Here is a 70,194-nt window from a genome sequence, read left to right on the forward strand (position 1 = left end):
GGTAAGTTTCTTAACTTCTGTGAGCCTTAATTTTCTCGACCATAGAGTGGCATAATAATAAATAATCCCTATCTTATAGGATTTTGTGAGGCGTAAATGAATGTAAAGCACTTAGCTCATTTACCCCTTCCAAGTGGGATTATTAGGGTAATATTAAAAATAGCTACCTACATAAGAAAACCTCTTAAAGTGCCATTTTGATATGACTATATCAGTTAATTATATAAAGATGCAAAAGACGTAGTTCAGATTCTCAAAGAGCTTGCTGCTTAGCTGGGGTAAACCAATGCATACATACCGAACTAGACTACAACTTGACCATTATTCTGATGGGCCTATGAGAAAACAGAGAAGGGAACCATGAAGTGCATTTGGGGTAGAGAGAAGTGAAGTTGATAACTGGGCTGAGACTTGAAAGATAAAGAGAACTACAATCATGATGGACAACAGAAAGGGAAGAGCTGAATTCGAAGGCATGGACATGAAGGGCTTGTTCAGGAAATGTAGAATTGCTTGATGCAGTGAAAATGAGGAGAATTTTAAATGGGGTGAAGCTCGCTGCATCCAAGGCCCTAAAAAGAAGGCATAATGGCCAAGTCTAGTTGGCAAGGGCAAGAGTGGGAATAGATGCCCTGTAAGGAAACGTCCTTGAATATTCTGTGATATAAGTAATGCACACTGACTCTTTTTATCTGCCCAGTGTCCAATTTTCTGTCTTTTGAAAATGACAACCTGGTTTTCTTTGGGAGAAGAATCCCTCTAAGCTTTCTGTGCATGTGGTTTGGGTGGCGCTGGTCAGCTAACCTCATATACACATTCATTTTCCAGCGTAGTCATATGATCCAGGCCTAGAGAAGGGGCTTATTCCATCTGCTTGACCACAGTGAATCACTCAGAGATTGGTGATGCTACCTATGTTAGTCCAATCAGAGTGACTCCTAGGGCCCAGAAAGACTATAGCTGTCAACTGATAGGTGTGAGGATGTGCAAGCCTAAGCTGCCAGGGGTTACCACATGTCCAGTAATGAAGACAACAGAGACCAAAAGTGAAGATATGGAAGGTGAAGAACAAAGCACCGATTATGGGATCCTGGATCCTGGATCCAGCCATACCTGATGGAATTTTCAATTCCTGCACTTTCTAATAAATTTATCTTTTGGTTTAGGCCACATTATTTGGCTTGCTATCACTTTCGAGCAACAGATCTCTACCAACAAAATAGTGTTGACTCATTTTTTAAAAAAGCATTTGTATTTTATGACTCGTTATAATTGACTTATAACTTTATAAGTTATAAATTTATAATTGACTTATAACTTCCAGAAACTGCTAATACCATTTCCCAGAAAAATCAAGGCTTCTTCTAGTGCTCCAAGCAAGTCCTTCAGATAGGAGCTTCATAATCTTGCAGAGGCAGAAAACAACAGACTTAACAGACAGGAAAAAAAAAAAATTATTGTAACTGGTTTGCAGGCCTAAAGCCAATATTTAAATCAATATGCATGCCATCTTTAGACAATTAAGGCCTGAAAACTATCTTTATGAGTTTTAAAGACTGTAATAGGGCCTCTGCCTTTTGCCGGTCATGTTTTCACCGCTGAATCCCACTGAATGTACAAGAAGGGAGAAAAGAAAGATGAAAGAACTCTTTACTCCTGACAGCTTTGATTCCAGCCCCAGCAAAGCATTATGTTGGGAAATCAGCATGCCCTCGTGTTGAGCCTGGCCGCCAGCCAGCTGACAAGAAAGAGCCATTGCTTTGGACAAGGCCATAAGCACAGGGGCTGGTGTGCCCTCTCTCCACAGCCTCAGCTGGAACCATCCTGCTCAGCAGGGAACACATCTGCATTAGATACACAGAGGCCTCAGCAAAGTAAAAATGTTCTTGAAAAGAAGTACTCAGGCAGGATAGATTACACTTTCCCTATCATCATCCCATAGTTACTATTGCAAAATTGCAAAGACTCAAAGCATTACTAAGTCACCTACTCCAAAATAGCCCCTTCTCTTTAGGGGGTTTGGGGAGGAGTGTCAGCTCTAGGAGAGCTCATCATGAGCCTTGAAGCTTGAAAACTGAGACACCCAAAAAGAATAAAGCACCACACCCATCCAGTGTCCCCCAAATGTAACACATATATTCCATGTGCCTGAGTCATTATTTTAACTATACAGTGTGGAGAGTTAGATTCCACAGCAGATAATAAATGTTCTTTCCTAGGCTGAGGCAACAGTATGCATAGTTAGCACAGGTTCAAGATCGTTTCTTCATCTTACAGAATCTTATAATAGAAATGTGTTTTATTGGGTATTATTTCTTTTAAATCAAATATGAGAGAAATATCACCATCTTAAACTTCTCCGTAAACATTAAATGATATTCTAGGACCCAGGCAACCCAATGCAGTTAACAATATTCTTGATCAACTGCCAAATCTAACATCATCCGGTGTTAGGGTCAAAGAGGTTCTTTTTTCCCTGTAAGGTCTATAGAAACTAAAGAAGAAGACAAGCCTAAGAGTGTGTGCGTGAGTTTGTGTGTGTGTGAATAATAGCATGGTATTTGCTATTATCACATCCTATAGTTTTCTTCATAGCACTTCCACAACTGTAATTAAAGAAGGTATTGGGCAATCTTCTTATTCCCTCGCCTCCTCTGCCAATGGAGTAGAAACCCCATGGGAACTGGACAAAGTTTGACTTATTCGTTATTAGATCTACCTGTGGCCATCACAGACTGCAAGCATAGAAGGCACTGGTTAAATAGTTGCTAAATGAATGACTGACAGGAAGAGATACAACAGAGGAGAAACACATTTCCAAAAATGTTCAGAATATAATTAGGAAATTAAATATAAGTTATATGTACATTATGTATGTATAATATATAGTACATACATTTTATAAAACCACCTTATCCTGAGGAAGGAGAACAAATGAAGGCTATGAGCCCATGCAGAAGAGGCCAAGGTTATAGGGGCAGTAAATATTGAATGAACACCACCCTGAGGCAAGAGACAAGAATAGAAGTAGGCTTGTAAGGGATTTACTCTTTATCCAGGAAAACATACATGAAAGCATTGGATAAAAAGCTTGAAACATATGTTTTATTCAGTGACTTCACTGAGCCGTCAGGACATGGGAACCCATCTGGATGCAGTAGGACAATACTGGTCCCCTTGAAATTTTCACAGACTGTAATTTTCATATTTCTTATATCAGAGTTGATTTGGGAGCTTATTAAAATGCAGAATCCTAGGCCCTACCTAAGACCTATTGAGTACAAATCTACAGGCTTGGATACTAGAGGTTTTATTTATTTTTGTATTTTAATTTTTAGGAGTTTCCTGGCTGACTCTTTCACACCTTAAATTTTGGGAATCTTTGCCGAATCAAGAAAGGTAACTTGCCATATCATGACTGGAGAAAAATAGCCCTTAAATGCTCTGTTTTAATAAAATTTGATTAACATGAATTTAAAATATGCTATTAACTTCTTTCAAAAAAAGAAAAATATCTCCTCAAGCCCTTTGGTGTGTTTAGATTGGGTGCTGGTTTGTCTTGGCATTTCCACCTTTTAAAAAGTGGTTCCCACATCTGAAATGGCCCGAGCTAGGAGTGAAAGAAGGAAGGTGAGTGGTACAAGAGAGACCACTGGGGAGTAAGCCATGAAGATTGTCGTAAGAATATTTTTTTCATACTTAACAATGGGTAGTCACTGATCATTCTTAAGAAAGGGTCCACTTCCCTTCCAGCATTTGTGAAAGCTCCGTCTGGGAGGAGGAAGGAGAATAATTGAGGGACCTGGGGATGGGAAGGAATGATCACATGGAGGAATAATAACAGTCGGTAGGTTCCTTTAGGGCTGCAGGTGAGAGAAGGTGGTAGCTTTGAATTAGGGTATTGCTAGTAGGTGTGCAGGGACACACAACTTTGAGAGAGATGTGAGAGGCAGGAGTCACAAAATTTGGTGATTGATTGGATGTAATATAATGAGAAGCAGTAAGAATGGCTTCCAGGTTTTTACTTGAGCAACTGGATGCTGATGGCATTTACTTATATGGGCAAGTCTGGGTGAAGATAACCAGGAAGAGATACAACAGAGGAGGGACACATTTCCAAAAATGTTCAGAATATAATTAGGAAATTAAATATAAGTTATATACGTTGGAGTGGTTAAAAGAGATGGGGAGAACTCATCAATTTCATTTTGGAGGCTTGAAGTATCCACAAAAGATCCAAGGAGAGAAATCTGGTATATAAATACACCTGGAATTTGGGGAAATGATTAGACCAGGATAAGAAACACAGCTTCAGGAGTCGCCACAAACTGAGTAAGTAAAACCACGGGAGAGGGTGTAGTTATATAGAGACAGTGTGGAAACTGAAATGAGAGTGGGTCTAGGAGAGCAGCCTGAAGAGCAGCAACAATGAAAGGATAAGAAGATGAAGAGGAGTATCTAAAAGGGACTGAAGGAAATATCCAGAGGTAAAATGTAAGGAGAATGAGGTAGTTAAGAGAACACTTTTAGATGGAAGGAATAATCTACAACGGTAGTGATGCTATGAGATCTAGTCAATGTGGGTGCACCTGGCTGGCTCAGTCAGTAGAGTGTGCAACTCTTGATCTTGGGGTGGTGAGTCTGAGCCGCATGTTGGGTGCAGACATTACCTCAGAATAAAATCTTTAATGACGAATCACTAATTCTACACCTGAAACCAATTTTACCATATATCTTAACAAACTAGGATTTTTAAAAAAAAGCTTGAAAAAAAAAAGAGACCTAGTCAAGAATGATGATACCTGCAGGAGTACAAAACACATCCATGAAAAGAAGTAGAGAAAGGCTTTATGTTGTAAAGAACTAAATTACATAGGAGAGGCAGGCAGTGTTTATAGTGACAAAATGCAGAACACATTCCAGTTAAAAGTCACAAAGAAGTTTTTTGTTGTTTCTTTTTTTTCTTCTGCAGAACAGGTGAGGGATGAGCTAATTCTTGATGAATAACGGTTGTCCAGATAACTGAAGGAAATTTTATGTTGAATAAATATTCTAGTATTTTGGAGACTCAATCCCTTTATGAAAAGGTATGATAGTATGATGTCAATTTTAAGCATGTGCATTAGTATATATTAGTTTCTGATTTGTTTAAGTGAAATTTATCATTTTAAGCTGTCCAGCATTTATTCATCACACTTCTGTTAACATTCTCTGATTTCACTTGACTAGATAGTTCTCCCTAAGTTTAGATCCCTTTTGGTAGGGTCAAGCTGCACTTTCCCCCTTCTGTCCTCTAGGTAAAACATTGAACTTGTACCTAAAACCCTTCTTAGATTATTTCGTGGAAGATACAATTGGATCTCTTTAACTCTCAAATGACAGAATGCTCCACAAATCAAAAACTATCACATAAGAAAACTGGAACATCCCTTAGATGTGATTTTGTCCCCCATTTCACAGGGAGAAAAATTTAGGCCTAAGAAGATTGGTTAAGGCATCTAAGACCACACAACAGTATAACTAGATCAGATAATGCCAGTCGAGGACTCTATTGGCCTTTCATTAAATGCTTTATTTCCCCACTGTATTTCACCATTGGTCTTCCAGCAGGTGAAACTTGGCCATAGTGGTTGGTCTAAATTATGAGCACATAAAACAGTGGGACTCAATTTCAGCATTTCACTTGAGTTATTGGGGAAGCCTATTCCTGTTTCCATTGTATTTGAATTTGAACTGCTATGATCATCTTACTCTTAACAAGGAAGAAATCATCTGAAAATGGTGCCACCACGGCAGAAGACAAAGGCAAGAGGCAGAAAGAAACCAACAGGCCACAGTAGGAGTCATGTGTCAAGCCACACCTTATAAAGAGCCCTATCCTTGGAGGTGTCATCTAAATGGACTCTCCAAATTTCCCTTTTTGCGTAAACCAGTTTACATTGTGTTTTCTGTCACTTGCAACTCAAAGGGTCCTGATTAATATGCTATTAACTCTTCCACTTCCCCTTAACTTTGAAAGCCAGGATAACCCTAATGAAGGTAAAATGCACAGGTTCTAAGAAGTCAAGGCTGTAGGGGATCACAATATTTTATTTCAAAACAAAGTTTCCATGCTTACACTACTTCCTGAGGAAGCTCTGGCTCAAACAACCATACCCACTCAGGTCTGCCTCTTCTTTTGCCTCACTACAAAATCAGGATGAAGAGACTGCCATTCTTCTGAATCTTAAAGAAAGTAATCATCAGATCTTGGTGCCCATGCTGGGAATGAGCTGGCCCAACACTCCCCAGAACGGTACCAAGGAACCCTTGAAATCAACTTACTATCTTCCTGCTGATTAAAGCCAAAGAGACTTTTTAAAAATAAGAGTTAATGGCAGGACACCTGGGTGGCTAAGTCAGTGAAGTGTCCGACTCTAGATTTCTGCTCAGGTTATGCTCTCACGGTTGGTGAGATCCAGCCCCGCACTGAACTCTGTGCAGACAGCACAGAGCCTGCTTGGGATCCTTTCTCTCCCTTTCTCTCTGCCCCTCCCCTGCTTGCACTCTCTCTTGCTTTCAAAATGAATACACATTTAAAAAATATAAGAGTTGATGGCTTCCACAAGGAAAGTTTTGGCAATGTTTTCTTCATATTAATTATAGATATAAAGGGACAGAACCAACATTAAGTATCTCCATGGAAAGGATGAAGATAAGGAAGTGATTTGGGGGTGAAAAGGTCTTGGGGTCGGAAAACCCGATTTTGGTCTGAGCTCTGCCCCCTCGCTAGCTGCGTAACCTTGCCATCTCTGGACTGTAGTGTGGGCTGTATCTTTGGATATAGATATCTGTGGACTTAATGATATATCACAGAAGCTGAATTGCTTGTTTCCTTGGCAGGCAATTTTCTAATAATAGTACATCAGAATCATTGAGGTGATGCATTTCGGGGTCAGAGGATCCAGGATCCTCACACTAATTCTCTGCTGCATTGCTCCTTGCTCCACACATACTCTAACCTCTCTGTTCCTCTGTTTCACAATCTAGAAATTGGGGGAAATAAAGGTATTTATATGTTAGGGCCGTCTTAAGGACGAAATACGTTTATACGCAAGCTGTTCAACTCATATCATAAGTTGAACAAATTTCAGCCATTATGATCACTGACATAATTTTATAAAGGCTCCCAAAGATACAAAGACCAAATTGTTTAAGGCCAGGAACCTTGTTATTTGATATGCTTCAGGCACTGCTTAAACACAGGGAGCCTAGGATAAATGCACACAAGGGGTGGGGAGGGCATGGTCATCCTTAAATTCCTTTTTTTTTTTTTTTAAACTGCTTAAGCAAGTTAATGTGTTGAGTACATAAACAAATTTTAAAAAATTTAAAAATAAATATTATATGAGAAGGAGAGTTATTTTCTGAGTAGAACCTCTTTCACCATGTATGTCTTAGTGGAAAAGACCACTTCACACCACCCAGAATCTGCCCTCTGGTCCATGAGTTTGTTAAGGCCCGGGCCCTTTATAACTGCCTGGGAAGTCTGTGGAGAAGGCCAGCCTGTTTTCACAAGCCGAGCAGTAAACTCTCCCTGCTGACTCTGGGCAGCATGAGGGCCACTGAGTACAAACTTCTTTCCCTCCCTGGAACTCTGCTTATAGCACCACAGGATCTGAATGTCTTAGTTAAAAAAAAATTCAGTCAGGGCGCCTGGGTGGCTCAGTCGGTTAAGTGTCTGACTCCAGCTCAGGTCATGATCTCACGGTCCATGAGTTTGAGCCCCGTGTCCGGCTCTGTGCTGACGGCTCAGAACCTGGAGCCTGCTTCGGGTTCTGTGTCTCCCTCTCTCTCTGCCCTGCTCATGTCCTCTCTCTGTCTCAAAGAAAAATGTTTAGTCTTAGCGCAACATTGCCTAAAAATGCAGATTTTTGCATTGGATGACTTCAAGATGTTAGGCAATGGTAAAATATATCCTTTAAAACACACACACACACACACACACACACACACACACACTTATTTATTTTAGAAAATGGGTAGAAGAAATCCAAATTTTGACATCTGAAAAGGCTTCCATATTTTTTATAGTATCATTTCTCAACTTGCTTCTTGAAGAAATATGACAGAAACAGTTGCTTTAGAGAACACTGAAATTATATTTAATATAGCAATGAGAGTAAATCTCTTTCCTGCAGCATTTCAGTTCTAATCAGTCTTAAGTAATAGTGAAGAGATGTTTATCAGGAGCATAATTTACTCCTCACACAAAAGAAAAAAAAAGACTAGAATAATTTACTACATTTACATCTCTAACCCAAACATGAAACAGGAGGGAAACCAATTTTCTTATCATAGGAGATGGTGATTTATAGGAGAAAAGAGGATAATTAATCTATCTTGTAGGACATGAAAATATCCAAGAACAAATTATTGTGATTTTTTAAAAAGTACAGAAAAAGAAACAAGCACAATGCAAATACCTTTGATCTCAAAATCTTCCTTTTTTTGTGTCTTGGAAAAGTAAGATACTCCCTTCATTCCAGTCAAACATAATGAGCAGAGATTCTTGAAAGGGTTGTAGCCTCAATTTGAGTTGTAATGCTCCCTCCTGCTGGAAATGTTCTATATCAGACCCTCTTCCCACTGCACACTTTTTAAATTTAATTACTTCCTTTACACACAAAAGAAATAATGCTTCCAAAGCACAGTTCGAAAAATGTTGAGCTTATGTGGAATCTTAGCATGGGGCTAACATTTCGCCCAAAGTTTCGCCATTCATCTTGAAAGTTTCTTTCTCTGAAGAAGATGTTAGCTTCCCTCCTCTCCCCAATGTCCATATGAAATGGGAAGTTCACATCCTAAAATTCATTAGTTCTGGAAATTTCCTAAATCTAATTGTAGCCCTGAGTGCTTTCCGCCGTTGCTGGTTTTTGATAAATGCATCATCCACATACAGGGAGTCCCCCGTTAGAAACAGGATGTATTCCAGAAGTTCATGTGTCAGGATTGGCTCTCAGTTCATTTATCCTCATGGGTAAACTATTGAAACAGCGATTGGTGGATTCTAAGGGTCAGAGTGCATTCCAACCACATTAAAGCTTTTGTCTTTTTTGTAGGTTTTGAAAGAAAAAAATCTTTCTGAGATCTTTGTTAAGAGTAAACCTGATGGGAATGCAAAATAGTGCAGCTGCTTTGGAAAAGAGTCTGGCAATTCCTCAAATCATTTAACATGGAATGACCACTTGACCTAGCACTTTTACTCTTAGATATACACCCAGGAGAAATGAAAGCCTATGTTCCCACAGAAACTTGCACACAAATGTTTATAGAAGAGTCATTCATAAGAGCCAAAGGAAGAAACAACCCAAATATCTATCAAAGAATGAATGGATAAACAAAATGTGGAATATCCAGACACTGGAATATCAGTCAGCAATAAAGAGGAATGATGTGTTAACACAGGCTACACCAAGGATGAACCTCCAAAACATTATACTAAGTGAAAGCGGCCAGTTACAAAAGTCCATATATGATATGATTCCATCTGTATGGAAGTCTAGAATTGAGAAATCTATAGAGTCAGAAAGATTAGTTGTTGTGTAGAGTTGGGGTGGTTTACGGGGCCTGGGAGAGGTGTCTAAAGAGTGCACGGTTTCCTTTTGAGGTGATGAAAATGTTCTAGAGTCAACTGTGGTGACCGCTGCACACATCTGTGAATATCTTAAAGACCATCGCATTGTACACTTGAAATAGGTGAATTGTATAGTAGGCGGATTTTGGCTCAATAAAGCTGTTCTTTAAAATAGATTGCACCTGCTTACTCTCTCAACCTCAGCACAGACTGGTCAGCAAGGTCCATTTACAACCTCTTACCTAACCTAGATTTGTAAGACAAAATCTTATTCTGCACATTAATGTTGTATTGTATCTCAAGCCCTTGCTAGTTGGTCAAGTTCATTCACAACCTGGGCAAAAAATCAGTTAAAGTTATTATAGGCCCTGTGTTTGCTATACAAAGGAAGTAACCTCCTAAAGGAAATTCAACTTGGGTTACCATTTTTCATTTTACTGATGACATTCTCCACATAGTCTGTATAATTCCTGCGTGTGTGTGTATGTGTGTGTGTATGCATACAGGTTGGAAGAAATCAATAATTTTTTTTTAGTTTTGGCAGGGGGTGAGGGTAATGGTGGATTTGGTCTTGTTCTTTGCTATACCTCCTCTGATCCAGAAAATGCTCAGGAAATATGGGTCGACTGCATCTTCTGAAGGGAGTTGAACAAAGAAAATGATTACAAGATATCATCACAGGTGATTTTCAAATTCAGTCTATCAGTAAAGATATATAAATATCTTTATGTATATACATATATATGCACACATCCTTATATATACATATATATATATATAATATATATATATTCCATGTATGTACATATACCTGCTGTATACATCATGCCCCCCAACCCACACCCATTACAGGTCTGAACTTATGATAATCTTGGAATTTGTAACAGTTAAGAAACACTTTAATCCTGATGTGCTAAACTTTAGATAAGCTTTACTTATTAATCTTATGCATTTATACTGTCCAGTTGAGTAAAGATTGAAGGATGGAGCCATTTGATGCTAAGAATAGTTAGGTAACTGAGAAATGAGCCCTAGGGAAACTTCAGGCTCCTTTCTTGATAGGAATTCTCACATCTGCCATTTAAATAGGGAGGAAATTAAAAGTTAAGAAGTCTTAGTCCTATGCGGAAGGAACGAGGACCAGAGTGAGACAAAGGTTTGCTCTTACCTAAGGAGCTAGGAGAAGTCAAATGAAAAAACACGTTGCTCTCTCCTCCACAGACTTGAAGGGCAAGAAACAATGAGAGTAGGTTGTAATGCTCTGTAGGTAGCTTTTCCTTTTCTTTTTTTCTTTCTTTCTTTCTTTCTTTCTTTCTTTCTTTCTTTCTTTCTTTCTTTCTTTTGTCTTTAAAAATTTTTTTTTTACTTATTTTGAGAGACAGCAAGTAGGGGAGGGGCAGAGAGAAAGGGGAGAGAGTGAATCGCAAGCATGCTCTGCAGATGGTCCTGTCAGGGCTCAAACTCACAAACTGCTAGATCATGATCTGACCCAAAGTCAGGCACTTAACTGTCTGAGCAGGTGTTCCCCCCTTTTTCTTTTGACACAACTGATGTAGTCTTAGAATGGGTGTGTGCTTGCAAAATTTTTATGGTCTAAGAGCATTTTATTTCTTAACTGACCCTATAATATCAGAAATGCTTTAAAGAAAGCAATATAGGCAACAGGGGGATAAGGAGCTTAAAACCATTAGGTGTCAATGACCTTTAATATTTATATATAGAGCTTACATTACTTGAATCAAAAGCTCAACCGGCCTTGTTCTAAGCACTTCACATAATTATTTCACTATATTCTGATAGCAGACTGTATGGTAGGTACCATTGCTACCTGCTTTACAGATGAGAAAATTAAGAGACTTGTCCAAGCTTATAAGTGGAAGAAGTCAGAGCTTAACCCACATCTAACTTTAAATTACACGATGGAATGCTACGTGGCAATGAGAAAGAATGAAATATGGCCTTTTGTAGCAACATGGATGGAACTGGAGAGTGTTATGCTAAGTGAAATAAGTCATACAGAGAAGGACAGATTCCATATGTTTTCACTCCTATGTGGATCCTGAGAAACTTAACAGAAGACCATGGGGGAGGGGAAGAAAAAAATGGTTAGAGAGGGAGGGAGCCAAAACATAAGAGACTCTTAAAAACTGAGAATAAACTGAGGGTTGGTGGGGGGTGGGAGGAAGGGGTGGGTGGGTGATGGGAATTGAGGAGAGCACCTGTTGGGATGAGCACTGGGTGTTGTATGGAAACCAATTTGACAATAAATTTCATAATAAATAAATAAATAAATTGCATCATCTTAAAAGATAACCACTTTATTCTGCTTCTTTAAAATCCCTGAATAGTGTAAATCACCCCTGTTATACTGCCAATTTAAATTTATATAAAATATTAGAATTAATAAATAAATCCAGCAAGATCCTAGGTATAAAAATAACTATAACTTCTATATAATAACAACAAAACATAAAATTAAATATTTATATCATCAGAAATAGGAATAAATTTAATGAAAAATGTGAGATTCCTATATTAATTTTTTTAAATATTGAGAGAATTAAAGAAAATCTAACTAGAGAAATTTATAATCATAAATGAGATTTGCTATTTAAATATCAGTTTCACTCAAAGTTATCTATATATTCAATACAATAATAATCAGAACCCAGATCATTTATTTATTTTATTTTTCTTGTTAATTTATTTTTTATTTTTTAAACATTTTAAATTTTATTTAAATCCAAGTTAGTTAATATATACTGTAATAATGATTGCAGGAGCAGAATTTAGTGATTCATCACTTACATATAACACTCAGGGCTCATCCCAACAAGTGCCCTCCTTAATACTCATCACCTATTTAGCCCATCCACCCACCCAACACCCTCCAGCAATCCTCAGTTTCTTCTCTGTATTTAAGAGTCTCTTATGGTTTGCCCCCCTCTGTTTTTATCTTATTTTTTTCTTACATTCCCATATGCTCATCTGTTTTATTTCTTAAAGTCCACATATAATATGATATTTATTTTTCTCTGGCTGCCTTATTTCACTTAGCATAATACACTCTAGTTGCATCCACACTGTTGTAAATGATAAGTTTTCTTTCTTTTTGATCGCCCAGTAATATTCCATTGTGTATATATATCACATCTTCTTTGACCATTCGCCAATCAATAGACATTTGGGCTCATTCCATAATTTGACTATTGTTGATAGTGCTGCTATAACCATTGGGGTGCATGTGCCCCTTCGAATCAGCATTTTTGCATCATTTGGATAAATAACCTAGTAGTACAATTGCTGGGTCATAGAGTAGTTCTGTTTTTAATTTTTTGAGGAAGCTCCATACTGTTTTCCAGAGTGGCTGCACCCAGCGTGCATTCCCACCAGCGGTGCAAAAGTGCTCCTTTTTCTCTGCATCTTCACCAACATCTGTTGTTTCCTGAGTTGTTAATGTTAGCCATTCTGACGGGTGTAAGGTGGTATCTCATTGTGGTTTTGATTTGTATTTCCCTGATGATGAGTGATGCTGAGCGTCTTTTCATGTGTCTGTTAGCCATTTGGATGTCTTGTTTGGAAAAGTGTCTGTTCATGCCTTTTGCTCTTTTCTTCGCTGGATTATTTGTTTTGTGGGTATTGAGTTTGATAAATTCTTTATAGATTATGGATATTAACCATTTTTCTGATATGTCATTTGCAAATATCTTCTCCCATTCCATCAGTTGCCTTTAATTTTTTTGATTGTTTCCTTCACTGTGCAGGAGCTTTTTATCTTGATGAGGTCCCAATAGTTCATTTTTGCTTTTGTTCCCTTGCCTCCAGAGGGGCATGGAGACTGCATGTCTTCTGCATGTCCACTTTTCCCAACACCATTTGCTGAAGAGACTGTCTTTTTTTCCACCAGATATTCTTTCCTGATCTGTCAAAGATTAGTTGGCCATATGTTTGTGGGTCCATTTCTGGGTTCTCTTTCTGTTCCATTGATCTATGTGTCTGTTTTTGTGCCAGTACCATACTGTCTTGATGATTACAGCTTTGTAATTAATACAGCTTGAAGTCTGGAATTGTCATGCCTCCAGCTTTGGTTTTCTTTTTTAACATTACTTTGGCTATTTGGGGTCTTTTCTGGTTCCTTACAAATTTGAGAATTGTTTGTTCTGGCTCTCTGAAGAATACTGGTGTTATTTTGATAGGGATTGCATTGAATATGTAGATTGCTTTGGAGAAAATTTACATTTTAGAAATATTTGTTCTTCCAATCTATGAGCATGGAATATTTTCCATATCTTTGTGTCTTCTTCAGTTTCTTTCATAACTTTCTATAGTTTTCAGCATATAGATCTTTTACCTTTTTGGTTAGGTTTATTCCCAAGTATTTTATGGTTTTTGGTGCAATTGTAAATGGGATTGATTCCTTGATTTCTCTTTCTGCTGCTTCATTATTGGTGTATAGAAATGCCACTGATTTCTGTACAATTGATTTTGTATCCTGCGACTTTGCTGAATTCATGGATCAGCTCTAGTAGCCTTTTGGTGGAGTCTTTCCGGTTTTACATGTAGAGTATCATCTCATCTGCGAAAAGTGAAAGTTTGACTTATTCCTTGTCAATTTGGATGCCTTTCATTTCATTTCATTTTTCATTTTGTTTGGATGCCATTTATTTCATTTTATTTCATAGCCTATTTCTGAGGCTAGGACTTCCAACACTATGTTAAACAACAGTGGTGAGAGTGAACATCCTGTCATGTTCCTGACCTTACGGGAAAAGTTCTCAGTTTTTCCCCATTGAGGATGATATTAGCTGTGGGTCTTTCATATATGGCCTTTATGAACTTGAGGTATGTTGCTTCTATTCCTACTTTCTTGAGGGTTTTTATCAAGAAAGGATGCATATTTTGTCAAATGCTTTTTCTGCACTTGTTGAGAGGATCGTGTGGTTCTTATCCTTTGTTTTATTAATGTGATGTATCACGTTGATTGATTTGTGGATATTGAACCAGACCTGCAGCCCAGGAACAAATCCCACTTGGTTGTGGTGGATAATTCTTTTAATGTATTGTTGGATTTGGTTTGCTAGTATCTTGTTGAGAATTTTTGCATCCATGTTCATCAGGGAAATTGGTCCATGGTTCTCCTTTTTAGTGGGGTCTTTGCCTGGTTTTGGAATCAAGGTAATGATGGCCTCATAGAATGAGTTGTAGGCCAGATTGTTTTTTTAAATGGAAATTGATAAGCTGATTCTAGAATTTATGAGGAAATTACAGGGTTAAAAAATATCTTGTTGCTCATAAAGAACAACAAAGGTATAAGACTTACGTTGTCAGAAATCACATTTATCATAAAGCTACAGTAATTAATGCAGAATACCACTGACGTAGACATAGACAAATAGAGCAATGGACTGGAATAAGAATATAGGAACAGACTGATTTGTGACAAAGGTGAAACTTCAGTGTAATGGGGAAAGAATGGTCTTTTCAATTAATAGGTCAACTGGAAATACATGTAGAAAAAATGAATCTGACCTTTATCTGATACAATACACAAAAATCAATCCCAGATAGATTGAAAGTGTAAACATGAGAGAATATAATGTGATCTGGCGTTAGTCAAAGAATTTTTAATTTGGACAGAAGGCCACTAACCATTAAGCAAAAGGAAAAAAATATTGATCATATTACATTAAAATTAAGAAATTCTGATGATCAAAAGATACCAATGAAAACATAAAAAGGCAAGTGAGAGAGAGAAAGAAGATATTTACAATGCATTTTTCTGACAAAGGAGACTATATCAAGAGCTCCCACAAGTCAACTAGGAAAATTTAGCTAACCCAGTGGTGTGGGGCATAATGGGTCAAAGATACATCTAGACACTTCAGAGAGGACTAATACACATATGAAAAGGTGTTCCACTTCTTCCGTCATCAGAGAAATGCAAATTAACATTATAATGCAATACCACCGCATCCCTACTGAAATAGAACATACATGGAGCAAGTGGTCTACCCCCCACCAGCAGCGTGCGACACGTGTAGCCATCCCATAGCCATGCTAACATTTGTCTTTGGAAGACTGGTTGGCGGTCAGTAGTTACTAAAGCTGAACCCTAGGACCAATCAGTTTCATTTCAAGGTACACACTACCTGAAACTTGTACCCATGCCCATAGCAAACTATTGCTACATGCAACAGCATGAATGAAATTCACAAACATAATAATGAGAGAAAGATTGCGGATACAAAAGAGTACATACCGCGTGACTCTGTTTACAGGAACTTCGCAAACAGACAAAACAAAAATCGCTGACGACAGAAGTCTGGATAAAGAGTGGAGGTCAGTGACCTGGAGGGACCTGAGGGGAAATTCAGGGCCCTGGTTTTATCTAGGTGCTGGTTGCATGGATGTGCACACTTTATGAAATTCATTGGAGTATACATTTATGATTTGTGCTCTTTTCAGTATGTCTGTTATACTCCATCAAAAAGGCAATAAAAAAAGTAACATATGACCCCATGGATAAACTTCTGTTTGCCTCAGAAAAATGAAGAGTCTTGAGGGGCAGATATTGCAAACAACATTGTATCTCCATCTAGGGTCTTGTTTCCTGGTGAGTAAGATTAGTGAATGAGTTGGGTGAAAACCACTACCTGGAGTGATATGGAAGGTAGTGCACTGTGTTTCCTGTAAGTGCAACATGACTTCATTAGTTCCAATTCATTTGTGCCATGTCTATGAGGATAGTGATTGCCATGGTGAGGATCAAAACTGACAAACTGAGAAGACTGGTTCCCTGTTAGCAAGATACATCTGCACATTTTCCCTTCTTATCAGCCCATCTTTTGAGGAGTTTCAATCCCATTCACTGATTTCCTGAACTACCACAGAATTCTTTCCATCAAGAAAAAGAAATACATATAGGTAATATATAAAGAGACAGATAGAAAATACTTGGAAAGATTTTAGAGGTTCCCTGGTCTTTTCCTCCTCTGGTTGTCCATTTTCAAAATGGGTGACAGAAGAGAGAGAGAGAGAGAAAAAAAAGACAATGTATCCAAATCTATTGAGCTAATTGGTGATATAACTCAGATGAAAACCCAATTCTTGTGATTGCCACTCTGTGCTCTCCCTACTGAATTGAGCCGCTCCATTATCTCATAATAGCCATTGTTTAATTGCTGTGCTTTGTTGTGCACTCCCTATTAAAATATTGCTTGTCACCCTGCAACATTGCAGTTTTCTTCAGGATGGGGATTATGTCTTACCTGACCAGGGACTGACACACAATACACTTTTCCATCATCACTGCTAGCTGACTCAATCGGGCAAATCAATTACTCCACACATTATTCAGATTACATTTTTTCAGACCATGTAAGGAAGAAATAATGGTAGCATGAAATAAAATAGAACAGTCTCTGGGAGGAGAGTTTATGCCAGCATAGGCAGTCACGGTCAGGTTAACAGACTTTAAATTCCCCAAGTCTCCCTTTATCCCTGAACAAATGTAGTCTACTTGCCGTGGATGAAGAACTCTACATTGAAGAACTCAATCCAAGGAACTTAGGCTGGCTCTTACTCAGTCCCTCATTTACTTGGAGCTGAAAATCAAGGGAGAGAAATGATATTTTCATTTTATTTAAACTCACATTCATTTCCCATCAAATTTCCCACATTTGCCCCTTAAATGGGTGCACTTTATTTTTTTGGCTTATTATTTATTATCATTTCATTTAGTTAGAAATGGAAACTTCAAGAGGTTTGATTAAGAGATTAAATTACTGGACTTTTGAGAAGTAAAAATAATCTAGGTATGGGTTGCATTAGGTTTCAAAATATTTGGGGTTTTGATCAAATCTCTAAACACACTATTGCCAAATATTCTCCCCTTCTTTTCAAATTTTAAACACATGTATGTTTTCAGGGAAATTCAATACAAAGTTTTCAGAATGACTGTTAAAGATATGAAAGCTTTCTAAAGTGCCTTTTCCTTGAAAAGTAAAACAAATTTTTCCTAAAATAAAATTAGAGAATTAAGAAAGTCTGATCCTAAAAAATGCAATCATTTAATTTCATGTTCTAAGCCACCTCTTAAAAGCTACAGATGTCAGTTCAGTCAAATACCTTCAACATTTACCAAGAAAAGTTTTTCAAGAAACTGTAAGTTGATCACTTACAAGGTGCTGTGCATTTTATATCTGGTGCTTTATTTATTTTTGAGGACAGCTCTTAGTTGAAGGAATTATTAGTACTTTAAAAAATTTAAATTGTTATTTAAATTCTAGTTAGTCAACATACAGACCAACATTGGTTTCAGAAGCAGAATTCAGTGATTCATCACTTATACACGATACCTAGTGCTCATCATAATATTTCTCCCATCCCATATGTTCATTTGTTTTGTTTCTTAAATTCCACATATGAGTGAGACCATATGGTATTTGTCTTTCTCTGACTGACTTATTTCTCTTAGCATGACACACTCTAACTCCATCCATGTCATTGCAAATGGCAAGATTTCATTCTTTTTGATGACTGAATTATATTCCATTATATATAATGTATATATTATTATATATACCTATATTATATGTATATTATGAATATATTATTATCCATTATGTATCATATATATGGACTTTTGAGAACTAAAACTAATCTAGGTATGGGTGTGTGTATATATATATATATATATATGTGTGTGTGTGTGTGTGTGTATATGTGTGTATATATATATATGTGTATATATATATATATATATATATATATATATATACACAAAACATACCACATCTTCTTTATCCATTCATCAGTCAATGCAAATTTAGGCTCTCTTCATAGTTTGGCTATTGTTGATAATGCTGCTATAAACATTGGGGTGCATGTACCCCTTCAAATCAAATACAAAAAATACAATCAAATCAAATCAAATCAAATACAATCAATCAAATCAAATACAAAAAGGTATTTTTGTATCCTTTGTGTAAATATGTAGTAGTGTAACGGCTGGGTCAAAAGGTAGTTCTATTTTTAACTTCTTGAGGAGCCTCCATACTGTTTTCCAGAGTGGCCAAACCAGGAATTATTAGTTCTTGAGAGGTTGAGTCAGTTAGTCAATCAAAGAAAGAAAATGGCAGAGCTGAGATTTCACACTAAGTCTGCTTGATTGTAAAGACTGTGAGCTTTAAAAATAATGATCATGGAGTGTTTTCAAGCTGGCTTAAGGTAAGAGATACAAAAAATAGCATGAAAATATAAACTTTCATTACTCTATCTTAGGCTGTGAAGAAAAAAAGAAAAAAGAAGAAAAAGAAAACACCATTAAGTAAAATCTTCAAAGACATTTTAGGTCATGGAAGTTTTTAGCTTTCAGCATACCTGCCAGGACCACCTAATGTTATCTAGAAAATATTCTCTGGGAGCTAAAAATTAATTGGCAAAGTTAAAGAAATGAACAGAAATTACTATAGCAATCAGTGCTATCTTTCATCGTGGCACAAAGTCATCTTTTCAGTACTTAAAAATTTTTTTTAATGTTTTTATTTATTTTTGAGAGAGAGAGAGAGAGAGAGAGAGAGAGAAACAGAGCATGAGTAGGGTAGGGGCAGAGAGAGAGAGGGAGACACAGAATCTGAAGCAGGCTCCAGGCTCTGAGCAGTCAGCACAGAGCCTGATGTGGAGCTAGAACTCGTGAATTGCAAGATCATGACCTGAGCTGAAGTCAGACGCTTAACCGACTGAGCCACCCAGGAGCCCCATCTTTTCAGTACTTAATGGAAAAGAATGCCAGGAGGAGAAGAAATGCTCATGGACTAAAAATGACTCTCAAGAAATGAAGTAGATTGAAGATAATGTGTGAGAGTAAGTGGAGTCCTGATGAGTCTTAATATTTTGTTTCAACTCAACTGAACATGCATTTATTGGCAACCATAGAAACATTTGAAAACTCATCCAAAAATGTCATGGAGTGTCCATTTGAATCTGAAAACTACTAAGAAAGGCAGTAATGGCTAGAACCACACAACTAATTTTTGAGGAGATGAAGACATCTGTGATTACTTCAGGGTCATGGTGACAGGTCACGGACGGAAGTTACTATCATCACCTTTACCTTTGAGATAGAAAAACAGTCTCCACAAGAGCAAAGGTCCACCTAAGTTCATGTGATCCATCAGAAAATAGGGCTACCCATTAGTCACCTCCCTCCCATTCCAAAGCTTGGTTGGACAGATCATACAAATGACACAGACAGACATAATCATACAACAGATCATTTACAGTAGTCATCATTATGTTTCAGCACCATGGCTACTCCCGAGAATTATGGGGCTAAGGATCCAACCCATTGCCTCCCAGTTTAAACAAAATGAACATATGGCAGCATCTCAACCACATTTCCAAGGGAAGAGTCTGCATGGGGAAAGAAGAATGCAGTGGTCCTGAGATGGGTTGCATTGAATAATCGGGGAATTCCAGAGAAATCTAGTAACTAGTCACAGTTTTCTTATATGTATGATTGCATGACAAGTTCTTATATTGGTCAATAATTTTCTAGGGAGCAGGAAAGAAGTACAGTACCAGATAAACCAACCGAGCAGGTTTCCATTTCTATGCCTGCTCTTTGGGGGTGTTAGGAAACAAGCAGTGCATTGCAGAGATTCTATATTCCAGACACAGGAGGTATATGGGATAATCAGAGTAATGCCTTCTCATTAAAAGGACGAATGTCACCTACGGTCACATGGGAATTTTTCATTGTGTCTTCAGTCAGTCACATTTTATATATAAAATGATAGTAGATATGATAACAACAGCTATTGCTCATTGAGCAGTTATTGTATGCCAGATATTATCATAAAAAACAGTGGAAATAGTGGCGAATATCTTACAGATAGCTGTGAAAGTAGCTTGTTCAATATGAAACATTAAATGTAGAACGGGGACTTGGACCCAGATCAATCTGGCCCTAACTTCATTGAACTTAGAACCATATTATCCTATTTTCCACAAAATGCAGTCTCCACCATTCTTTTCTGATGTGCATTTACTTAAAAAATTGTGATGCTTTATATATGCTCCCCTGTGATTCTGGGTAAAGATTGGTTTTAAAGGGGTGAGTTGTTTTCCTTATTCTGTCTTGAACCATAAAATTCAGCAGTTGGACTTAGGATATTTCAAAGACATGAAACCATTTGGAAAGTAGAGATCAGTCATTAATTAAAGCAGTTTACTGGGCAAGGCTCCAACAGGAATGAGAAACTGGGTGCAAGCCTGTTGCCTTTAAATGACCATAACATTTATTTGGCTGCAGAGATACTCCTGGAACAATTAATCAATTCCCCTATCCTTTTCTATTCAAACTTTGAGCAAACCTTACTTTATCTAAACTAATTGCCTTGCAAGGCCATGATACATCAGGATAGCAAAATCACTTCTCGAACAAAGTAAAGACTAAGGCTTTCCTTCAGATGTTCCTGAAGATGGATGAAAAGAACCTGGGACATAATTTTACTTCTGACCAGCCACAAAATGCTCAGCCAAATAAATTACCAAGAAAAGTCAGACAAAAGCCGGAATGTCAAGGGTATGATTATTTCTCATCTCTTCCATTACCTTCAATTTATTCTCTTGCTGGGTAGCAGCAAACTTGCCAGAGCAAGAATGGCTTTAGCAGCAGAAATATATTGAGTCCAAATGACTGAGCTGGTCACACAGGCATGCAAAGAGAACAAAACACCAACAGCAAACCACAGTGTAATGGCCTTCCCGCTTAACTGACATCGAGTGGTGAGCAGAGAGATGCTGTTTCAGCTAATGTGGTGGCCAGTGAAGGAATAAATTTCCTTTTTGAGACTTAAGTGTTTCTTCTGTAGAGGTTACTAAAAAACAAACAAACAAAAACAACAAAAACACCAACCACCCAGGGTTGGAGACTAAACAAACACTCTACTCTCCCATCAGCAGAGTAAAAACAACACAGCTTTAGGCCCTGGCCGAAATCAGAGGTCACTCCTTTCTCTGTCTTGGGCCTGATTTTGGTTTTTAAGATGAGCAATGAAGGAAAACATTAGAATGAGAGGCTAAGAATGGCCCCTGCTCTGTGACCTAAATTAGCACTCACTGGTTTTAGGTCTCATAAGATTTTCTTTTCTTTTACTCAAGTCTCAACACATATAGACTTTCTATCTGTTCTGGAAGACTCCAGAACGAAAGGTTTGGCTTTCCTTTCAGTGACAACTCAGAGGTAGGGGAGTATCTAGCTCCCTTTCATCATTGTCCATTGGGCAAAAATGATTGGTGGTGACAAGATCCTATCCTCATTTTTCTCATCTGAGTAGAGTCCAGTGGGTACGTCTTCTCTGCTCTTTGGAGGTAATTTTGAAAAGCAAGGGAGCATGATTGTGTACAGTTTTTTATGGGAATGTAGTAGGCATTCCATGTTCTATTTGTCACCATGTGTGAAATGTATACTTCTAAGAAAATGCCACATGTATTTCAATGCAACTGGCTTAATGATCCTGTCCAAAAAAATCATTTGGGGGCACCCCAAGTGGCTCAGTCAGTTGAGTGTCCAACTTCAGCTCAGGTTGTGATCTCGTAGTTTGTGGGTTGGCATTGTGCTCTGTGCTGACAGCTCGGAGCCTGGAGCCGGCTTCGGATTCTGTGTGTGTGTGTCTCTCTCTCTGCCTCTCCCCTGCTCATGCTCTGTCTCTCTCTCTCTCTCAAAAATAAACATTAAAAAAAAATGAAAAAAATAATTTGTTATGTAATGAGTGTTAGGACATTCTGGGTTTATAAAAGGGAATTTGATCAATAGTCTCCCCCAGAACACCAACCCTGAAGGAGGCAATTTAGAATGCTGGGTTCAAATCTCTGCTCAGCCTTTCGTTAATTGGACAGCTGTTGGACCTCACTAAATCTAAGTGTTCGTAGCTGTGATGTGAGAATTATAGGCCTATAGCATTTCATACCAGGGATGAATTCCAGACTATTTCTCACATTTCAAAATTTGCATGATTCAGAACTAATTTTCCCACAGGGATGCATGTAAAGGGCATTATTTCAGATTTTGGGCATATATTCATTCTTCCTTTCTATTTCAAATTTGCATAACAAAAAACATCATTGCAATGATAACAGTACCCTGACTTTCTGGCATTCTTTGGAGGAATCAGTGAGATAATCCATACATATAAATATGTCACACCTAGCACAATTGTTACTAATTATATTGTTATTAGCACCTACTCCTACTGTACTTCTATTATTAGTATTAGTACTCTGAACCTATGTCTCATCATCTGAAGGACAATTGTCAAATTCCTCTTTAGTACAACTCTATCATTGAAAAAAAACCTATTTATTTATTTAAAAAATTTTAAAACATTTTATTTCTTTTTGAGAGACAGAGACAGAGCACGCATGGGGGAGGGGCAGAGAGAGGGGGAGACACAGAAACGAAGCAGGCTCTAGGCTCTGAGCTGTCAGCATGGAGCTTGCTGTGGGGCTCGAACCCACGAGCTGAGAGATCATGACCTGAGCTGAAGTTGGTCACTTAACTGACTGAGCCACCCGGGTGCCCCTGAAAAAATCTAATTATTTGAAAAGAAATGGTTCCTTCAGAATTGCTTTGACTGAATTATGCTTGAGAAAGAGCATAATTGTATGAGAAGTTTTTATGCAGAGTTAGCACTGTGAAATGGGCCACTGCTCTCTGTGCTGTTTGCTTGTGAGTCTGGTCATCACATCTTACAAGAAAAATTCCTGGCTGATCTGGTTACCAGGAATGGTGAAGAGTATGGGGATTGCTTTAAAATCATGATCTGTGTGAACAGGATAATGGACAAATCTTCCTTCTTAGACTTCCAAAGAGCCACAGCTAGATCAATAGCTTGCCTAGGACATTTGTGTATCATCAAGACACTTTTTTCTCTTACCTTCATTTTTCTTCTTTTGCGCAATCTTTAATTCATACTACTTTACATGTGGAAGGAACCCTTGTAAGCTCTTCGCAATCCTTTCTGGAGAAAAAGTAGGGTAGGAATGAATGAATGAATGAATGAATGAATGAATTCCCTTAAGAGAAAATATGAGGAGCACATAGAACACCTTTCAAGCCCATGCTTGCTGATCATAAATCTTCATCTAAGATTCTGTAGAAATTATTAAGTTGAACTTCACCATCTCCTGCCACGAACATTTGTCTATCTTTTCTGCAGGCCCAGTTTATCTGTTTTTATTTGGGAAACATCCCCTTCCAAAGACAGGCCCTGAGGTTTTGGTGGAAAAGATACCACTCCTGGCTCCCGGGCAGTTGGCCCGGTGTAGGAGCCCTTCACTCATCTCTGGCCTCGATTACTGGTTCACGAATGAGTTTGTAACCTCAGCTGGGACTTGGGTATAGTTCTTGGGAAGAAGTCCTCTTTCTGCTAGGGTTGCTAAACTGGCATGGCGCAAGGTTGGCACATCTAGGGAAGACCACATGGCAAAAGCACCTGAGGACAGAGTTGAGAGGAGGGAGAATGCCTGAGTTTGGATGACACTGTTTACACTCCTGCATCCACCTGAAAGGCAAGCCTGCTTGCTGAGGGACTTTTCTGTTGTCTAGCAGCGAATCCCCTTTTTCATTTAAGTCCATTTGAATTATTTGCTACAGATAAGAGTTTGGACTATCATCCCACCTCAAGTCCTAATATTTCCGTTGATTTTTTCTTGCTGAATATAAAGCGAAATATTAAGTTAAAGGAAAACTGAGAAGTCAAAGTTGTTAAGAGTCTCTATCAATCTCCTGCAGAACATCCTCAACATTCCTCATCACTGTTTCAGCCTGACCATTTCCATGCAGTTAGCGAACCGTAATTGAGAAAGTTTACATCAGATTTGGGTTATCAAATTCTGGAACTTAAATGGAAACTTACAGGCAGAAAAAATACTGTCTTCAAATCAACATGCTGCAAACAGCTCGTAAAGAGCTATGATGGTTGCTTCAGAGTTTGAGAAGAGAGGAAGAATCTTTTGTGTGTAGGTAACATGTTTTCCATGAAGAAATCACTCTACACACAGGGCTTACATGCTTCCCAGTAACACCAATTACATGATCATTACAATATTGTTAAATGACCAGTAGCCTCAGATTTAGTCTTCATAGAAGATATTTTGAGAGATATATATGGCAATTTCTGTTTCCACTAACTTTATGTAGAATCTTCTATGACTGCTACTAAAATACTGCAGTGTCCTGAGTCCACCTTTCATTCTCTTTCCATGCTGTAACCAGTTCTTCAAAATACACATCTGATCATGTCTTTCCCTAGGGTAAGGGTCTCAATACGGTAGGTGAGGCTACATGCAATCTGGCCCCCACCTACTCCTCAGTCGCACCTAGTATGGTCTCCTCTCTGTCTGGCTCCGGGCTCCTTGATCTTCAGTTCTCCTGTGTGTCACACTCTACCTCTGCAGGGCCTTTGTTTTTTACTGGCTCCTTTGTCTATCAAATTCTTTGCATTACAAGTGAAAGCAAGATTCTTTTTTTTTTTTTTTAATATACTTAGAGAACTATGTTCCTTTCCATCACCACAATTATCTCATGTTACAGTTAAACACTTTACTTCATGGTTATGGACCATGTGTCTCCTAGAAGACAGGCTGTTCCTGACAGTAGGAACTTTGGCTGCCCAAGCTCATGGTTGCTTACCCTGGTGCTTGCTGCAGAACCTGAAACTCTCAACTGTCAATTCTCTGTCTTTGTTCTGTTCCCCTCTCAGTGGTGTTTAACACAAATAACCACTCCGTCCATGGAACGTGTCATAACTCAGCTTCTGGGGTTCTGTACTCTCAGACCACCCTCCCCCAACTCATGACCACTGCTTCTCAGTCTCCTTCATTGGATCCATCTTCATTTCCATTTGTTATCCAATTCTGTCTTATTATCCAATGGATTGCATATTTCCTAAGAGCCCAAAGAACAGAAAAAAAAATCACATGGGGAAAGATGCCCATCGCCATAGTTACAATAACAGGCAATCTGGAAGGAACTTAAATGTCCACCACTGGGGAAATGGTGCAGAAATTTGTGGTGACATCCACTTTGTGGAACATCATGCTGCTGACAAAATTGAAAACTATGCATTCAGTCTGGGAACATGACAAATTCCTATGATGCAATGTTCTATGAAAATCAGGGTACACAGAGATCGTGCTTGTATAATTATAACTTTGTAAAACTTCATGTACAAAAGATCTGGTGAACACTGAAAAATAAATACTGTTACAGAGTGATGGCATTATAGGCACTTTTCTTCCTAGTTTCCAAATGTTTATATTTTGTAAAAAGGTGTGTGTATGTGTGTGCGTGTGCGTGTGTGTGTATGTGTATGTGATTGTGTAGAGAGAGAGAGTGATAGGGAAAAAGAACAGCAAAAATAATTTATACTGTAATTTGAAAAATATAACAAAAATGAATATATTTATAGAAATATCATTTAAAAATGAAACCCCTGAAAACCATCCTAAAATATTTGCTGCAAGAAATTCCTGCGCATCACAACACTGAGAGATAGCAGGGCTCTGTGACACCCAAGCCCAGCTCCCAAGAGGCCGTGGATCCTAAGTAGTGACAGGCGGTCTTACAGCAAAGCTTTTTCCCTTGGTGATCTCATGAGTTGTGCTGTCCTCATCCTGGAAAGCAGGGGGTCACCTTGGCCTTTGCAGACCATTTAGAATCCCAGCCTCCCCCTCAGTCTCTTTCTTCTTATTTGCTTCAAGAAAACCATTTGAAGCCAGGGAGTTCCAGGAAGCAGCAGGACAAACATCAGCCTCTCTGCTCTGCCCAAAGCAGCCGTTTCAACCACAGGTGCCCTCAGAGTCCACAGTGAGGATGGAATTTAATTGATTGCCAGTAGTTCTTGAGGGTGAATTTGCAAAGCCAACTTCCTTTAAAACAGAAGCCCATGTCTCCGTCTCCAAAGATGTCTCACAGCAACAGTGTGAAATGAATAGACTTCACAACAGTCCTCCATCGGAAAAAACACCCTGGATTACTCCACAGTAAATCTGCAGCCACAGCTAATGGAACTTCAGAGCAATGAGCCCAACTGTTGAGCTCTGGCACTCCCGAGCATAATTAAAAGACTAGAGCAATCCTGGCAAATAAACAGATGTAATCGCGTAAACTGCATTATAATCTTGTGGACGATATGAGGCCGGTTCACATAGTTTCAGCCAAATAGTAATAATATTAGTAATACAGCTTGCGTGTCTTGAGTGAACATGACATACCTGGCATTCATTAACATTTATGCTTTGCTACAACCTTGGGAGTCCTGCTATCTCTGTTTTATAGATGGACAAACTGAGGCTTAAAGAGGCTAAATAACTAGATCCTTCTCTTTCCCATTTTATTGTTGTTTTTTTTTTTTTTGTTTCCAGAGCTCTCCCCCTACCCCCAATATCCCCCAACACGTTTTGTATGTTGCTTCTCCTGTCACTGGACTGACTCAGGAAACCTTAGTTCTTGGCCGATAATATGCTATCTAAACGCTTCACGTTTCGAAAAGTACTCTTACGTTCAGAATGACCTAGAACTCATGTTATAACTTAATCCACCTTCATTTATTGTAACCATCTCATGATGGTAAGAATTGTCCCTGAAGGCCTGAGGACTGAGATTGGCCAGGATTGGCTGGGCTCCTCTTATATTATTTTTTGAGGAAGAATGATTTTCTGTGGGCCAATCCTTGGACAGATGCATCAATCTCACTTCTTATCAATTTCACTTATACACACAATCTGATGTTGTTGAAAGAAAAGCACGTGTAAGAGAATCATGTATATCTTTCTCCCAAACCTGTGAGATAGCTATTGTTAGCTGACTTTACAGATAACAACATAATGTCACACATCCATGCACCTAAGTCTTTTATTCTCAACATTTAATTCAGGGCTGCAAAATACCCGGTAAGTAAGCAGTCACTTCCCTGGTTTGTGCCCATGTTAAACATCACTCATGGTATTTGTCTTAGGTTTGTGTTCCCCAAAAGGAGACCCTGAGATAAGGATTTGAGTACAAGAATTTATCGGGGAGTTGATCTCATGGTAAAGAAAAGAGGGAGTCAAGATAGGGAACTGAAGTAAGCCAGTACCTGGCATGTTAATAAACAGGTTAGCTCTGTGGGCAGGTGGGGCTCAGGCCCACTCAGGACCTTCAGGAGAGCACACGCTTGGAAATGAATCTCTACAAGGATATTTTCCATCAACTCTAGCCAGTCCTTGACCGTTTCCAGGAGTATAAGGGGCCAGGCACTTTCTACCTACCCTGCCTGCCTGGCCCACACTACCTGCCAAGCTTTAGGCCATAGAAAGTCCCTAAGCAAGGAGGTGGCAGCCTGTGAGAACTGAGCACTGAGTGTGAGGGGGATGTGGGTAGTGGCACTGACAGGTTTGGCTGCTGTGCTCTTTCCTGATACTTCCAGAGGCCGTTCTCCGCCAGACCTCCAGGCAGCCACCACTGCGCAAATGGAATTGGTAAGCAAACTCAAACCTTGGCCATTTTGATTCTTACTCTACAAATTTATAAATGTCTGCTCTAAACAGACAAAGGGCAGTTTGATGTGATGGCAAAGAGCACAGACTGATGTGAAACTACTTGATTTCCCTCCCAGCTACTCATCAAATTGTCATGTGACCTCATGCAAATACTTCATTCCTCCATGTCTCAGGTTTTTCATCAATACCTTGGAAAGATAAAGTATCCCATTGGTTTTTGCAGGAATTAAGCGTCTGCCTATCTATCTGTAGTCTATCTATCTAATATCCCTTAGTAATATAAGTGTAATCTGTTATTATTATCAATATGCTACATATAATTTATGTAGAAAAGAAAATGCAGTGAGTCTTTAATAATTCTACTTCTCATCCTAATGGTGACTCCTAGTCACCAGGTGATCCAGGGCATGTGCCCATGTAGCTATACTTGATAATTCAGGAAAGAAAAAGGTGAAAAATAATTCATCATTTATCTAAAGGAACATGGACCCAATTTCTATAGCAAGGGAACAAAAGTGTTCTTATTTTTCAATGTGCATAGAAAGAAAACCTCCCTGAAAACAATACTGGGAATCTTGTCCCCTCATTTCTTTGGACCTGAGAGCTGATTTCACCTATTAAGTGGATGCTCAGCTTCTTAAACAAGACAGAATTGAACCTCAGATCTTCAAAGCCTGTATTCTGTAGCCATCCTCTTGGACTCTAATACCACTGATGATACAGGAACATGTATAAGACAAGAAAATCCACCATTTAAATGACCCCTTTTCTGCTTTGGGAGATAAATCAAGCCAATGGGGCATCTCTTACTTTGCAAGAATGTGTGCTTTCATCAACCTACTGACTCAGCTCAATTGCAGGCAAGGCAAAAAAATCAATCGAGTAGCCTTGAAAAACAGATTGTAGATCTTTTTTCTTCTGAATCATGAGCTCTGACAATCATGCCCGATATATTACCAAGTAATGTTGGACCTCTTATTCCTTGTCTCAGCATGAGAAAACCTCCAGGAATCTCTGTATGTATTAGTCAAGAAATGTCCATATCCTGATGTTAAAATCAATATGAAAGTATTTTCCTGTCCACTTTCCCCCCTTCATTTTACTTCTGATCAGGCAGAGAAATTCCCTGAATGACTTACAGGGCAATGTCCAGAGCAAGGAAGATAATAGGATCTGTAACCCATATGTGTTTTAAATTTAATTTCCTTTTGTAAGGGTGATTTCCGTGACAAAGGGCAAGCTGTAAAACTTTAGGTTAGCTGTATCTGCTAATGAAAAAAATAATAAAAGTGTAAAGTCCTTTAAGCTTTCAAATCCTACAGTGCTACAACTCTACAGCTCTGCTGAGAGAGAGAAGTTTGGAATGAGTTGGAAGCTGACTACAAGGAGAATGCCAACTGGAAAAATAAAGTATATTTTTAAAAGGCAGGCAATATGAAGCTACATCATAAATTTTTCTCGTTTTTACAGGGTGATGCTTAGAAGTTAGCAGAGATTCTGAAGACACTAAATGGCTAAAAGCTAGTGTAATACCTTTTCCTGTTGGTCTATCCCAAATGTCAAATTGCAGCATTTATGGACAGTTCCCATACAGAATTATGGCTTCCTTCCTCAAGCACTATGCCACTTTGCTTGAAAGCCTTCCCCTCCCCACCCCCCCCCACCCCCCATATAGAAGACCAGAAAAGCAGATAAAGCTCTCAGGAGCCATTCACAACTGACAAGGGACAGAATGCAAAGAGGACAAATATCTCCTTATCCCTCAGAGGTCAGTCCTGAGTATCTCCTAGAGTCTTCTATGGGAGCATGACCAAATCCTGTTACCAACGGTGATAACTGATCATTATCATAGCTTCTCTTGGCTTTATTATCTTCCCTGACTTACTTCCCCATTCCTTTCCAATGCTGCCTGGTCACTTCCGAAATACACTGCTTACACCTGAAACCTTGTCTCAGGATGTAATTTTGAGGGAACCAAAGTCAAGATAACAAGTATAGTGAAAAAATAAATAGGCACTAACTAGAACCTACCAGCAAGGGCTTTATACAGTAAGGTTTCTTAAAGCATCAGGGCTACACCTATTTCACAAGGTGCCTTTGAAACTTAGAGTTCCTGATGAATTGGAGGAAATAAGTGGGAGCTGACAAAACACTAACACTAAAGATTTATGAAAAAGTGTCAAGTTATCAAGTTATATCAGAGTGACTCATAATTATTACAAGAATCAAATAATATATGTAAACACACTTAGTAAACAGGAAAGTATGATAGAAAGACTAGATGGTTTTAGATTTCTTTTTAATCTTGCTCTAAAGCAAGAATAGCAGATATTTTCTGTAAAGAGACAAGATGCAAGGTAGAATAAACAAAATTAGAAACCATGTCTTCAGTGGAAGGGCCATTTCTTTTAAAATAAAACTTGTTGGAAAAAGTGGACAAACGGTTCACTTCATTTCTAAAGCGCCTTTGTAGGCAGTGGGGATGGAGTATAAGTGCCATTTTGCAACTGGCCAGAGCTTCCTCCAGATTGCATTAGATTTTTCTGTCAATCCATATCCAGTTGAAACTGACAGCTCAGATACAGACAGGGGGAAGGTGGGGAGCTGATGGAAGTGGGAGACACAGAAGGGGTGACTAATAACACATCCATGAGGGTGAGAACTTCCCACTCTGGAGACTAGAGAGTAGGGTGAAGCCATTTTCACCATTAGCCCACAAACATTGATGACCTCAGCGAGCTAAATGGCTCCACCAAGTGGAGAACAGAGCAGAGCCATTACACCAAGCCCCACCTCCTGTGCCCTCCAGGCACATCTCCACTAAGACAAGTTGGTCTGAGAATCAGACCAGCAAGCCCCTTCCCCCCAGAAGACCAGCACAAATCCCTTCTATGAGCTTAGTCTACTGACCATAGACTGCTGCAAAGTTTCAGCTCTAGGGGAAACTGGAACTAGCTTCATTTTTTGGTTTGTTTTTATTGTTATTGCTTCTGTTTTTGTTGTTGTTGTTGATGTTTATCTTTTATTTTGTTTTTTGGATACAGAAAGAACAAATTTTTTACCTTTCCATTTTATTTTTATTTTTATTTTTATTTTTTTAATTTTTAATTTCTTTGTCTCTCCTTTACTCCTTTCTCTTTTTTCTATCAGGCTTCTCTTTAGAAGCAGAACAAAACACATCTAGGATCGAGCTTCCTTTATTTGAGTTTTTAAGGTTTTTAAATTTGTATTTCATTCTATCAATATTATTACTGTTGTTGTTTCTTCCTCCAAATGACAAGATGGAGGAATTCACTGCAAAAGAAAGAACAGGAAGAAATGACGGCCAGGGATTTAGGCAATGCAGATATAAGTAAGATGTCTAAACTAGAATTTAAAACAATGATTTTAAGGATACTAGCTGGGCTTGAAAAAAGCACAGAAGACACCAGAGAATCCCTTTCTGCAGAAATAAAACAACTAAAATTTAGGCCAAAAATTAAAAATGCTATAACTGAGATGCAAACATAAATGGAGGCCATAAAAATAAGGATGGATGAGGCAGAGGAACAAATTAGTGATATAGAAGATAAGGTTATTTTATGGAAAATAATGAAGCTGAAAAGAACAGGGAAACAAAGATCAGAGATCATGAAGGACTTTTCAACATTTTAAAATCTTCCAGGGTAGAACAATTCTTTCCCCACATTTTATTCTTAATGGCATAGAACTTCATTAAATGGTGTTTATCTAAAGCCATATCTGTTTCAGTCAAATATACACAACAAACTCAATGGAAATTGATTCTACATGTGTTCCAAGGTTTCTCCAAGGATTAAAAACCTGACAGATGGAAAAGGATTTATCTTTGTATTCCACAAGACTTGTAGGTTGAAGATACATAGCCAATCTTTCAAATAAGGCAATAGCCCAACTCAGATGGCACCAAGTTCATTTGTTTTTTGAAATAGAGGGAAATAAAATGTGAGATACAGAAAATGAGATCAATAAATAAAGGAAAGGAGGTGATTTACATTAATGATCTTATAAGTAGTAGAGCTTGGTGAAGGAAAAAGAAAACATTAGTGAAAGGATACCCAATACACACTTGGAACACATGCTTCAGGACACCAGAAAAGCAGGAGTACCAAAAATAGAAAAAGTTAAGAAAGGCTAGGAAAAAACTATAATTTAATATTGCTTTTCATATACATTTAGTGAAATTCTGAAAGAGTACATTTAATACTTTGTCACTTAGTATTATTTTTAATTTCTATATCACATGGCTATGCACACCATCTTTGTAGTATGTAGGGTCTTCATCTGGCCTGAGTTACGGTTATGTGCCTGTGTGTGCCTGGAAAGGGAGAAGGAGAGTCTGGGGAGGAAGATTATTTACAGAATGAAAAAAAAGTTAAAAAAAAAAACTTACTTTGTCTGGTAAGTAACTCAGGACCATCAGACAATGGTCTTTCACGCTTCCCACTTCCATTCAGTTTTGTTAAAAGAAGTGGCCCTTTTGCTAGAGACATGGTTTCTAACTCTTTGTTTATTCTGCCTTCCATCCTTTTCTCCTATTTTGTTTTTGCATCTCATTTTGACGTTTGTACAGGCTCATTTACAATTTTGTCATGCTCTTTGAATGAAAAAAGTCATTTAAAAATGCTAGGATTCTTTATTTTTCTAAGAATCTCAAAATGTTTAACAACCCATTAGGCTCCATAGTGCCCTGGAAAGACAAAGGAAGAAGACAATCATATATGAGAAATGGAGGAGGGCAGAAGACTCAATGATGTGGTTGATTTTCATTCCAGAATGCAGGAAGTATGTAATTTTGAAGTCCCTATTTGGCCTATCTGCCAAAACTTCCTTGCCATTTTTGAATTTAGAAGCACTTGGTTCCAATCTTTCTTCCACCCAAAATTTCTGTCTTTCAGTATTTGTAATCGATTTTCACATGCAGTAACCATTAGCTCCTTATTGGGCAATGACCTCCCCAGTGACAGTGACCGTGGCAGAGAGATTGGTTGAAAGTGGGTGCTCAGAAAATATTGGGTGGTGAGGATGTGGGGTGGTTCAGTCGATTAAGCGTCCTACTCTTGATTTTAGCTCGGGTCATGATCTCATGGTTCATGAGCTTGTGTCTGGCTCTGTGCTGACAGTGTGGAGCCTTCTTGGGATTCTCTCCCTCCCTTTTTCTCTTTTCCTCCCCTACTCACGGTCTCTTTGCCTCCCCCACTCATGCTCTCTCTCTGAAAATAAATAAATAAACATTAAAAAAATGTCAGCTGGGTTTTCTCATGCCACTTGAACAAACATTTATTTAGTGCATCCTTAAAGCAAGTGTTGTACTAGCTGCACAATCCTATCATTAAGGAGTCCACAATCTAGTGGGATACAAGACCATAAGAAATGTTACAAAATGCTGAAAACAGCCAACACTCTTCACTCTGTTTTGTCTTCATGCTACGGGCAACACTGAACCTCATTTCCTATCACTATCTCTGCCCCCCCTCCCCACCAATTTCTCCCTCCTCAATCACAATGCTGGGACTTTTGTACTCTCTTAGATGGCTCTATCTCTGGAGAAGTCAAAGTAGGTGATGGAGACAGAGACAGATGAACATTCCTCTTGGAGAAAAATCATGTTTTTTTCTTGTGTTTGGGACTTCAGTTTCTTTCAATTATGACAAGACATGTAACTGTTAAACTCAGCATCCTGCCAGGCTTTGCATGCATTCATTTCACTTTCAGTGTGTACCTACTATGTGCTGGGCTTGGTGGCAGGCACTAGGGAAAGCAGTGGTAGGATAGTTAACAGCCCCTATATTTCTGGGACACACAGTAATAATGAAATAAATATTCAGTCAAAACAGGTGCCATCTCAAGACTTTAGGATTGTATAATTCAGGTGATGAGGTATTGTAAAAGTAACAAAAACCTAGAGGAAAGCAATAAAGTATTAATTGACACTGGATGGGGGGGCATAATTTTATTCAGTGTCCTGTGAAAAAGGTCCTTGTAATCATATTTAAATGAAATTATATCCCAGTTGTAACAGGAATATGATATATAACAATCCTCAGTGAAATTAATAAAAAAATTTCTCCATCACAAAAACTTATTAAATACATTTCTTTTCAGTTGCCCCAAATAAAAACTTTTGTATGGTGTGTCCTACTCTGCCTTCTTGTGCCTTAAAGAGAACATTGCTCCTAAATCGGATCAACCAGCCTAAAATTCCAAGTTAGGGTTAGGCCTTGGTCTAGATATAGACCCTCCAATCAGTAGCAAGATGACTTTGGGAAAATGCCTTCATCTCCTTTAACATCAGTTCTTCATCTATAAAATAGGAATAATATTACCCTTTTCCTGGGCTTGATGTGTGTAATAATAAAATAATGTGTATAAAGTGCCCACATCACAGTAAAATGTCCAATAATTGATACCTACTATGGTCATTGTGTTCATTCCTGCTAAAGTTACTATTGATGCTGAGACTCACTCCCAGGTTGACATGCAGACTGTTCCAGATAACACGGCACCTTTGATGTCAGGAGGTCTACACCATCTACTCTGTCTCTTGGAATGTCAATTCCTTGGGGAATAGGGACCACAGTGTAAATGTTTTGTACTCAAGCTCTTTGAATAGGGTACTGCATACAAATGCTGGAGATGAGGTTTGGAATCACTCTCCATATAAATTTTATTAATATTTATAGGTCTACTTGGATTTTCTAATTTCTTTTTACTTAGTTGGTAATTAATTTCTTTTAGGAAATGGTCCACTTCATCTTAATTTTCAAATTTACTGGCATAATTTTTTCTAACATTATAATTCTAAAATTTCTCCTACATTGCAATTACATCTTCATTTTCATTATGTATTTAGTTTCTTTGTTACATTTATTTTTTTCTTGATAAATCATGTCATGGCCACACCACAAGGTCAACATAGACTAAGGGTAGCAGAACTGGTAAGGGGAAGAAGTGGTTGAGTGATGAATCCCATTTTCAAACAAGCAATAAGCTGTTCCCAAATATATCACATCTCATGCCTACACTAGGTTCTCATCAATGGTGCTCATACCCACCAGTTACAAGTTTGAAGGGGGCTACATACAGCAGCAAACAGACACAGAAATCCAGTATGGGGTGTCTGTGTGAAGCCATGCAAGTTCCTTCTCCTCAGTCCTTCCCCCAGCATTATCATTACCATTTATTTCAAAAATTCAAAAGCTGGAAAATTTAATGTGCAAATCAAAGGCCGATGAAATACCCAGAGCTCTGCTCAGTGTCCTGATGAATGTGTTAAAGAGAAATGTGATTAGAGAAGTGATAGAGTTAAGCAGGAGATTATGCATCCGGCTCATGTTTTATGGATTCTGGTGGAGTGGGGGATGGGCAGTAAGAGTGCTCTTCTGAATGAAAATAGTCCAAAAATCACTACTGCTTATAGCTTATAGTATTTCAGCAGGAGGGGATCTTGGAGGTGTTAAAGTGTCCCTAACCTGTGGCATGGATATGAATAATATTTTCAATTAATTCTACCTTGTGTTAGAAAAATTAAAGGAGGAATTGGTCCATTCCAATTGGTCCATATTAAAAGACCTCTGCAAATGTGGAAAGGAGAGACATGTGGAGAAAATCAGACAGAAGGTCACGAACATAGTTGGCAACATTTACTCCTAAATCTTTAATCCCTATGCTATGCATGACATAGAAGCAAGGAAAACATTTGTTTCGAGCCCGAATATAGGCAAGACTCTATGTGGAAGGTGACATAATGTTTAGCTACCCTGTTGGTCTACTTGTTCTGGTCATAGAGATTCTGGAACCTACCCTGCTTGGGGATTATGTGTGTCTCTTATGCTTCCATTATGGTCATACTCTCATATCTATGGCACCACAGAGTTTACAAAGCATGTTCTCATATATTACTTCAATTGCTTTCCATGTCACCCCAGGAAAATAAACAGCTATTATTTATCATAAATAACTGCTATTATTGTCCAATTTGTCCATATGAAAAAAAGTGAAGCTCAGAGATTCAGAAACCTTTCTGGGGGTTAACAGGTGCTAACTCTCTGGTGAGACTCAAATGAAACCCTAGCTCTGCCTGTTCGCTTGTAGATGACTTTGCTAAAGCAATGTGCACAATGGTTGCCACCATTCTTGTTCAATAAAGTGTGGATAATCAAACATATTTGGCCTGGCGGTGACAGGGAACAGATGTAATATACTTAAGGGCCTAACTCTGTGTCTCATGGAGGAGGTGGCTCAGCAAACAGGAGCTTTTGTTGTTAGCCCAATCCAACATGGCCTTCTAGCTCACCTTGAGTCTGCCACTGACATCGTTCACCGAGAGTTACCTAACAGAGTAAATATCATCAATGCATTAAAAATGATGTCATAAAGGCAGTGGAAATTAACGAAATACATACAACCATGAAATATTCAGAATAGCTGGACCCAAAGGGAATTTTCAAAGCGCTTAGGATACGATGCTTCCTGAAATCCAGAGAACAACTCCTCATGTGTTTTCCCTGAAATGTATTTGTGTTCTGAACACAGTTGCTTGGGGGGTAGGAAACAGCAGAGGTTATTTCCAGAGGATTAGCAGTTTTCTCTTCTTAATCACCATGGCAGTCTGTGCAAAAGCCAAGATGAAATGAAGGCTGCACCATCCCGTCTCCATTTTACAGCCAAAACTATGGACATATATTGCCAGGCCTCTTCTGCCACCTTATGAGTACGCTGATTTTAGGCAGGAAAGGACGAGCAGCAGTAGTTCATGAAACCAAATCTAATCTCCATGTCCTGGCCTAAAGGAAGCATTTGGAAAGATAGAGTCACAGACACTGGCAGTTTCAAATCAGACTGTGATCCAGCATCTCCACAATAATGTGAGAAGATCCATAAATGGCAAACAAATGAAAATCTGGATTGTTATTCAATTGTTCCTGAGGATGTGCTTTTTATATGTATTAGCACACCTGTGTTCCAGGAAATTACTTACACATGCAGAGCTAATAAAAATTCCATGTATCCACAACTGGCCAAACCATAACAGAAGTCCTTTTATCAGCTAGGGAGAATGAAACACTCTAAACAAGAAAATTCGACCACCCTAGTTATAGCCGTGGAAATATTTCTCCAGAAGCACTTTCTCATTCTCTGAGAAAGTCTACACACTTTAGTCGTACCTCCTTACTTCACAGGGCAATAATTGGGAAGATTCAGTGATAAGGATATTGAAAGAGGGATACGTACAACATAATATCTGAGGTGTATAAGCCCTCTATCAAGCCCTTTGTAGACCTCTATCAAACCTTACATTTACCCATAGCTAAACCATGAGATCTGTTCACTTTTAAGAGTTAGCAAGCTGGTGGCCATCAGTCCCAAGGCTATGGTCTGCCTCTGGGAATATATGACCATGGAGTGTTTAAAGACAAAGCAAAAGCAACCAGATCCTGACTGCTGATTCATCATGTACTCATCCAAGTGGGATGAATAAGGCAGAGGATCTGGAGATATGGTTAATTAGAAACAAACAAAGGGATTCTTGTTAATATTTTTGCCTGGACAACCAGAGTTTCTGTTTGGACCATTGCATTCAGCAGTTGAGGCTCAAAGCTTTTAATTTGATGCACTGATTTTACCTGCTGAACCACAAAAGCTGGTTTTCATCTTACAGGCATGTGATGAGATTACAAAATATACTTTCTCTCTGAGGAATGCAGTTAAAAGGACTGCATTAACCCTCCTGATTTCACAACAAAAAATAATCTTAGGACAAGATCTGCAGTAGAGAATGAACACATGTTCCCACAGTGTGCGTGACTCCCCTGTTAGGATGTGGGGCAGCCCCAGCTAGCTCCTCTTCTTGCTTTTAGCCCCGTGTTCAATGCCATGTCTGACATGCGATGGATGATTTCAAGCAAGTTCTATAGACTCTATAATTACCTCTCAGGGTTGTGGTAAGGATTAAATGAAATAATACATACAAAGTGCTTAGAGGGGTGTCTGGTATTTTAATAAGCTCTCGATAATTTTGGCTATCTTGAAAAATCATCAATATTATCACTAGAAATCATGAGATTGTGCAGGAAGAGAAATCTATAGTCTTTACTTGGGAGGATGATAGTCTCTACTTTGGATGATTTGGAATTAGTAGAAATGTCAGGGAAATTTCCATGGAAGAGACTAGTAAATATAAAAATAGGCAAACAAAGTAGGAAAATGTGGCAGAGGTTGGAAGCCCAGTTGGGGCTGCATGGAATGGCATTACCGCCATTACCACCAACCACAGACACGTATTGAAGGTATACCATGGATGTGGGCATTTTGTACACTCACTTCACTTATTTGACATATGGTATGCTTATTGGAAGTGTTGACTCAATAGGGTGCAAATAGGGAGAAATTTTTCCCCCTCATCATGGCCCTTTAAACCTGCCACTTAGAATTAAACCTCATGTAAAATTTCAAGTGGATTCCCCATTTTCTCTTGTCACTTTCACATTTAATGAGTCTCACTTAGGGGAGGCTTTTTACCAAGTCCCATGTTTCCTAATATCAAGATTTTACTCTCTGAATTAATTTAAACTCCTTGCCCTGAACTCACATTGGACTCAAGCTTGGAAACTATAGGAAGAGATGGTGATGAGTTTAGCATCCTCACTGTGCCCTTGCTTTCTCTTCCACCCTTCTGTCTTGGTCACTAACTGCCTCTCTTTCTTCTAGCCATGGAGCAGGGAGGAGGACAGGGAGGGACAGGGAATATTTCATCTGACTGGTACAGTTTTAATCTGTCTTGGGTGCCCACTGATTGTGGCAGATGCCCAATGCTGGCTCTGAGTTCTCCTTGCTGACACCACTTCATGTGCTGCTTCCTGGTACTGGTCACTGACTCCTTCTCCTGGTCTTTGACCATTTCTCCTTGGGGCCTTGTTCTGACCACATGCTTGCTCCACAAGCTACCTTCCCGGTGGGCCCCTATCTGTGACTACCTGAGCCAGTTACCACCTTCTGCACACTCTTGGCTATATGCTTACCCGGGTGCCCCCTGTGGCTGGCTCTATCTCCCATCCTCATTGCCTCTCAGGCCAGTCTGTATTCTTGAGGGAGTTGAGCAGCCTACCTCCCCTAAACTCCAAAGGACTCTTGTGTTTCTTTACAATTTAATTCACTTCAAGAATTTACTGAGTTCCTCCCACTTGCCAGGCACTAGTCAAGGTACTCAGATTACAGCAATGAATAAACCAAGGACCCCATCCTCATGGAATTTACATTCTAGAGTAGTGAGGCAGACAATTAACTAAAGAACTAATAAATTATCTGATAAACTAGACTATCAATCAAACATATGATTGATGTTATGGAGGACAACGAAGCAAAAAAAAAAAAAGAAAGAAAGAAAAAGATGGGGATCACTGAAAGGGAACTACAATGTTGAATGGTCAGGGAAGATGTCACTAAGGAGACTTACAGGAGACATGAATGTCTGATGAAGACTCCCCATATTTGACACTAGTCTCTTAGCAGCACTGGGGCCCTGGATGTACAACTTCCAGGTGGGGTGAGCAATTAAAATCCCTCTTGGCAGTATATTCCCTTCTACAGGTGGTGGGCTTGAGGTGGGGAAAGCACATTCTTCTACTTCCCTCTTTTTCAAAGAAATTCAGTTTTCCTTTACATAGCTGCTTATATATACTTAAATGGACTTAAATATACTTGATGGACTATGATTGTGAAAAATCATCCCTTAGCAACTTCTATATACATGGCCCGGGCTTCAATTTTAAATATGCATGAGTATTTCCTATCCTTTGTTTCCCATCTTCTGGATCTCAGCCAAAATTCCATCACAATAGGAAAAGACTTGCTTAACTTTCTACAAGATACATTGACAAGATTGATGGTCAAAGTCCCATAGATAAGAGGCCACAGGGATTTGGGCCTAGTTTTCCTGTACATGGTTTCTTCTATTATATCATGTGAGAAACTTAAGAAGGTATAAGTCAAACCAATAAACAAGTAAACCAAACAAACCCAACAAAGTAAGAGTACCTATCAAACCATGGCTTGTGCCTACCTCAGTTTTCCAAGACCAACCCTTAACATCCCGGCAGCTCTGTGTTACACCAAATCTGCTCTCAATGTCTCTGCTTTGACGAGGTCATTAAAAAAATCTTTGAAATGTTCTTATAAAGGATGGGCTCTGGTTATATCTCACATTGGATAGGTAGGTCAATGCCTAGAACAACTTGCCTCACCAGAATAATAGCTACCACCATCTACTTGTTGGAAGAGATCTCTTTCATTAGCAAAAGAAAAAGTGTCTGCACCTTCTTAACAACATTGACTTCTCTTCCTCCCTTTTGAAAGGGAATATTCTGGTCATTAAATCACATTTCGGATGTTTATCCTCTTATTGCCTCAGATGATGTTACAGGGTTTTGAAAGAATCATAATCCATAGTTGAAAATTAGGTCCAACTAGAATTTGGAGAGTTAATTATCACTTTAACCACCTGTATTCAGGATCATCAAGAGAGCTGGTCTCAGGAGATAAGGCTGGTAAATAATTATAATAATTTTCTCTCTAAATTACTCCCTAGACTCTTTCTTCATGTACCTTAACACATTTTCTTGTATGTATACTGATACACTACTCAGCGCAGTCAGTGGGCAAAAACAATTACTAACCTCTACCAGAACTTCACAGTTTACAGAAAACTTTTCAAAAATCTTATCTCATTTTACTTCATTAAACTGTGTGGGGTTGACAAGGCAAAGTTTTTCACATATCTACAAAATTTACTAATAAGATAGGTTTCCATGCCTTACTTTCCCCAACTATTGACGGGCAAAAGCTATGGTGTGCCATGTAACATTATCCTGCCAGCCCTAGCTGTCCAGGTCAAGGATGGACAGCTGACTTAGGTAGCATATTACAATTCCCATGACAAACCCTGTATGAAGAACTCCACCCAAAAGGGAGATATCAGCTTAAGTCTGTTACATTTTATTCTAGGGAAGTTAGAATTGGGAAACCAAGGCACTAAGCTCTGAGTAGCTGAACTGAAAGGTCACCTAGTCTTGGAATTGTGGCACCCATATGGGACATGAGTAAGGCTGTTTGTAAAAAATAAGTGACAAGCAAGAGAGTAGAGAAAGCATGAGAAAGAACAACCTCATTAGTAATGGCTTTTCACTCCCCATTTTCAGTTCCTGTAGGGCTGGCCATTGTTTTCCAATTTTGAATTTCCATAAGATAAGTCTTTTGCCCGATAATAAGCCCTCTTTACTTGAGCTAGTTTATGTTGATTACTGTTACTCACAGCCAGCAGTCTGAATTGGAACAATCCATTTTACTGACAGCTTCTTCCTAACTGCATATCGAATAGAAGCCAAAATCTTTATCATAGCCTGAATGCATCCCTCACCGCAGACTTTGACTCTAACTTCATCTATGCTACTCTCCAAACTTTACATTACACTCAACCAGTCTTATCTTCTTTACTTCCTTTTTCCCATACCATTGAATGCAAGTTCCACGAATGTCGGGAGACATGTTGTTTTGGGCACTTTGGTATTTCCAGAGCTTAGCTCAGTGCTCAGTACATAGCAGACACTCAGTAAATATTGTTTAGTGGCTAGTAAGTCACAGTCAAGAGCTCAAATGTATATCTTATCATGCTCTATTCATTATCCCATATTGCTTGGTCAACCAACAGACAATGGATTTCTTTTTAATTTCTAAATTATAAAATCTATCGTTATTATGGATGTTCATAAACTCATATGTATGTGTTTACTGAGCCCGAAGAGGAGACAAAAGAGCAGTTGCTCTGCTGGTATGCTACAAGAGTAGCCAAGATATGCTACGGAGTTATACAGAAAACCTTTCTGGAATCCAAAACAGGGGACAGAAAAGGACAGCCCTACATGTATTTAGCAAAACATGGGTAATAAGTATCCCCTTACTAGAGTCTTCAAAAATGTTAAGCCACTTTTTTAGGGAGAACACGCTAAGCAGTTTAATAGAATAGTGTTTTTTGTTTGTTTCTGTTTTTGTTTTGATAAGCAAAGGCCTAGAGGAACATTTTGGAAATGTTCCCCTGAACATTACTAACGGTCTAATAACTTAAAATTACACCATATGCTTCCAGAACTGAAGTCCATTTTTTTCCCTTTTAAGTGCAAGAAACATACCCATGTCCAGGAAGGAGTTGGCCATGGGCCAAAGGAAAAAACCCCAGGGGTTCTGAGGATTAACTTGCCTCCTGTGTCTCAAGAACAGAAATTGCCTAACTACCACAAGCCCTCATTTGACTGCCTGTGGCTATACAGGTGCAAATTAGATTAAAATGTCTGCCAAGCGGTATCCTCCCAAGTAGCAGGACATGTACCCTATGGGTGGCTTGCTATACATTTCATCATGCAAGACATCCCCCTAGCCCAGTCTTTAGAACAGCACTCGTTAAGATTTTTACCTGAATCCTCTCACCCAACTTTAAGATCCCCAAGAACAGGGCCAGAGACTTGGTTGTTTTGGGGTCCCCAGAAAATGGTCTCATGCTTGGCACATAATTGCATGTAATGAGCCCCATGAGATGCAAAATTGCATCATGGTTAAGAGTTCAGGTTCAAATCCTGGCTTCACAACTTGCTATGTATGTCACTTTGGCAAAGGTGTTTGCTGCACTTTTCTTCAGTTTTCTTATTTGTAGGAGGGGTCATTAATAGCATCTACTTCATAAGGTCATGATGAGGATTAAACGACGTGATTCAAGATAAGCACTCCATTGGTGTTAACTATTATTATTATTATTCTATAATTGCTGGGTGAATGAATGAATGAATGAATGAATATCCTTAGAGATTTCCCAAGTCCCTGGTTTACTGCTTTGACCTCAGGATTCTCAGTAGCTGCTCTCCATTATAGCTTCCCAGTACTGTTGGAACCCAATAGAAGAGATCCTCAGCACCACAAATGGGAAATCTGGAGGCCATTGATAGACGTATGGTATGAGTAGGAGAGAAAAGCATGAAGAATACTAAAAGGGAAAGTTTTGTCCATTATTTGCTGGGTAGGAGCTGTCTTTTGTCCTCTAGCCTATGCTCAGTGTTCTGAACACTGTTGCCATCAAGAGAGATAACAGGAGAAGAATATGGAAGGATCTCGAGTTTATCTTTCCCTACCAATGAGCCAACTTGTAAGTACTGAGCACCACTTATGTATTAGGCCTTTTGCCAGATGAATAAGCCATCAGAGGCAACCTCTCCTCTCATGGAGCTTACAAGGGAGCAAGGAGGGTAAACATGAAGTATTGAAAACGTGGATACAACAATACCGATGGCAGGGCAAGAGCTCAGTGCTATAGCAGAATTTAGCAGTAGGGCCTGGCCTAGTTCAGGGCATCAGGAAGATTTATGGTAGGCAGTGACATTTTAATTAATACTAAAAGGATGGAGCGCCTGGGTTGGTTAAGTGTCTGATTTCAGCTCAGGTCAAGATCTTGTGGTTCACGAGTTTAAGCCCTGCATTGGGCTCTATGCTGACAGCTCAGAGCCTGGAGCCTCCTTCAGATTGCCTCCCTCTCTCTCTGCCCCTCCCCTGCTCATGCTCTGTCTCTGTCTTTCTCTCTCTCAAAAACCAATAAAAACATTTTTTAAAAATTAAAAAAAATACTAAAAGGACAGAAGGATTAGTTTGATGAACAGGAGTGGAGAGAATGTTCTAGGCAAAGGAAAGAGCAAGTGAAAAGGCCCAAAGTAGAGGGAGAGAATGTGTTAGGAGAACTGAAAGAAGGCCAGTGTGGCTGAAGGGCAGAGCCTGAGGGGAATATGGTCAGTAATGAGGCCATGATGGTGACTACTGTCCCATTCCTCCTGCTCCCACACCTCCCCCGTTTTTGGTACCCTCTCCTGCACTGTCTCCATTCTGGAAATCCTCAATCTTCTCACCACCAAGAATCCCCCTTTCTTTTTCATTTTGCTTCTGTCACTTTTGTTTTTAAAAATTTTGTTTTGACACATCTGATCAAATACATGGCACTTTTTAAGACATGAATTAATTATCCCGTTTTAATTAAAGTCATCTTTAATTGCTAGTCACAGCTTCTGATCAGAATGAGATAAACAGTGTTATCACACAAAGCTGATGTGGAACTCCAGTGAACAACACACAGATATGACAGTCTGTTAAAATAATACTAGTAATCATGAAAGTTGGTTGAATACTTGCTTTAGGTCAGATACTAAGGTAAACACTATCTATGCTTTTCATTTTCATTCAATCCTTCTATGGCTGTAGGAAGTATCTCATTTTCTAAAAGAGGCAACTGAGATTTGGAGAGGCTAATTGTCCAAATTCCACAGCTAACAAGGGGGTGAACCTGATATGCAAATTCAGGCAGTGTGACCTTCGATCGTGCAGTCTTAATCCATATACAGTTTCTGGTCTTGAAGATGTATTATAAGCAAGTCCATTTAATTTTTTAATAATATTAAAAATAGTCCTAACATTGCTCTCCTTCCTTTCCCTCTACTTAATGCCTTTGAAGGTAAGTCAAGATTTCCTGAGGGTTTTCACGCCCTTGGGCAGTCATTCTGGCTGCCAAGCCTGGGCTCTTCAACTTGATTACGATATTCACAAAGCAGGAACCAGATTCTGGAACTCTCATCATTCCATGGACATGTATAGAAGTAGCCCTTCAAATCCTCTAACTTGAATTTTTATTTCAAACTTAGAGAAGGATTTATTTATATTGCTAAGTTAATTGGAAAAACTGTGCCAGTATGTTGAAGATTCCCTGTGATTTTGTTGAAAAAAGAAGTCCTCACTTTCTTTTTTGCATGTATAGTACTTAAAACTCAACATCACACAGAGCAGTCATCTGATTACAGTAAGATCCATGAGAAAGAAATAAAGTACAAATATTTGATACACAGCTCTGACTGTATGCTAATGAATCAAGTTAAAATTTCCAAATATCTCCAAAAATAATGATAGATGGATTATGTGGTGTCAAAATGATGATATTTAAAGTTGGTGACAGAATTTTAGTACTTCAAATTGACAAGTTTTCCATTCTCAAACGAAAAACAATACATCAAAGAAATTATTTGCACCATGCCCAGACAATTGTATTAATATATTTGCTCCTATGGCAACAGAAGATGAAACAAACTAAGCCTATGAGGTTCGGTATAAAATAAACTTGCTGAAAGCAATTATTTCAAATTAAAACTGAATTATCATGTTTGCTTCCAAAGCAATGATAGATAATAATAATGGTGCAATAAAGGCTTACATATCCCACAGCCTTATGCTGCTATAGTTCTACATAGAACTTGGACGGACATCACTACTCCTCTGAACTTAGGTTCCTGTCTATAGTTGGATCAAGGTGTGGTTTCTAGTGAATGTGTTTTCCACAAAAACTCCAAACAATCAATTTGGGAAATGACTAAACTGAATAAACTGACTATTTCTTTAGATAGACAGAACTAGAAAGGAGATAATTTAGTTCAAAGGAAAACAAAGAAACAAACAAACAAACACACAGCTATCCCATGACAAGACATACCAGCACTGAATGTTGAGCCAATCAACTCATGTAGCGTTAATGCCTAAGGAAAAAAAAAATTCTGCAAAGAAAATAAAAGAGTTCAAATAGGTAAATTTCACCTGGCAACCATCATATATTTGGCAGAGTGCAGGATCAGGGAGATAAATCATGCCTATCTCCAACATCAAGGCACTGTTAATTTTCACAGGTTGGTTGGTTGGTGTTTGGTTATTTATTTATTTATTTATTTATGAAAAAGGAATATTCCCTTCCTCCCTAGGATTTTTAAATGTTTATTTATTTTTTATGTATTTTGAGAGAGAGGGAGGCAGAGGGAGAGAAAGAGAGAGAGAATCCCAAGCAGGCTCCACACTCAGTGCATAACTGGATGTGAGGCTCAATCTCACAATCATGAGATCATGACCTGAGCTGAAATCAAGAGTCAGATGCTTAACTGACTGAGCCACTCAGGCACCCCGGATTTCTTAAATACCAAACTATTTTGATGAAAAAGAATCTCCTTTATTGCTGGTGGGAATGCAGAATGTTACAGCCACTTTGGAAGACAGTTTGGTAGTTTCTTACAAAACTAAACAACTCTGTCATACACCCAGAAATCCCACTCCTTGATACTTACCCAAAGAAGTTGAAAAGTTGTTCACGTAAAAATCTTCACACAGATGTTTATAGCAGCCTTATTCATAATTGCGAAAACCTGGAAGTAACCAAGATGTCTTTCAATAGGTGAATGGATAAACAAACTGTGATACATCCAGACAATGGAATATTATTCAGTGCTAAAACAAATGATCTATCAAGTCACAAATAGACACGGAGGAAACGTAAATGCACATTACTAAGTGAAGGAAGCCAATCTGAAAAAGCTACGTACTGTATGATTCCAATTATATGGAATTCTAGAAAAGGCAAAGCTTTAGAGACAATAAAGAGATCAGTGGTTTCTAGGAGTTTGGGGGAGAGAAGAATGAATAGGTGGAGCACAATGGATTTATAGGGTAATAAAACCATTCTGCATGATACTATGATTATGGATACATGTCATTATTTGTCAAAACACAGAGAAAATACCACACAAAGAGTGAACTCTAAGGTAAACTATGATCTTTGGGTGATTATGATGTGTCAACATCTGTTTATCAGTTGTAACAAGTGTACCACCCAAGTGTGGGCTGTTGATGGTGGGGGAGGCTTTGAGTGTGTGTATGGAGGGGATATGTGGGAGCTTTGCATTTTCCTCTCTATTTTACTGTGAACCTAAAACTCTGAGTGAAAACCTTATAATTAAAAAAATAAATATTTCAGAGCTGGATTTTCAGAGCAAGGATTTTCCGTAAAACAATGAGATAAAATGAAAATTATCATGGAAATGAGTCATAAAGAAGAAAAGTAGAAACCCATATTAAAATTGTAGAAGAGAACTTTTGACTCAAAATCCTAACATGAAAGAGCTTGTCTCACTTAAAAGTAGCTTTGCACATTCAGTACAAAGGGTGGGGAAGGCTGGGCTCAAGGTAGCAGGAATAGAACATGTGGTAAAGAAAAAGAAGAAAGAGAAAAAAAAAAGAAAAAGAAGAAAGAGGAGGAGGGGGAGGAGAAGAACCATGAATGTTCTATCTGTGAGGTGAAGATATAACTAAGCTTAGATCTTCATTTTTCTTTATTAATTCATTCAGCAAAAGTTTAGAGAGCCAGATGCTGGGAATACAAAACCAGAAAGTCAAGGAATTCACATCCCCAATTGATAAACATGTTTTTTTCTTTTTAAGATATCAAGAAATTCCCAACCAGGCTTGCCCTGATAATGATCCATCCCCAACTCTCTTCCCCAAATCTTCACCCGTTCCGTGAGTACCCTGGTCTTGTACTTATGAAACATTGACGAAATTCCTTCTCAACTCTGGGTCTAGCCTGTCATTTCTCCCTTGGTGTGTATCTCGTCTCCCTTATTCCATTTCAAAACTCCTTTCATGGGGCGCCTGGGTGGCTCAGTCGGTTAAGTGGCCGACTTAGGCTCAGGTCATGATCTCGCGGTCTGTGAGTTCGAGCCCGGCGTCGGGCTCTGTGCTGACAGCTCAGAGCCTGGAGCATGTTTCAGATTCTGTGTCTCCCTCTCTCTGACCCTCCCCCATTCATGCTCTGTCTCTCTCTCTCAAAAATAAATAAACGTTAAAAAAAAAATTTACAAAACTCATCTTCTTTCAAATCCCAGCTGACATTTCTCCTAGTCTTAAAAGCCTTTCTTAACCAATCCAGCACTTACTTGGCATTTCCTTCCCTGGACTCGTTCTTTACTGATGGTCGTTGCTCTGGATTCTTAGTTACCTATTTTGTATGTGCGTTCTTTATCTCCAAACTCAGGCTGTGAGCAATGGGACATACCTTGCCCTATGAGCATTTCCCACAGACTGTCAGAATGCAAGGCATATGAGAGGTACCCACACATTTTTTAATTGATTTATATAAAATTTTATTTCTGCTAATTAAAGTTTACCACTTAAAAGTGACATGCTGCTTTTCCAAATGAAACACATGTAACTATCTCAGAGACTCATAAGTGATTTTAATAACAACCTTTGAAGTTCCTTTCTCCCGGATCATATTCCAAACAGTGACAGATGAGGCAATCACGTGACGTTAAAGTTAAATACAGGAGCCATTTGTGTTATAGGTGCTGTCAGGTGAGATATTTTATACATAATTAGGGCTCAAGGAATTCTTTAAAATTTTTTCACATTGATTATTATGAACAGGAATTTATTGATAATTCCATTAGGTTCAGCAAAATTAAACATCTTTAAACAAGAAACAGCCTTGTCACCAATATTGGCTGATAAAGAAAAATTCCTGTGTTTTAATAAAATGACTAACATATTCATACCTAGGGAAGAGAAAGACATAGGAGCTTACACTCCTGCTAGTGAAGCAGTAAATATATTTAACTAGAACTATTAGGAGATGAAGAAAATAAAACACCCCAAAAGAATACATAACATAATCTTATTCATTCCTAGGGAATCTTTAATCCCTTTACTTCATAAACTTCCTTCATTAATTATGTTTTTCCACACTTGAAATTCTCAGTGCACAACTGGATGCTAACAGAGGTTCCCCCACTTATACCCTATAACAGCAACAAATACCCATTAAAACATCATGCAAACATACAAATAGTTATTCTCAAGCAACTCCAGTGTGAAAAAAAATGCATTAGAAAAGATCTCAAGTGTCAGTCTCCAATCCAAGAATGTGATGTGGAAGACAGAACACGGAACATGTGTGTGTAGTTCACCTACCACCCCAAATCCACATAAATAACAGAAAAATTTTTTTGAAAAATTAACATATGACTTCTGATCTGGATAAGATAGCATAAACGACCCTCCCTCTTCTTCCCCGCTTGTGATAGTTAATTTAATGTGTCAACTTGCCTGCTGGAACATTTCACCTTCTGCTCTTAGACTGAGACTTATACCATTGACTTCTCTGATTCCCATATCTATATATCTGTATCTGTATCTGTGTCTATACATATATATCTCTCCTGCTGATTCTGTTGTCCTTGGAGGACCCTGACTAATGCACTCTTAAATACAGCTATAAACCCTGGAAATAATGCAACAGACAATAATAGGAAAACCCTATAAGGTGAGAAGAGTTAGTTATTCTGCTTAGGTACACCAAAACTGGAGAAACACCACCATGTTGCAGGGCATCGCAAATGCCCTACTTGGAAGGATTTTGCCTCAGCATTGAGGATGAATTAGGCATGGCAACAACCTTTGTTTCTGGTTCTACTAACAAATCGTAAAAGGAAAACCCGAAAGGGTCAAACTTTCCATGTATTTTAGACACACCCCAGAACAAAGTACAAGAATATTGACAGGAATGCAAAAGTATCCAGCATCCAATAACATAAAACTCACATTGTCTAGCATACTATTCATGCAGGAAAATATGGCCCATAACAAGAAGAAAAGTCAATTGCAAACAACCCCAAACTGACACAAATATAAAAATTAGCAGATATATTTATTATAACTGAATTCCATATATCTAAAATCTAGAGGAAAGATGTAATGTGCTTAGTGGAAGCATGGAAGATATAAAAAGACCTGAAGCAAACTTCTAACAATGAAAACTACAGTGTCTGAGACAAAAATATACTGAATGGGATTGATGGCATGTACATGTTGAAAAACAAATATATTAGTGAACATGAAGATAAGCAATAGAGATTATCCATAATGAAACATACAGAAAAAAATCTGAAAAAAACATGAACAAGAAAATAAGTGATCAATGGGGCAATTTCAGGCACCCTAATATATATACAATTGGGATCCCCAAAAGGAAAAAGCAAAAGCAAAATAATCAAAGAAATACTTGCTGAAAACTTTCTAATTTTGATAAAAACTATAAACTCACATATCCAAGAAGTGTAACAAACTCTATTTAAGAGAAATATAAAGAAAACTGCATTGAGGCACATCATAGCCAAATTGCTCAAAACCAGTAACAAGTTAAAAATTTTAAAAGAAGCTAAAAGGGGGGTAAAAAGTATATCACAAACATAGGAATGAAGATAATGATGACAGCAGATTTCTCACTCAAGATAATTCAAGAGACAAGACATTGGAATACCATCTTTAAAGTACTAAGAAAAAAAAATCTGTCAACCTTAAATTCTATATCCAGCAAAAAATCTTTCAAAAGCAAAGGCAAAATAAATATTTTTTTCAGACACAAAAAATTGAAAAGATTATCACTAGCAGATCTCTAGTATAAGAAATATTAAAGGAAGTCCTTCAGCCAAAAGGAAAATGATGCCAAATGGAAATATTCAGATCAAAACCAAGGAATAAAGAGCCCCAGAAATGGTAACTACTTAATATGTAATATGTAAATATTCAGATTTTTTATTATTAAGTTGCTTAGAAAATAATAATCTATTAAAAATTAATAATAACATTAACTAATATCATGAAGTTTATCATATATTAGAAGTAAATATGTAGCAACAGTGGCCTAAAAACAAGAAAAGGAGAGAAGGAAGTAGACTATTGTAAGGTTCTTATGTATGAAGTGGTATAATATCACTTGAAGGGAGGCTGTGATGAGTTAAAAATGTATACTTTAAATGCAAAGGCAACCACTAACATAAGAAACTAGGCTTGTAGCAATAAGCCAATAGAGGAGATAGAATAGAATCATTAAAAAAATAGCTGATTCAAAATAAGGTAGAAAATGAGGGACAAAGGAAAAACATTGGGACAAACAGAAAGTGAACCATGAGGTGGCAGATTTAAAACTAAGCTTACCAACAATCATATTACATAGATGAAGGGAATGAATGAATAAATGAGATAAATGAAGGCAAAATTCCTGCTTTTGGCACAAGCAAGTGCATGATGCCAGTGTCCTGTAGTGAGATGGTAAGGTGTATGAGGCAGGCAGAGTAGTAGATTTGATGGGGAGACAACAAAATTCTATTTGCACTTATTAAATAGAGAGATTGAGTAGGCTCATGTGTCTATAAGGCTTGAGCTCACAGGTTGATGCCTGGATTGGAGACAGAATTTTGAGTGTCAACAAAACATATGTTATTTAAAGCTACGAGACATATTGAGGTCTCCTACAGAGTGGGTATAAATAAATAGGTCAGATAACCATTGCAATCCCCTGCGCATCCTCCACTCGGAAGTGACTATGACATACAAAGACTATGTAGCCAGCAAACTAGACTGAGGGGTGGCTGTGGAAAATAGGAAAAAAACACATATAAGAGTTGCCCACCCTGAGTATTCTACTGAGAGATCAAGGTAGATAAAATCGGAGATTTTGTCAACATGTAGAAAATGGTTGACATTGATTCTGAGACATTTTAATGGAGTGATAGGAATTAAAAGCACTTGGCGTGCAGCTGAAGATAATGGGAGGAGAGGGATGAATGAAGAAATGAAGGTTGTTTATTTTCTCTAGAACTCCAACTTTAACATAAAATTTTCTTTAAAAAAATTTTTTTTAACGTTTATTCATTTTTGAGAGACAGAGAGACAGAGCGCAAGCAGGGGAGGGGCAGAAAGAGGGAGACACAGAACCCAAAGCAGGCTCCAGGTTCTGAGCTGTCAGCACAGCCCATTGGAGGGCTTGAACCCATGAACCGGGAGATCATGACCTGAGCTGAAGTCGGATGCCTAACTGACGGAGCCACCATGATACCCCAACATAATGTTTTCTAAAGTAGTCAGTCAACTCAATTATGAATGAAAGTGTGCATGATAACAAAGACAGTTTTAACACCAAACTTCTAAACCCAAGGAAAATACTTCATGCATCCAGTTTATTCTGTTCCTGAATATATGAAAAGGTTCACAAACACAGGTAAATAAATAAAATATTACAACTTTTTAAATCTCAGACATTTTTCTGAATCATAGGTACAAAGTCACATAAACATGGATCCTACAGAGAAATAGACTATTTTCTTTCGTTTTAATCATTGCTCTCCCCAACTACACAATGTAGCTATAATTAATAGTTAACATACAAGTCTAATTCACCAACATTATCTATTTATACAATCATTCAATAGAACTTTGTAAAAAAAAAGTATATCATTGTTTAAAACAGAGCAATAAGCCTGAAGTGCTTAATGAATACACCAATATAATATTGATGTTATGACTCATGTCTAGATCAGAGAATGATATAACACAACAAAAGGCCCAGAATGTATAGACAAGACAGGATGTTAGAATTCAAGGAACAATGAAATCTTGTTGGGATCTAAAATAAAAAGCTAAAAGAGTGGTTAGGAAAACAGCAACGTGCATCAACAGCATAAAGAAATATTTTGTCCTCTAATAAATTAGAATATTGCCAAGGCAAAAGGAAGACAAGTATTGGGGATGAAAAATTTATAAGATCTGGTTATAGAGGGGAGGGACCAAGATGGCGGAATAGCATGGAAGTTTTTTTGCATCTCTCGTCCCTGAAATGGCAGCCAGATCAACACTAAACCATCTTGCACACCCAGAATACTGATTTGAGGATTAACACAACAATCTGCACAATCTGAACCACAGAACTTGGCAGGTACATGGCGCAGAGAGGTGAACTGGGGGAGACAGAAGCCATGGATGGCAGGGAGCTGTTTTTGCTTAAGATCTATATAGAAACTATGACAGCAAAGGTATATCTTAAGTCCTAGAGTTGTTATGAAGAAAAGGATGAATGATAGAGGTTAGTCAGGTTGACTTCCTTGTCAACTTTAAAGAATCTGGACCTTGGCTACATCACAGATATTTACTAAATGTTGCCCTGTACAGGCACTGCATAACTACTCTACATGCATTGCTTCATTTACTTTTCACAACAAACGTATGAAGCAAGTACTGTCACCAGTCCTGTTTTCAGGTTGAAGAAACAAAGGTCAGAATGATTATGGGGCTTGATTAAGATCATACAGTTGATTAGTCTATATGTGATCCCAGGCAGTCAATACTTCCTCTGTTACTCCTTATCTTACTACTGACAAAAATTCATAGCTATTGCAATTTCCGCATATGGCTACCCTGGCATAGTGGTCCCAAAATTCCGAGACTTAAATTCTAGCGGAGACCTGCCATTAGCTCTCTAAGTAACTTCAAAAAAGTTATTTAATCTCAATGAGCTTCAGTTTCCTCACTAGTAAAGTGGATGTAATATTACTAGACCATATTCTATGGCAAATGAATATCAATATGAAGAATTATTACTGCTCTTATTTTTGCTGTCTTCACCCATCCCTAAAAGGTTTCATTAGATTCTATCTATAAAAGGTAGAGTGCAAAACACTTAGGAAGACAACTTCCTCCTAGAATCCTGACTGAGCAAGGAAGCCTAGTCCATTCTATTAGGATAGACAAGAAACTTTTTTTTTCCTATTATTCTTTTGCAGGAGAATTTATACACAGCTATCCAAATCACAATACCATATCAAAACTTTTACTTCAGACTTCCTTCTTTACTAAAAATCTATCTCAAGGAAATCATTCAAAGGAGAAAACTGGCAATATAGATGGTAAGTTTTTTTTTTGTTTGTTTGTTTTTTACAGAGAAAAATCCAATCAACAATAACAAAAACCTCCATGTGAAGCGTAGGGCTGCGGGTTTAGTGAATTACAGGTGGAAATTTTGAAATACTATGAAATTTATCAAGTGAAAAATAAATTTTGAACTATTAAAGGAGTTTAGTAAAGTAACATTAAATGGGAAAAATAGAATAGAAAATAATATATGCACAATGATTATGACCATACATGTGAAAAAAATTCAAAAAGAACTCATAGAAATTTGAAGTGGTAATTTTGTGTTTTTTCCCCTTCATTTAAGTACATTGTTTTAAAATGTCTTATATTTATTTAAGGTATTCTAAATTTTTAAAAAAATATATGAGTAACTAAAACAACACGATTTTCATATCCTCCTCCCAAAAGGAAAAACAAATGTCAATTTCAATTCTTCCTTTATTTCTGGTCTCTGTCTTGAGAAAGTTGTCTTCTCTTTCTGGTACATCTGCTTTGGGTATACAAGTTGTCCATCTTGAAAATGCTCCAGTTCAATCTGTTTATCTCTGATTTGGTGCTGAAGCCTTATTCTGACCCCCTGACACTATTAGGATATTATCAGCAACTCTTCCAGAAAGCCGCAAACAATGCCCGTCTTTCATTCATTTGTAAGTATTTATTCAGTCTCTTCTATGTACCAGGTTGTGGAGATTCAATAATGAGAAAAGCCTCATTCCCTGTACTCACTAAAGTTATTGTCTCTCTGTTTATTTTAATTTTAAATGAGACAATATTAAACAACATCTTTGAAAAGGAGAAAATAAAATTCATCCATATTCCACCATCTCCTAACACAATGTTCTTTTTGGTATATTTCCCTCCTGTCTTTGTCTTCATGCATACATATTTTATAAATTTATAATTACAGCTTAAGTGGTAAAGTATGATTTTGCATTCTGATATTTTTCACCAGAATCACTAAGATCTCTTCCATTTTCTACAAAGTTCATAGTGACCACTTTTTAATCCTTGCCGATAGTCAGCCATATTCTGTGTTTGTCCTTCTCTAATTTCTGGATATTTAAGTTATTTTTGGGTATTTTCCCTCTTACATTATAATTTAGATCATACCAAAAAATAAATAATTCTGGCTGCTTGCAACCTGGCACTTGCTTACACCTTCAGCTTCTCTAGCCTCTCCCAAGCTGAAATTCTGTGCTCTGGTCATACCGATACTTGAAATCCAACTGCTATGTGTTGTCTATGTCTCTGACTTTTTGCAGATATTCTTACTCCTGCCCATTAGCTCCTAATTTCTCAATCCCCATCTTTGTCAGTCAATCTCTTCATCACCTTCTGAGCCTCAACTTAGATATCATTTCATCCAGGAACGTTTTTAGAACCCTTGCATTGGAGCTTAGGTGGCAGGACTTTTTGCATTCGCCCATGCATCAATCCACCAATCATGGCACTCAGTATTTAATATTCCAAATGGTTAAATGACTCACCTATATCTCCTGCTAGACTATAGGTTCCATGAGAAATAATATCTTTCTTTCCATTTGCTTTTCTTTCCTTTTTTTTCTATAGCCTGTCATTCATGTGCAGGAATTTTGTGTAGAAATTATTATTACTATTCCATTATTAGTTTATAGTCTTGGAACTCTACTTATAGGAATTCTTTAAGAATCTCATAGATTCTACGTTCCTCTAGACAATATTGACGTTATTTTTCTGCTGCATGCCCAGAGACAGTGCTGTCCTCATCTATTTTAAAGTAAAATCTCAGGTAATGGCTTTTCAGGTTCCAAATGTTGAATTCAGTCCCTAGTCTCTCACGAGGGCTGACCTTAGGGCAGAGATTTCTCAAAGGCAACTCTTTATCCACCTGCAACAAAAGCCTGAAAATGTTCTCTCTCTCTTTTATGCCTCTGTGGAGCATGTTTTTAAAACTAGTCTTTTCTATGAATTCTTTGTGGTTTTATACTTTGTCCATGGAGGAGGGTGTCCAGTCTGACTCCATGCCCTTCACTGGGCCAATAATGTTGTCACCCATCTTACTAATTAGATTGCTAAAACAAGACATATAAGCCAATCATATGGATTGGTACACACCCCTCAGGGCAGCCTGCAGCTTCACTCTTCTCCCACCTCCACTGAGTGATGATTCTATTCTTTCCCTGCCCTTTCTGCCAAGCTCACTCATTTATTTAAACCGGCCTTTAAAAATTTCATTTTATGTGGCATTTTTCATTTCTTTGTATGAGGAAAATTTCTAGCTATCTATAACCATCATATTTCTAGAATAGAAGCCATTAGTATTGGCTTTCTTGTTCACTATTGAATCCTTGCAACGAGTGAGGTGCTTGGCGTGGATCAGATGTAATGCAAAAATTTGTAGAATAAATTAACTAATTAAGATGAAGGATATGCTCTACCCAAGGTTTGCTTCTGAATCATTTCTTCAGAAAAAGTTGGACTGCTCAGTCCACGATATGAACAATTAATGTCTCCTCATACACCTGCTTGGGTATACAAGAAAAGATGCACAATATACATAGCAAGTTAATAGGTTAGTACACATTTTTAATTTATTTTGAGAGAGAGAAAGAGAGAGAGAGAGAAAGAAAGAGTGGGAGAATGAGAGAATCCCAAGCAGAATCCACACTGTCAGTGCAGAGCCTGATGCAGGGCTTGAACTCATGAACCGCCAAGATCATGACCTGAGCTGAAATCAAGAGTCAGATGAATAGATGTCTGAGCCACCCAGGTGCCCTGGTTAGTACATATTTTAGGCATGCTGTAAATTTTTACTAAATGGTTAATAATTTGTTTCCTTTCTCCTCTGAGGCACAGTATACATTATCATTCAGCCTTGTCTATCTAATGTGTGCTCCATAATGACCTCTAATGCACTGAACGGAATGCTCTGGAAGCCAAAAAGTTTGCTTTGCAGGCAATCCTGAATATTACAGGATACAAAACATTAATTTGGTCTTTACTTTGTGATGTAAGAGTGTCAAGTACAGATTAATTAGTATGAATAAAGCATTTATTTCCTTCTAAGACATGACTTCATTGCCTAGCTAAGGTCATATCCTATTCTTAATTTTTCTTCTACCTAAATCTACACTTACCGAATGTAGATAGAAAAAAATACAATTTTCCAAATATTCCTTATAACAATTTTGACCATGAAAGGTTAAGTACTTCCATGGGAAACTTGAACTTATGTGATGAATTTACACGCACAATAAACCAAGATCACTATTTTTATCTGTACTAATGGGCTGATCTTCCTAAAGAGGAAAGGCTCTCCTGTGTATTAATTAGCTTTGATACCAGTTGATAAAGACAAGAATGTCTCCAGGGCCTGATATGTTCTTTATCATACAACTAGAGTCTAGAAAGTCAATTTGGGGATAACCATACTCTGGGAATATCTTCCCTGAGGTTTTAGAAAAGTTTAACTGGGGCTCCAAGCAAGAAAGTAATTCTGGTGTGTGTGTGTGTGTGTGTGTGTGTGTGTGTGTGTGCACATTTGTATGTATGTGAACAGGAAAGAGCATGATACAAGAAGAGGTGCTCAGTGAATATTTGCTGAATGGGATGAAAATAACATAGACAAAGGGCTCTTTCTTCTGCATGGCATATGGGAATCTGATGGTTCAGAGACCATGTTGTTTCCTTCAAAGTTGCAGGTTTCTTGGGGGAAGGATCTACTGTAGCAAATGTCATCCTCCCTTCCTCATGCCTATACCGATCCACCATACCAGACAACTTAGAATGACCTTTTGTTTCTTAGCATGTCCTTATGTTCAATTTTCATCCAAGAGTCTGTACCCAAACCAAATATTGTCTTATGGCTCTTCTTCAGGCTTGGGTCATTCATCATGGACAGAGCTTAAATCTGAATGCTTTCTAGAAGTTGGTACTAAGTTATTTGTCAAAGGCTAGTATATTAGTTAGGATGATTATCACCAGCTGCTGAAACAATCTCAAGATCTCAGTGGTTTAGCAAAGGAAAATTGTCATATCCCACTAAGATCAAGCAATTCTCCTTGGCGGCTCTCTGAAAAATAAATAGGAAATTAAGGTCTTACCCTTTTGTGAATCTGCTATCCCCTTAGGACTTCTCAAGGCCCTTGGTTGGACTTCCTGTATTCAGCCATTAAACAAGAAAAAGAGAGAGTGAGGAGGATCTTGCAGGTGGTTTTATAGCCAGGCCTAGAAATAGCCTACATGAATTATGTCTGTCCACACGGCAGTCACATGGCCTCAACCAAAGTGCAAAATCTGCTAGGATATGTACGTAGGAGAAGGAAATGATATTACTGAACATCTAGTTCCACTCTGACATAGCTAATTTTTATGCCAAATATATTCCTCAAAATAGATGTGGGCCCAATGTGGAAAATCCAAGATCATAAAGAAGGAAAAGTAGATAATTATTTTCTTATCTATATTATAATTTGATATTATATTTAAATGTTCAAAACAATGGAATTTACTGAAATTATTAGCATTCCATTAAACTAGGAATCATCAAATTCAATAACAGGTAATATAAGAAAAGATTTCATATCATTCAAAACTATAAGATTATCAGGAATAAATCTAATGAGAAATTAGAAAACTTATGGAGAAATTCATTGAAATTTCCTGGAAGATAGGAAAAGAACTTCAATAAAGGGAGAGATATATTCTGTTACTTGAGATGAAAACTCTACATGTTAAACATATCCTTTAATTACCAATTAATCTTTGAAGTTAGTGCAATACAAAATATGAGAGGCATATTCCAAACCTCATATGAATAGAGGACTAAATTTCACAAAGAATGACAAGGAGAGGAATTTTGCCCTACCAGATTTCAAGTCTCATTATAATGCCATAATAATTAAAAGTATGTGAAGCTGATGCAAAAAAACCCAAAATAGACAGTAAATAAATGGAATAGGCCAGAGGACTCAGAAATAAACTTACACATAAAATGAGATCTAATTTAGAATAGAGGGACTATCACAAATCGGTGAGGATAATGAGGAATGGACAGATTTCTCAATAGCTTTTGACTAGAAAAAAAGTTGAGTTCTATATCAGACCAAACACAAAAGGTAATTTACATATGTATTTAAAATATAACATGAAAAAGAATTCTTTAAAATTGTAAAAGAGGACAATATAATTTCTGGTAATTACAAACTTCTTAAAACATACCAAGCATTTACCAGAAAATAAATCAGAGGTAAAAGTGACTACATCAAAACTAAAATTCTCAGTATGAAAAGTACACATCTAACAAGGCTAAGTGGCAAGCAACAGAGCACTAGAAAATTTGCAATATAAGAATAGAAAATACCCAGAATAGCTAAAGAAATCTTAGAAATTAATAATAATAAAATCAAACTCATAAATATGGGCAAGGAAAAAGCAACTCACAGGGAAAGAAATATGAGTGTCCAATAAGCATATGAAAGGTGCTAAACTTTACCATTAACCAGAGAAATGCAAATTGCAAACTGACAGAATAATTACGCAGAATATGACAGAATAATCATTTTCCAATCATCAGAATGTCAATATCTAACTATAATAGTAGTGAATGTTGACATGGACCTGAGTAATGGTCCTCTTATATTCTACTAATTGAAGGTCAAACTGGTAGAGTTGCATGAAGATCAACTTGACAATATCCATGAAATTGAAAATTTAATAACCTACAGTCCAATATTTACTTTTAGAAATCTATTCTATGTGGGAACATAGGTGGCTCAGACGGTGAGTGTCAGATTCTTGATTTCAACTCAGGTCATGATCCCAGGGTGGTAGGACTGAGCCCTGCATTGGGCTCCATGCTGAAAGTGGAGTCTGCTTAAGATTCTTTCTCTCTCTCCCTCTGCCCTTTTTTCCCTTGCACTCTCTCTCTCTCTGAAATAAAATAAAATAATAAAATAAATAAAATAAAGTAAAATAAAACAAAACAAAATAAAATAAAATATATTCTAAGAAAAAATTGAATCTGATTATAGGGCAAATATGAATGGGTATTCATTGCAGTATTATTTGTAATTGCAAACAAACTGAAAACAACCTAAACACTTAACAATAATGGAATGATTTAATAGGATAATGGATTATGTATAAAATAGAAAACTATACAGCAATCAAGATGACCTAAATGTACATATATCTCAATGGGTAGATGTTAAAAACATAACAATAATGAATAAAACCAGAACCAAGATGAGATATACCATGTGATACAATTTATGTATTTTATTTTATTTTTTTGACTTGCAAAATAAATATTTTATTATTATTATTTTTAATTTTATTTAAATCCAAGTTAGTTAAAATATAGTATAATAATGGTTTCAGGAGTACAATTTAGTGATTCATCACTTACATATAACACACAGTTCTCATTCCAACAAGTGCCCTCCTTAATGCCCATCACCCATTTAGCCCATCCCCCCCAACACCCCTTCAGCAATCCTCAGTGTGTTCTCTGTATTTAAGAGTCTCTTGTGGTTTGCCTCCCTCTCTGTTTTTATTTTATTTTTCCTTCCCTTCCCCTATGTTCATCTGTTTTGTTTCTTAAAGTCCACATATGAGTGAAATCACATATTTATCTTTCTCTGACTTATTTTGCTAAGCATAATACATTCTAACTACACCCATGTTGTTGCAAATGGCAAGATTTTATTCTTTTTTATCACCAAGTAATATTCCATCATATATATACCACATCTTCTTTATCCATTCATCAGTCAATGGACATCTGGTCTCCTTCCATAATTTGGCTATTGTTGACAGCACCGCTATAAACATTGGGGTGCATGTGTTCCTTCGAACCAGCATTTTTGTATCCTTTGGATAAATACCTAGAAATGTAATTGCTGGGTCATTAGATAGCTATATTTTTATTTTTATTTTTATTTTTATTTTTATTTTTATTTTTATTTTTATTTTTTTGAGGAACTTCCATACTGTTTTCCAGATTGATTGCACCAGTGTGCATTCCCATTAGTAGTGCAAAAGTGTTCCCCTTTCTCTGCATCCTCACTAACATCTGTTGTTTTCTGAGTTTTTAATTTTAGCCATTCTGACAGGTGTGAGGTGGTATCTCATCATGGTTTCGATTTGTATTTCCCTGATGATGAGTGATGTTGAGCATTTTTCATGTATCTGTTAGCCATCTGGATGTCTTCTTTGGAAAAGTGTCTGTTCATGTCTTTTGCCCATTTCTTCACTGGATTATTTGCTTTTTTGGTCTTGAGTTTGATAAGTTCCTTATAGATTTTAGATACTAACGCTTTATCCTGTTTGTCATTTGCAAATATTTTCTCTCATTCTGTCAGTTGTCTTTTAATTTTGTTGATGCTTTCCTTCACTGTGCAGAAGCTTTTTATCTTGATGAGGTCCCAATAGTTCATGTTTGCTTTTGTTTCCCTTGCCTTGAGAGACATGTCTAGTAAGAAGTTGCTGCTTCTGAGGTCAAAGAGGATGCTGCTTATTTTCTCCTTTTGGATTTTGATGGTTTCCTGTCTTACATTTAGGTCTTTCATTCATTTTGTGTTTATTTTTGTGTATGATATAAGGAAGTGGTCCAGTTTCATTCTTCTGCATGTCACTGTCCAATTTTCCCAACAGCATTTGCCGAAGAGACTACCTTTTCTTCCATTGGATATTCGTTTCTGCTTTGTCAAAGATTAGTTGGCCATATATTTGTGGGTCCATTTCTCGGTTCTCCATTAATGTAAATGTTAAAAGTACTAAAATAAATACCATATGTAGTTCATGAATTTATATACACGTATGCCAGATTATTTTAAAATGTAGTAAGTGAATATACAGTAAATCCTTGTTTTGCAAGCATAAATCATTCTGGAAACATGCTTGTAATCCAAAGAAATCATATATCAAAGTGAATTTCAAAAACTATTGGCTCATGCATACTACTTGTATTGCAATACATCGCTCCTTTCTCAAGTTAAAATTTATTGGAAATGTTTGCTCATCTTGTGGGACACTCAGAACAAATTACTTGCAATCCAAGGTTTTACTGTATATTAAGCTCACTGCCACTGGATTAAAGGAAAGAGAAATCAAGTTAAAAGTGGTAACTAAAAGAGCCTTAAGCTACTTTAATTTAAATTTAAATTTTTAAAAAAATATTTTTATTGATTTTTGAGACAGAGAGAGACAGAGCATGAGCAGGGGAGGGGCAGAGAGAGAGGGAGACACAGAATCTGAAGCAGGGTCCAGGCTCTGAGCTGTCAGCACAGAGCCTGACGTGGGGCTGGAACTCATGAACCATGAGATCATGACCTGAGCCAAAGTCGGACACTTAACCGAGTGAGCCACCCAGGCGCCCCTAAATTTAAATTTTTTAATGAATAAAATATGGTTATAAAAATATATTTATTCAATAAAATGTTTCAGTAAAGAATATGCCATATATATCTAGTATATACTATATAATAGATATTTATGTTTATGATATATATATATTAAGAATATCAAGGTCTTTAAAAAGGAAAAATAATGAAGCAGGACAAGCTTTAGCAGATATTAAAAAGTATTTTGACCTTATAACAATCAAAGTATGTTGTATTGGCACAAAAAAAGATTGACAAAATAAATGGAATAAAATAAATAGTCCATGTAAAGTGTTTACAATATATCAGAATTTAGTAAATTATTAAGATAGTATCAGAAGTCAATGGAAAAAGAAATACTATTCAAAAAATTTTTTTAACGTTTATTCATTTTTGAGAGACAGGGAAAGACACACTGCAAGCAGGGATTGGGCATAGAGAGAGGGAGACACAAAATCTGAAGCAGGCTCCTGGCTCTGAGCTGTCAGCACAGAGCCCGATGGGGGGCTTGAACTCACAAACCACAAGATCATGACCTGAGCTGAAGTTGGATGCTTAACCGACTGAGCCATCCAGGTGCCCCAAGAAATATTATTCATTAGGGTGGTGATATAACAAATCTTTCCAAAATTAGTTATTTACTTTATACCAAATAAAATGGTCTCTACATGGTTTAATAGAAACATATTATATCTTGAATAAATTATGCAGAAATCAAATGTGATTTTGATATATGGATAGGTTTTCCAAGCATAAAAATAAGTAAAATAAATATCACAAAGGAAAGAAAGAATAGATTGGATCACTTGAGTAGAACTGTCTATGCCTCCAAAAAAATCTCAGAAAAACATTTAAAAATAAATATTTGCATTGCATAAGAAAACCTGTAAATTAATAGGAAAAATATAAAAATGGATAAAAGACATAATTTACAAAAATAAAATATGAAATATGAATAGCCAATAAACATGTGAAAAGTATTTAAACTCATTAGTAATTAAATTCAAATTTAACAACTAGAGACATTTTTGTCTTCCAAACTGTCAAATTTAAAAATTAAAATATTTATCATTAGAGGCAATGCCGATGTAACTGTACACATACACTCTGTGGGGAAGAATAGTGAAAACTTTCTGAGAGGCTATTTTTCAATCAGCAGCAAAAAATCTTAGATTATCCCGTATACTTTCACACAATCTAGAATTTTGCCATAAAAAATAATTATGAATATGCACAAAGTGTTTTTTTTTTTGAACTAGGAGAGAATGAGTAGACAAAATAAAAGAACACAAAGTAAGAGGAGAGAAAGGAGAAGAGGAAGAAGCAATGTAAATGACACAAAGGAAATGGTTGCAGAAGTTGTGATAAACTACCCTGGATCTTTTAATTAATATTTTTGATGTGAAAGAGTACTTGTGACAATCATGCTAAGCTGATGGGAAGGATGTTCCCTACTGCTGTGTCAAATCGTGATGGAGTAAAAGACACACACAACAACTGCAGAATACACATTCTTTCCAAAACTACATGGAATATTCACCATGACAGATGGTCTGCTGAGCCATAAAATAAACCTCAACAATCCCAAAAGATTAAAACATTAGAGAGTATATTCTCTGACCACAACAGATTTAAATGAGAAACCAGTAACAATGAGATATCAAGAAAATCCTCAAACATTTAGAAATTAAGTAGTATGCTTCTTTTTGTTTATTTTTATTTTTTAGGTTGACATGGTCATTTTATTTTTTTATTATTTTTTTAAATACAATTTATTGTCAAGTTGGCTAACATACAATGTATACAGTGTGCTCTTGGTTTTGGGGGTAGATTCCCATGATTCATGGTGCTTACATACAACACCCAGGGCTCATCCCAAGAAGTGCCCTCCTCAATGCCCATCACCCATTTTCCTCTCTTCCCTTCCCCGCTCCAAGGATTATGCTTCTAAGAAACATATAGATCAAAGTGGAAATAAGAGAAATTAGAAAATACGTCAAACTGAATGACAATGAAACATCATGGAATGCAATACTGCACAATGCTTGGAAGGAAATTTTAGCTTTAAATGTATATATTAGGAGAAAAGAAGGGCTTAAAATTAGTTACCTAAGTTTGCATCTTAAAAAGCTAGAAGAAAGTAGAGCAAACCCAAAAGAAGTTGAGGGAAAGAAGTAATGAAGATACAAGCAAAAATCAATAGAATATAAAATAGACAAAAAGCAGAAAAAATGACAGTTATGTTTTCATTCTTGAAAATACTGAAAACATTGAGAATCTTCTAGCAAGAACAATAATTTTAAAAGAGTGAAAAACACAAAATGCCAATACCAGAAATGAAAATGGTATATCACTATAGACTCTACAGATATTATAATATAGAAATAAGGAAATTATGAACTACTATATGCCAATAAATTCAACGACCTAAATGAAAAGGAAAAATACCTGGGAAAAACGCAATTTATAAAATCTGACTCACACACACAAAAAAGAAAAACCTGAATAGTCTTGCCTATTAAAGAAACTGAATGTGAAATCAAAGGACTTCCTACAATAAATGAACCTTCTAAACACTTGTAAGTCCTGGATATAACAAAACAAAATAGTGGTTGGGTATATAACCAGTGCTCAAAATGAAGGGAAAATTCAGAATATCAATAGGCACTGAAGCCATGGGGTATGGGAACCAGACCTAGTTCTTAACATCGTGGATTAGGTACTGAACTTGGAAGGAGAGTATGAGTAATAGGCCTCATGTCCTCAGGAGGCTGGTGATGAACTCCCTGCTTTAGCCTGGAGTCATGAAAAGAGCCACCATGTTCCTGTTCTTATTCCTGAAACAAGAATTAGAAATAGCTCACTGGCTGGTCCAGGAGGGAGCTAGAAACACTGTAGACACCCTGGAGCCACAATACTAATGTTTTTTGTTTTTTGTTTTGTTTTTCCCCTCAAGTTCCTTCTACACTCTTGCTGTGGTTCTTACTGCTGTCTTTAACAAAGATACACAGCAACGTGTTAAGGAGATTCGTTCAATGCCTGCGACCCTCCTCATCACCTTCCCCTCCCTGCAAATAAAATATACTAGAAGCATTTTGGAGCTTTGAGGGAAGCTTCTATGAACTCACCAAAAACAATAAAACCTCTTTTTGTGTCTGGATCACAACATTCACCCCACGGATCGGAGGTAAGAACTATATTTCTAAAGATCTGACCAATCCTTCATTCCCACACAAATCTAAAACTAACTCTTTCTCTCCACACCCCTTTTCCTCTCTCTTGCCACACACACACACACACACACACACACACACACACACACACACACACATCCCTGGAGAGGTAAACAGATATATTTGCTTGTTTCAAAGTCACTGATAAGGAAAGTTTGGAATGAGGTGCCTTGAGTAAGACAAGGAAGACATATTAGGAGAGGAATGACAGAGATCTAGGCCCAGAAAGTGGTTTCCCAAATGGGGTGTAAATATGGGATGTCTGCGGGTGATAGTCTTTAAATGCCAAATCTTTTTTAAAAATGTTTATTTACTTATTTGAGAGAGAGAGAGAGAGAGAGTAAGCAGGGGGAGGGGCAGAGAGAGGGACAGAGAATGCCAAGCCCGTCTCCTCACTGTCAGCACAGAGCCCCACCTGGGGCTCAATCTCACAAACTGTGAGATCATGACCTGAGCTGAAATCAAGAGTCTGATGCTTAACTGACTGAGACACAAAGGTGCCCCTAAATGCCAAGTCTGGAAAGCAATAGCAAGAGACAGAATTTCTAAGGTGAGGACCTCACAATAGGCATATGGGTATAATGGGGTCACCTGACCATATTGCACTGATGGTCACTGCAAGCTAAGGCCCATCATCTCTTTTTTGGGCACCACACAGAATTATTATGGCCTCAACATTGGCAACAAACTTTTCAATACACAGCAGAGACCCAAAAGATAGCAGAGATAGAAACTATTGAGTGCTCGTGTGGATGGGCGCTCAGGTTTTATTTTATTAAGAAAAATAAAGTCATGTGACAGTTCTTACACTCAAGTGTTATGGGGAGGGGATTCATACCCACGACACAATGATGCATCTAACTCATATGGAAAGGCAGAAGTCACCAATATCCACCCCCTGTCTGTTTTTTTTTTTTCCCTTTACAGCAAACCTAGAGACATTGAAAAGAACAATCTTAGCATCCAGGTCTCTAGGGAATGAGTGTCATCTTCTGAGAGGGCAGCATTCAAGTTATTGAGACAACTTCCCTGGCCATGATTCCGTGGGTTCCTGCTGATTATTGCTTTTTTTTTTTTAACCAAGGGAAATAATTCCAAAATCTCCAAAGTTGCTGGAAGAAGAGAGAAGAAGGCTGAATCTCAATCTACATAGAGCTCTGTCCTCACGTTCCTCTCCTGAGTATGGAATCTATTCAGGAAACAGACAAATGAATCCAGCTTGGGAGAGTAGCACCTAACATATCCTGGGATGTGGGCTTCTTTGGGGCCCCACAAAACTCTGACACACGAGCGTTGTGACTACAGAAACCAGGAAAGGTGGGAAAATGAAGCAATTATCTAGACGACTCAAGTAAACTACCCCCAATCAAACCAAACTAAGGGGTGAAAAACCATGCACACCATTTTTCATTAACAATTGGGATTTGTCAAGTGAATGTGACCTTGCAGTCAAGATTTTTTTGGTAATTGCCCTAATTCTTCACTCTGCTTGCATATGTGCTACCTGAGAAGCCTCAGCTATACCTTCCCACACATGGGCTCCCTGAAGGTAGTAAAATCATTCGCATTGGCTGCCTCCGCATCGTCAAACATGCAGAAAGTACAGGAAATTGGGACTTTATTTCTCCTAATGGCAGTGTTTGGGGAATGTGGGTGTAAATAGATTAATCTAAAAGCACAGTTTTGAGCACCTCATTCCTTTGCTCGGAAAGCTTCTGCTTCCCATTATCTGGCAACTCCTCTTTCTGCTTCTTCACCAGCCAGTCAAGTCTCACCTTTTGAACCCGTTTTCTAGCTACTCTGCAAAACGCCCTCGGACCTCTGGCACAGCCAGCCCATCTCTAACTACCACACTTTACCTATTCACACCTTTTCTTGTGCTATTCTGGCTCCTAAAATCCCCTTTCTCGACCATGGCTTTATCCTGTTCATCTGTGCTGAAAAAAAATTCTTTCCTTCTTTTGATCCCCTTAAAATGTTTTGCTCTTATGCCCTTTGTATTTGTCAATTTTATTTGTGTTAGTTGAGAATAACTATTTGAGCATACATACTAGCTCCTCTTCTAGAATGTTAAGTCCATTTAGGGCTCTCCTAATAATCCTGAAATGATCTAAAATGTCCAGAACACTACCTTTTCAGGTTGTACACTTTCAGGGAACCCGCCTGTTAATAAAAATTCCCACTTCTCTAGGATGGGTCCCTAATAGCCAGGCAGGTGACTTGTGACATTTTCTGATTGTAATTGTTTATTTTGGGGGTTGACACATAAACTGCGTATTTGACCGTGTGTATTTAGGATTTTTTTAAAGTTTTATTTATTTTTGAGACAGAGAGAGACAGAGCATGAATGGGGGAGGGTCGCAGAGAGAGGGAGACACAGAATCTTAAACAGGATCCAGGCTCTGAGCTCTGAGCTGTCAGCACAGAGCCAGATGCGGGGCTCGCACTCATGGACCGTGATTTCGTGACCTGAGCCGAAGTCGGCCGCTCAACCGACTGAGCCACCCAGGCGCCCCAGGAGATATACATACATACATACATATATACGTATATATGTATGTATGTATGTATATACATAGATACATACATATATATATTTTTACCAAGAAACACAAGAATTAGAGGCTGAGCGTGACTAAATGGTAGCTCTCTGAAGAGAAAGTCCATGAACTTCAGCACCTGAAATTGCCAAAGCTATCCTGGTTTTTGTCCATTCTGATAACCTCTTGTCCAACCCTTCTTTGAATGCTGTAAGACACCCTCATATCCTTCAAAATTTTTTCCTTTGCCACTTAAGCTAGCTCAAATTGGTTTCTTTATTTGCACTATCAACGACAAAAAAATTGACTGGTACATTTATCTATTAGATGTTCAAAATCTGTTAAATCAAGAATTACAGAATTGAGTAAAGGTGGGTGGTAGTGGTAGAATAAGAAAATGTATCAAGGGCTGTGAAAATAATTAAAGTTTGGAGTAGGGGAAAATAAAGGCATTTTGGTCTTTGGATAGGTTATTTTGGTCTCTCATTAATTCAGAGGTAGACCACAATATATCTAAATTCATTATTAATATAGTATATAACATTTTTAATACTCTATATTAATATAGTATAACATTTTTTAATGTTTATTTATTTTGAGAAACAGAGAGAGAGAGAGAGAGAGACTATGAGTGGAGGAGGGGAAGAGAGAGACAGAGAGAGAGAGAGAGAGAGAGAGAGAGAGAGAATCTTAAGCAGGGCTCCATGCTAATCCTCACGGCTGTGAGATCATTACCTGAGCCAAAATCAAGAGTTGGTCGCTTAGCCAACTGAGCCACCCAGGCACCCCAGCATTTGGTTCTTTTAAATCTGATTTTTCGTGTATTTCTGCAATATCCATGGTTGCTTCAGCTTACTATTTCACAACCTAAAATGTGGAAGGAATTTATTTGCTAGACACTAGAGGGGTTACAAGGATGGGAAAGGATAGACCTCACTTTTAAGAAACTCACAGTCTATTCTGAGAGACTGAAAGATAAACATATAATTATCATCAAATAATTTCTCCTGTCTTAGATCCAGAAGCAGGGCCTGAGACAGGGATTTGGGTGTGTAATTTCTTGATGGAGTGAGTGCTCCTGAGGAAAAAAAAACCTATGGAGAAGAGAAAAACAAAAGAAGGAAATAGAAAGAGCCAAAAGAGGCTATGGTCTCAGTTAGACTGGTCCTGGCATGATCTGCTGGCAACAAGGATAGTATTGGGGACCCACCATATACATGTTCCCACTAAAGGCAAGGGGGCTGCCTTTTTTATTCCCTTATTAGTCAGTCATTGGCTATGGATAGTCCCAGGTCAGGGGCAGGTCTCCTCTCCTAGGGTAGGAGTCTCCCTGTAGCAGAGGACAATTCTCTGGAGAAGATAGATAGTCCAGAGCCCTTAGCTGACAATACTCAGGGCAGCTAAGGGATGTGTGCAGTGATCTGGTTAAAAGGAGTGAAGGGAACCTGGGCTGAGGAGCAACAGTATCTGTTACCTTTCATTAGCATGCACTTGATGTTTTTGGAATCATGATCAAGCCTCTTATGGACCATCTATAGCGTGTAAGCAGAGGTAGCTGCATAAGCAACGCATACTGGACAATAATGCCATTTTTTTTTTCCTGATTATAGACTTTCAGTATGTGAAAATTCTGTGAACTCGAGATCCATAAGTATTTAGTTTTAAGCTTGAGTAAGCTACACCTTGCTGCAAACATAGGGAGGCTGCAAGGTGAGTTCAGCTAAACTCCATGGTCATAGTGGTGGTCGTGGCAGAGAAGTTCTATTTGGATCCCACTGGCTAGGTTGTCTCATGCCATGTGGCCTAAAAATATATGTTTCTTACTTTGGGTCAAAGACCTTACATATGTTACCTGTTGCATTAGGCTTTTAATCTGTAGCTGTCTTGTCTTTTCAGAAGGAGTTGGATACAATCTCCACTCAAGTAAAGTCAACAGAGTTGATATTTGCCTCCTTTTGTCACCTTGCTTCCTCATATTCTTTTTCTTATTCTGTTCCTTTTCCACTCTCCAATGTAGGATAACACTTAAGGATTCCTGATATACACTGGTGTGTCCTAATTATTTTTTCTGTTTATTTACTTTTGAGGGAGAAAGAGCCCAAGTAGGGGAGGGACAAGTAAGAGAGAGAGATAGGGGACAGAGGATCAGAAGCGGATTCTGTGCTGACAGTAGGAAGCCTGATGAGGGGCTCGAACTCATGAACTGGGAGATCATGACCTGAACTGAAGTCAGGCACTGACTG

General features: G+C 37.8%; 1 long non-coding RNA gene across 1 annotated transcript; it reads right to left on the reverse strand.

The window, feature by feature from the left end:
- Positions 1 to 17,138: 17,138 nt before the first annotated feature.
- On the reverse strand, positions 17,139 to 46,438 carry LOC122232010. The gene is made up of 3 exons (XR_006209324.1): positions 46,363 to 46,438; positions 23,557 to 23,640; positions 17,139 to 17,220 (listed from the first exon to the last, which is right to left on the reverse strand). It is a non-coding gene; the product is annotated as an uncharacterized LOC122232010 (long non-coding RNA).
- Between the last annotated feature and the right edge of the window lie 23,756 nt (positions 46,439 to 70,194).

Source organism: Panthera tigris, chromosome D2 (genome assembly GCF_018350195.1).
Source record: "Panthera tigris isolate Pti1 chromosome D2, P.tigris_Pti1_mat1.1, whole genome shotgun sequence".
NCBI classification, from domain to species: domain Eukaryota; kingdom Metazoa; phylum Chordata; class Mammalia; order Carnivora; family Felidae; genus Panthera; species Panthera tigris.